Here is a 68,538-nt window from a genome sequence, read left to right as displayed (position 1 = left end):
GTTATACAACATTTATGACGATCGAAAACAAGTTGGAAACTTCGTCTATGCCCCATTGTATCCTCCTCGGGTTCGAACTCAATGTTTTACGTTTATTCTCGTCAAGAAACACTATACAACTGATAAAATGTTAAGGTATTATGCAAATATAACTACATGTTCTCTCCTTTTTCTACATGGAAACAAAGATACGTAGTTTGAAAACGGTGTTTTTTTGTTATCCGGCCAAGGTTATTCATAATTATGTGTCTCGAATGAAATTTTGTTTTAATTAATAAAAAATAGTAAATGAATTCTTATCCGATCATAGTTTGCGTTCTTTGGAATCTGGATACCAGTGTTGTTGTCTAATCTGTAATTTTACCGATTCATTTCTATTACAATGTATAGATTGCAACATTTTCAACAAGGGTGGATTCGGGTTATGCATATATAGCAGAACACACTAACACTGTCGACATACCCGACATAAAAGCAATTCGCCTTTGCAGAATCTAATGCATTATTGGAAATATATTCAAAAGTGAACACCAAAGCGGACGATTGGTTAAAAACGTCCTTAACAATTAAAATGCACCCAATGAAATGATGTTAAACTGCTGTTTGTATCCCTAATTTTATTAACAATTTGTTTTTGCAGTGGTGTGTTTCTGGTGTTTGCACATCAGATAGCAATGCTCCAGCTGGGAATGGTAAGTGTTTGATTTACGCTTGATGTTCCCTTTTTTATTTTACTTTATATCATGTATGCAATGAAGAATAATTTTTTTTGGAATAAAAGAAATCCTCTAAATATCTTGTTATTTTTTTTCAAAATAAAAATCGAGGAATACTAAAGCTCCTCTGAGATCAATTTAAAAAGTAATAAATTCTCATTCATGACAACACCATTAGTATTGGATTTTTAATAGGGTATTATAAGTCATCGGTCTTAAGTATATCATTACATATCAAACAATTTGTCAAATAATGATATACTGTGAATTCATTTATATTCGTGGGTAGCAATTTTCGTTAATAAAGGAAAACCTGTATATTTGTGGATATATTTAGTGGTTTTACCGAGATGTGCATACAAGTCTTTAAAGATTAGTCACTCGTTGAACATCTCATCTCGTGGTTTACTTGTACAGACAAAATCCATGAAAATTGGTATCCCAACGAATGATAATGAATCCATAGTCTTTGTAATTATATATAATAACAATTCTTATAATAATAATAATAATAATAATAATAATAATAATAATAATAATAATAATAATAATTGTAATAATAATAATAATAATAATAATAATAATAATAAAAAATAAAAATAATAATAATAATAATAATAATAATAATAATAATAATAATAATAATAGAATTTAATTAAATGAAAATTAAATTAATTTATTGAATTAACATATACATGTATTGAGACTCGACAAATCGAGTTGTCCTTTACTCTTATTATGCTAATTTGAGCATGTGACAGCCGAGTAGTAAAAGTCCGTGCAATTTAACGGTCTCTTTTACCTTGAAAACCGAACGGAGAGGACGTTAAAAAAATAAGAGAAATATTTCTACATACACTATCAAGATAAGTATTGTTTTAATAAGTTTATTTAAGAATTCATATTTTAAATCTAATTCGGATTTAAAGATTTTATTTATATTTTTTTTTTTGTAATAATTAAATTAACTTATTACTTCGTCGAATTAAATATGTGGTTGAGCCACGTGGTATTGAAATTTTAAATGAATAATTTTTATTAGTACATGCATTGCCTAAACATGTTTAATTTCACAGTTTATTTTATCATTGATGCAGCATGTTAAAGAATACCTGTTATAATTCGTAGAGACAGGTAGGTGCATGTTTACAGGTTAAATTAATCATAAATAAATTATATATTTTACATATCACAATTCGTGATATACATGTACCGGTAAAAAAAAATAATAAATAAATAAAAAATAATTAGATAAGAGACAATCAAAGGAATTGATTTAAGCTCAAATGATTGAGTTGATAGATATGAATAAAAATTGACATTGAAGTCGATGCATTGAAACTGTTACAAAAATAAATCAAATTAAAAGACAAAATACTAGCTATGTGATGTTAGTAAGTACTTCAATTTTTAACCTATTTCGTTTATACAAATGCCTAGAATTGGTCGACGAAGAAATGGGAATGGGCGCGCACGAGTGCCCGTTGTTGAAGCGCAACCACCAGAGAGACGACGCGGAAGGAGAAACCGTGCAGTTGCTGCACCAAGAAATCAAAATGTGGGGCAAATTGTTGGTGAAGTACAAGTACAAGCACCTCTTCCTCTACAAATCCAGGCTCCTTTGCCAATTGAAAGACAACCTGCCTTGCAAGGTCCCGTAACACCAGCAATGCACGTACAAGCGCCATTTGCGCAAGTTGAAATACCAGCTCCTGTGCCAATGCCTAATCAAAATGGTGAGATAAATAATGATCCTATGCTTATACCTAATCAGTCAGAATGTGATGTTTACGTATCTCAAAATTTGAAAGAAAAAATATGGAATAGAGAATTTATAGATTTGTCATTACTTCTTTATCAAAATTGTATTAGTCAAGTTGACAGACCTCAGAATGTTATAAGTTATGATAATGCAGCTGGTTCCTTTGTAATTACATCAAACAAAAACAGCATAGTTAAATCTATTCAAAACATTGAGTCATGGACTGATGCATTTATAAATTATATGAAAATATTTATTCAACGTTTAACAAATTTAGCTAGTGAATTGACCACTTATATGTCAATCATTAGAGGTACACAAGTGTCTTTTGAGAAGATTTATTGTTATGACCAGCAATTTCGATTAAAAATGGCAAATAATCCTACAAGATCTTGGTCTTCCGTTGATGGCATTTTATGGTACACCGTCATATCTAATGGGGAACCGGAGGGTAATACAATTCAACAGACAAGTATAGGTAATCGACCATGCTATGATTATAATTTTAAGGGAGCTTGTAATCGTCAAAATTGTTTTTACACCCATTTATGTATGAAATGCGGAATGGCCCACCCTTTTGCTGGCTGTCAACAAGTAAATAGCAACCAGGCATATGCTCGTTCTCAAAATGCAGCCCGAGGCACATATCAAAATACAACAAGAGTTGCTAGACATTTTGCACCTAAAAGTCAAACACATTTTCAAAGAGGAGCAAATTCGAATCAAGGATTTAGACTTCGAGGAAGCAGATTCCCTGCCCTTCGAATGGCCGCACCACAAACATTTAACAATTAAATTTTATATTTTTCAGAATCTTTAATTAATCCGTTGGACATGTGGTGTCTTGGCTTTACTCCGATTAATATCACAGAATTAAATAAACTTCTTTTCAATTACCCAAATCAACATGATGCAATGATATTATGCAAGAGATTTTCTGAAGGTTTCGGTTAAATTATTTTGGACCCCGATGTAGGATTGAATCAAAAAAATTACATTCAGTCATCCAAAATCCTGGGGTGGCATGGGAAAAAGTCATGAGTGAAGTAAAAAATGGTCGCATAGCTGGTCCTTTTTGACTAGACCTATATCTAATCTAAGGTGTTCGCCTATAGGTGTAATTCCTAAGAAAACGGATGGATTTAGATTGATTACGCACTTATCTTTTCCGCCAAATTTGAGTATAAACGACTTTATTGATGAAAAATTTACTACAGTAAAGTATTCGTCTTTTGACAATGCTATTGATATGAATAAAAGATTGGGTTCAAATGTTGAAATTGGAAAAAAGAACATTAAATCCGCCTTCAGATTGTTAAAAATTTATCTAGGGGACTTTGATCTATTAGGGTTTAAACTCAATGAATATTATTTCATAGATAAATCATTGCCGATGGGGTACTCAGAATCAAATTGCTTATTCGAAAAATTTTCAACTTTCATTCAATGGGCTGTCATGAATAAGTCCAATTCAGATAATCTTGATCATTATTTGGATGATTTTTTATTTGCTGGTAAAAGTAAAACTGAAGGTTGTAAAAATCTGATGAATAGTTTTGATAGAGTATGTTGTCGTCTTGGAGTCCCAATTGCTCATGAAAAAACAGAAGGCCCAACAACAAAACTTAGTTATCTAGGTTTGCTTATAGACACAGAAAAAATGCTAATACAAATTCCGGAGGACAAAGTATTGGAGTTAAAGTAAAACATTAAATGGGTATTGGGTAGGAAAAAGATAACTTTAAGGGACCTACAATCTTTGTGTGGGTCATTAGCTTTTTGTGCAAAAGTTCTACCTGCAGGCAGAGCATTTAGCAGACGAATTTATTTGGCAAGTAGTCATGCAAAGAAACCACATCATTATGTCAGAATCACAGAAGGCATGTATCAAGACTTGTTGGTATGGGAATTGTTTTTAGACAAATTTAACGGTATTAGTTACATGCTCGACATTGATTGGACTTCAAATTCAGTTTTACAACTATTTACTGAAAGCGCTGGTGGTTCAACAAAAGGGTCTGGCTGCTATGTCCAAGGTAAATGGGCTTTTCTTAAATGGCCTGTAGAATGGTCTGGTACTGAAGTTCTCAGGGATATATCATATTTAGAAATGATACCTATTGCACTATCTGTTTACTTATGGGGTAACCTTTTTCAAAAAAGGAAAATTTTATTTAATTCGGATAATAATGCCGTGGTTGAAATTTTAAATAAGAAGACGTCAAAATCTATACGAATTATGAACCTTGTTAGACACATAGTATATTGGTCATTATTAGGCAATTTTCACATTAAGGCACAGTTCATTCCTGGTTATACAAATATAATTGCGGATTGTATTTCTCGTAAAAAATTTCAGAAATTCAAAAGTCTGGCTCTAACAGCAGATACACATCCAGCTACAATTCCGGAGGAATTTTGGAACATTTTAGACCAGAAATAGCAAAGTTATTGGACGCATCGAATTCTCAGAATACATGGAAAATGTATAACAATGGACTGACTTCATTTGTTTCATTTAGATTAAAAGAAGGTTTAGGAAATACATGGCCGCCCAGTATTTCGCATTTAGTAAATTATGTTGCTTATTTATCAAAATTAGGATATGCCCCTGCAACGGTTAAGGTGTACTTGTCAGGTTTAAGCTATTATTTACGAATAAATGAGCTCACTGATTTGACTTCATCGTTCATTATACAAAAAATGTTGAAAGGAATGGACAAATTATATGGCGTAGTGGATAATCGCAAACCTATATCTTTAGAAATATTAGCTCGATTAATAAACTCGTTGCAATTTGTCTGTTCTTCAGTATATGAATGTACGTTATTTAGATCCATGTTTTCATTAGCATTTTTTGCATTTTTGAGAATCGGTGAAATTACAATTGATAGAAATACGCAACATGTCATTAACAATGATGATGTCAATGTTTCACATCATTCATAATCTGCATATATAAACAATTCCCTTTTCGAAAACAGACCAAAAAAGTTTATCTACAACATTAACAGTTGAACGATTTAATCAAGTAGATATTTGCCCGGTGAGATTGTTATTAAACTTTATTTCAATCAAACACCAAAACAATAGACCACTTTTTTGTCATTTTAACAAAACCGGTGTAACACGATATCAGTTTTCTAGTGTACTATGCAAGACCATGAAATTTATTGATTGTATTCCAAATGAGTACAACACGCATTCATTTCGAATAGGAGCAGCTACACATTTTGCTATGAACGGTCATACTGATGAAGAAATTATGACTTTAGGTCGTTGGAAATCTGCATCCTTTAAACGTTATATAAGAATTGAGCTAACCAAATAACTTATAATTTCAGCTTGTCTTAGTAATGAAATATGGATTATTGGTTCTTCAATAATATGCAGTGCTCATGATCACTCGGAGAACAGACCTTCAGATAGTAATTTAGGTTTTTGAAAAATAATAATTGTTTTTTGGGATGGGCAGGCAAATCTGGTATGAAATGGGACGATGTTATTGGCACAGTTAACAGCATCATTAATTGTTGCAACAAAATTCCACATGCGTTGATATTGCATTGTGGTGGGAATGACATAGGAAATGTACCATGTGGTGCTCTGCTATATCACATTAAATTTACAATAGCAATTCTGTCTCGCATGCTCCCAAATTGTTCTCTTATATGGTCAAGCATTCTTCCCAGGCGTTCATGGCGTTACTCAAGTGATGACCATGCCATGGAAGTTACAAGAAAGAGAATAAATAGGGGAGTAATATCTTATATACTCAAACATGGAGGATACGTTATCAAATATCCAGATTTTGATGATCGTCATCCTGCGCTATATTCTGACGATGGAGTACATCTATCATTTATTGGAAATGATACTTTCTTGAATCAAATTCAGTCAGCAATAGAAACATTCATAAAGTATCCACATTGTGTTGTATTTCCTCACGATCACCTCTAGTTTAAAATAAACACAGTTCATACTGATAATGGATGAAAATACATGTATTTTATAAAATTTGGTTGTTATATAAATGATGAATTCGCAATATCTTTTATTATTTTGATTGTTTAAATGTTGTTGAAAAGTTGATTGTAGAATTGGAAATAACTGAATTGTCATGGGTAAATTTTGTGGCGGATTATCATTCTGTACTAAAGTCCGAATGATAATTTTGGCGAAATTTACTTCATTTTATGCAGACTATGGATAGCCCAGCTGCTAATTCTGAAATATTGCTGAATGGACCGCCCTTCAGTACACCAGCTTTGGATCGCCCAGCTGTGTTACAATGATCAGTTCAATCGTCATCAACATTTTATTGATTGACAAATATTTTGGTTGTGTACTGTTGTTGTAACAGTTGTTGTTGTTTTATGAATGAATTTTGATTAAATGTTGCCATGACAATTCAATATCCAAACAAAATCAGTGTTTGTTATTTGTTGTACTGAAATACAAATCAAGGCATCAATGGCGTCTGTTCGTCAATTCTGATAATTGGTTAATTTACACCAAGTGATATTTTTGGTCAAATGAGATATTCAATAATAGAATTTAATTAAATGAAAATTAAATTAATTTATTGAATTAACATATACATGTATTGAGACTCGACAAATCGAGTTGTCCTTTACCCTTATTATGCTAATTTGAGCATGTGACAGCCGAGTAGTAAAAGTCCGTGCAATTTAACGGTCTCTTTTACCTTGAAAACCGAACGGAGAGGACGTTAAAAAATTAAGACCCATCCTCTCCCACCCTTAAGAATTGAACTTTGTTTGCTGCTGGTTTTATTTATTTTTCAGATGCTCCAGTCTTCAAACACATATCCGTCATGGTAACATGCTGAAGCAGTCACACAACTGGAGCGAAATTTACTTCATTTTATGCAGACTATGGATAGCCCAGCTGCTAATTCTGAAATATTGCTGAATGGACCGCCCTTCAGTACACCAGCTTTGGATCGCCTAGCTGTGATAGAATGATTAGTTCAATCGTCATCAACATTTTATTGATTGACAAATATTTTGGTTGTGTACTGTTGTTGTAACAGTTGTTTTTGTTTTATGAATGAATTTTGATTAAATGTTGCCATGACAATTCAATATCCAAACAAAATCAGTGTTTGTTATTTGTTGTATTGAAATACAAATCCAGGCATCAATGGCGTCTGTTCGTCAATTCTGATAATTGGTTAATTTACACCAAGTGATATTTTTGGTCAAATGAGATATTAAATAATTATAATAATAATAATAATAATAATGATGATCAAGTAATTAAAAAAATATACTGAAGGAGCATTAAATTTTACGAGTTAAAAAGACACAAATTATCACGAAAAAAAATAAAACTTAATATTAAACTTTGCAAGTGAAGTACTGTTTATGATATCAATAATAACTGCAATACACCATTTTAATATCAGAAAAGAATAAGCATGTTTTTAATTTACTTTTATATTTTATTTCATAATCAGAAAACTGTTTATACGGCGACAGAAAAGGAGTGGTATTTAATAATGTTGGGTGGACTTGTGCTCAGATGTACATTTTGGGTCCTCACAATTGTGATAGTACACAAGTACAACAGCTATGTTGCGCATCGTGTAACCCTGAAACAACATCAATTGCAGTAACAACAGAAGCCAAAACAACAACAACTAAATTACCGACTACAACTGATTATTTAACGACAACAGAATCATTTACAACACCAGAACCTCTGACAACAACTAAATCAGTTACTACAACAGAATCTGTCACAACAACAAAGCCTCTGACAACAACTGAATCTGTCACAACAACAAAGCTTCTGACCATAACTGAATCTGTCACAACAACAAAACCTCTGACAACAACTGAATCTATCACAACAACAAAGCCTCTGACAACAACTGAATCTGTTACAACAACAGAGCATCTGACAACAATTGAATCTGTCACAACAACAGAGCCTCGGACAACAACTGATTCTGTCACAACAACAAAGCCTCTGACTACAACTGAAACTGTCACAACAAGAGAGCCTCGGACAACAACTGAATCTTTCACAACAACAGAGCCTCTGACAACAACTGAATCCGTTACTAAAACAGAACCTCTGACAACAACTGAATCAGTTACAACCACAGAGGCTGTGACAACAAAAGAACCAGTTACTACAACAGAGACTTTGACAACAACTGAATATGTCAATAATTCACAGCCTTTGACAGCAACCGAATCAGTTACCACCACAGAGGCTGTAAAAATAACCGACTCAGTTACTTCAACAGAGCATGCGACACAAACTGAATTGGCTACTACACCAGAGCATGTGACAACAAATAAAGCAGTAGCTACACCAGAGCCTGTGCCAACAACTGAATCAGTTACTACAATAGAGCCTGGGACAACAACCGAATCAGTTACTACAACGGAGCCTTTGATATCAACTGAATCATTAGCTACAACAGAACTATTAACAACTAAAAATGCAGGTTCTACAACAGAACATCCGCCAACTCTTGAATCAGTTGTTACAACACACCCACAAACATCTACAAAATCAGTAACTACAACAGAACCTCTAACAACTCCCGAAGCAGTTATAACAACTCAGCCACAAACAACTACAACATCAGTAACTACAACAACTGCAGAGTCGGTTACCACAAATAAGCTTCTAACAACAAGAAAAACAGAACCTCTAACATCCTCTAAGTCGGTAATTACACAAGAACCTGAATCATTCACTTCAGCAAAGACGATAACAACTACAGAAACATTCCCTCAAACATCTCCTGGATCAATTATGACAACCCAACCACAAACAACTACAAAATCAGTAACTACAAGAGTACCTGTTACATCCTCTAATTCACAAACTACACAAGATACTCTAACAACAATTGAACCAGTTACAACAACTAAGCCACTACCAAGTACTGAATCAGTTACTACAACAGAACCTCTAAAACCACCCGAACCATTTATAACAACAAGGCCACAAACAACTGCAACAAAAACTCAAACAACTATTGAATCAATTACTACAACAGAACATCCAACAACTACTGAGTCAGACACTACCACAGATTTACTTACAACTACTTTAGGACCATTATCAACTTCGTCATCAGGATTATTTGATACGTCAAGTAAGTAAATGATACAAAACAGACGGGGGAATATACCAGGGGGGGATTTTACAATTTGAAGCAACAGAAAGACAGAAAATATCATTTGAAAGCAAAATGACAAAACAGTCCACAAAAGTTTACACAGTACCTCGAAGATTGATCTACATACACCACACTTAATCACACAAGAGATGATTACGATGCTGTAGAATAACGAAAACAGTTATTTAATTGTAAATTAATGTTTAAAGTGTATTATACTAACAAGAAACTTTTTCTGTTCCTGCATTTCATATGACTTCCAAATTATCACCCATGACAGAAAATTGTGTCATTTGGTCTCTAGTGAAGAGTTGCCTCATTAGCAATCCGACCAAATCTCCTTTTTTATATCATACAAAATGTACATCTTTTTATATAAATATGAACTACGAAATACCAAAAAAACAACATGCTATTTATGTTATTAACATTTTCTTTCAGGACAGTTTGAAGCTTCTGTGTCAATGGATAAAACGTGGAATCCAGAATATGCTAACACCTCTAGCACAGAATATTTAGACTTACAGAAAAACTTTACTAAACAGGTAAGTTTCATAAAGACTGTACTAGACATACACACCAATTAACTGGTAGACGCTTCAGAACAAAACAGCTTTTTCCTAAACACAAAATATACCTAGCCAGCTTCTGCTGTAATAATTTTTTGATGTACTGCGGCATTATCAAGAGTATGATAAACTTGGTGCAACTAAACTCATCATAGATACCAGGACCACATTTTGTATATACGCCAGATGCGCGTTTCGTTAACAAAAGACTCATCAGTGACGCTCGAATCCATTATCAAGAGTATGATAAACCTGGTGCAGAGGTATTGATAAACATGTTTCACGACAGACGCGCGTTTAGTTTACAAAACACTCATCGGTACGAATCAGAAAAACAGAAACACGGAGTTGCAGGTGAATAGTTATATAAATTTTATTAGGAAAATATTGTTTAGGTGATGTAATACAATGGAGGAAAAATCATTGCATGTTATATCTTTACTTCTATGTGAGCTCAGGTATCTCTCTTCATAACACATAAGGAAACGCATTACCCTTTTCAATTGGATTAAAAAGTCCAGTCTCGAAAACAGTTCAGTGATTGATTTACGTCAATTTGGTATCAAAAAAAATCTTTCGCTTGTTTCTCTCAGAAAATTTTCAGACTTTCAGATGAGTAGGAAAATGTATGTTTATTTAAATTTTTACAGCTTATGAATATGTATGAAAATACAACAATAAAAGACGCTATTCAGAATGTGACAATAACTGGATTTAGGTAAGTAACATATTGCTGATATTACTTCTACATAACTGAATTTAGGCAATTTGTACTTGATTCCTATTTTGATATATTTACCGGATTTATAATCACATAAGCAACACGACGGGTGCCGCATGTGGAGCAGGAACTGCTTACCCTTCCGAAGCACCTGAGGTCACCCCTAGTTTTTGGTGGGGTTCGTGTTGTTTATTCGTTAGTTTTCTATGTTGTGTCATGTGTACTATTGTTTTTCTGTTTGTCTTTTTCATTTTTAGCCATGGCGTTGTCAGTTTGTTTTAGATTTACGAGTTTGACTGTCCCTTTGGTGTCTTTCGTCCCTCTTTTGACACATTTGCACATACAAAAGATTGAGGCAAGTTGTACATGCATGTCGAGTTAATATATAGATGTCTGTCAGACATACTTGACAAAATGTATCTCTCCAATATTAAATTATAATGTATGTCACCATTTCATATTTTAGCGTGCAGATATTGCAAAGAGCTTATTTCACACATGTAGTTTGTGCAGTGAATAATATAAATGATAAGTAAATACTTCGTTCCTAATTGATCATGTTTACGACGTTACTTATTGCAACAAATCACTGCATTATCCTATAAAATTGGTTAAAATAAAAACACGTAAAGTCACATAATTCTAGAGCATCTTCATTCATCTGCAGGAGAGGGCGGGGTTGGTGTTGCAACATGTTAAATTTTCTTTCCAATGTTAAACTATTGTTTGCCTGTTTGTATATATCTTTTAGCTTGTTTTGGTATTCTCTCATCGATGTTAGCGTTGGTGTTTTGCATATCTGCTTTTGCTTATCGTTTAAAAGGCGAATGTTTTACGTATGGCGAAGATTTTGATATTGAAACTGTACACACATAGACCATTTTTATCAGAACTGTTTGTGTCATAACTGTGTGTAAAAAAAATATACGGGTCAACTAAATAGTATGGCTAACGCAAGCTTTTGTGAAATAACATCGGTTTTCAATAAAATTGATAATTCCTTATTGTTTATTATATGTCACTAAAATTGTAAAACTGTCATAACCTTCAAATTGTTTTTTATCTAGGAATGGCAGTGTTATTGCGGATTATATAATAGAGTTAAAACCAGGAACAACAGAATCCGAAACAACTATAACAAATATTACAAAACAAGCAGTGGAAAAGATCAAATCAAATCCTTCACCAGATTTTGACCTTATCAAATTGATCAACACAGACCAAATTGTTGTCGAAGAAGTTATAGGTAAGCTGTTCATGAGCATAGGTATAAAGTATGAAGCATTACTCTAATTTATTTCTGTATTTGTTGTACTGACCACATGTGGTCGGAGATCTTGTTTAGTTAGCGAATATTTCTGTTGATATAACGAAATTTGCTAACTCACTTGAAATTAAAGAAAAATGAAATGAAAATCATACTCAATCAAGTACATGTAGGACTAAAGCGACCTTCAGCATGAATTCTTAACCTCGAGCATTTAGATTTGAAACTAATGAAACCAGGAATAAATAATAACATAAACGCACACAGAGCTGTATAACAGAAAGATACCCTAAGCCAAATAAATTTTATGTCAGCTATCTTCTTGGGAGAGGGTGATATATTTGAATTTGTATCATTTGATTGATCAAAAATATATAAATGTGTCAAGGATACTGTTCTGTCTCCCTATATATATTTTATATATTTAATCGTTGGATCAAATTGCATTGTCAACAATTTACAGATCATTTCCATGATGATTGAAATATATGCAAATGACATGATTATCCCAATACTGCTTTTAGCACATATCACTTTTCATTGATTTAGCAAAAACAACTTATGGAATTACGTCGCCTCCAGATGGGACAACTCAAAGCACAACACAGTCAGTAGAAACAATGGATAATTTAGGTATGATGTAAAAGCTGTTTTCTGCTTATTTTAGGTTTTGTATTTTTATTTAAGCTGTGTCATTTTCTGATAAATGAGGACGACTTTGTAGGAATACGATGTATCAGAACAATTAACTTTACAAAAAGCTTGGTATATGACTTTATTTTAAGAAAAAATGCGTTAATACAATACTCGGAGAGTTACAAATAGGTTTATAAATTATTCCAATGTACTAATATGTGTCTCCCACATATGTACGACTAGTAATTTGAAAACACGTAAAATTATCCTTTAATCCTAAATTTAACTATCATGTTATAAAGAAAACCGTTATCATTTTGTATTTTTGCAGATTTGACTGTTTCCATAAAAAGCTATATTTAATACTATGATTAGAATTTCGCTGAACTTTGTTTTACAGGGCCTCGTCTCCATAACCTTCCATGCTTGATTTCATGATAACTGTTTAGTGAATTTGATATTGTTTATTTACAGAGCCTCTTTTGATTGGTATCGGTGCAGTTGGAGGAGTTATCATTTTAGGCATCGGAATATGCATTAGTATTTGTTGTATGCGTTCGAAGAAATCATCTCAAAATGCAGAAAAAATAAATAAGGTAATACACATTTTAATTTATATCAATTGCACGATATATATTATATATATATTACAACGTAATAGTTTCTGTATCATATAGATCATATTTGAGTTTGATATGAAATTTATGGAACAATGTGTGGGATATTGCGATATGTAATTTTAAACATGTTAAATGGGGTTTCTTGTTAACAAATGTGTATACTTGTTATTGTAATTTACTACAATCAAAGTGCAACAGTAAAAACATAATCTGATCAAATATAGCTGACATCACTTATTGATAACAGATGAAATACCTATTGCACTAAAAATAGATATTTGGTTTTCACTCATGAGATAGTTGGTCTGTGACACGAGATGAGTCCAATTTATGTGATAATTTAGTAGTGAATATTTGTTTTTCGTCCAAAAGTTTAAAATGAAGAAATTAAAATTGCTTTTTAAGGTGGATCATCATCCAATATTTCCTAGATAGATTTTCATATCTTTGACCAAAATGAATATTTTGCTATGCTTTTGTAAAAAAAAGATAAAAAATAGTATGGGTCATTGTGCTATTTTCAAGCCGATGAGTTTGAGAAGACCTTTCTTGAAAACGAAATCTACGAGACAGAATTTAGAAATAAAGTATGAGAAGAAAGGTTTAATGATAAGCTTTAACACTTGTGTATTCTTGTTAAACACAGAAAATGAAAATTTCCCTCTGATTTGAAATTGTCACTATAAGATTTTATTCCCCTCAAAAGGCTTACTTGAAAAAAATATTCTAAAATACAAATATTGGTATTTGTTTTAACATTTTGAATAATGAAATGAATCAAGTAGTGCTTTATACACATAAACAGTCTTACATATACATTGCAAATGTGTCTTAAAATTTTAAGTGTTAGGCAAAGAACTAGAATTGTGTACTATCATTGTAAAATACGAAATGGAGGAATACAGTGAATTTCCCTCTTTGAACATGTAAGAAATTGTAGTATTTTAGATTAAAATGTTAAATATAAAATTAACACGAACATTATTTGAAACAATTACATGATATTATTTTCATCGTTAATCAATTATCAATTACATTAAATTTTACAGTTCTCTCGCTTATATGTTTTCAGTCATACCTTTACCGAGATGATGGGCACATAAATCATGGAATGATTAAAGACAGTAATCGTGAATCCCATTCATTCAAGGGATATGAAGGCAGAACATCAAATAGACAGCCCATAGATCCGTATAGAACATCGTATGGACAATCAAACAACACTCATCCCGCGTGGTATCCTGCTTATAATGCAAGAGATACGATGTTTGGCTAAGGCGGACGTCAAAATGAAGGCTTTTATTCATAATGCCACCACATTTTAAGATTAGAAAAAGGGCTCATAGCTAACATACATGTGATAAAGGACTCTGATATCCTAACTGGTACGTGTTCACGCGACCCACAGTTCATGCCAGTCAACTCGTTTTTGATAGAGGAATCTGTTGATTAAATAATACTCGAAAACGACGATTCATAGGTTATCTGATGCAATATCATATCACTACAAGATAGACTCTTGTATAGCTGACTATGCGATATGGGCTTTGCTCAATGTTGAAGGCCTTGCAGTGACTATAGCTGTTAATTTCTGTGTCGTTTTGGTTTCTTATGGGCAGTTGTCTCATTGGCAATCAAACCACATCTTTTTTTTTATATCTCTGGGCAATGCTAGGGTAATTGACAATACTTTGAAGATTTGCTCTAAAGATTGCAGATATGGGTTTCATGTGTATAAGGAGGAAACAATAATGAAAACAAACCTGGATTGCTAGTATATCTATGATAAATTTTAGAAATCGTATAACAATTTTAACATTCTTTTTTTAATCTGATAATCCCATATAAACATTTTTTGCATTGAAATAGTAATATTTCATATGTAAACTTTATAAAGAGATGCAACGTCCAAAAATAGTAAATAGCTTTATAATTATAGACAATAAATCACATTCAAAATTTCATGGCAATCATTCAAGGCGTTCGATTTTCTTAATATGACATACATTCATTATGTTTGTTAGGTCACTGAAAATTCAGTAAATTAACTGAAGTTTATTCAACATGGTCGATGACAACTACAGAAGACGATATATTTACTAGAAGATACATCTCAAACATTATGAGTCGATACAACTCAATGTGATATTGAAAACTGAAATGTGCCAAACAGAATATTTTTTATATTATATTATAAACATAATAAAATGCATTTACAAATGTGATATTATACAAATATAGCCTTGGTATGAGGTCGATACAAGTATATATTGACCTGAAAGAAGTATATTGGTTGAGGACGTTATATTATTAATTTCAGACCATTATCGATATGCATATTTGAATCAAAATCGTCATTTGATTGTGTTTGAAAGATATCATAGTGTCTCCTTGACAATAACAACATATATTAGTTGTTATTTATTTTCATTTTTTTGTTTGTTTGACCATTCTTTGACATCTTATGTATTTGAAGATTTTTTCGTCAAATAATGAATCACAGTTATTATTTGTTTCAAAACGTTTAACGATATTCTGAAATTCATTACATGACGTCACAAAGTAAATCGGTTTTTAAATATTCTAAAAATAACCGTGCAATATGCTCTGTGCAATATGCTTTTTTCTATCCGCCGTTTTTCTCTACCTTCGAAAATATAGTTTAACATGTGACTATCCCTAAACGAATCAAATTTGTTAAAATATACGAATTAATAATATTGTTTCATAACATTAGTTTAGTATCAATATAAACAATTTGCAGTCAGTTTTTATTCTAACAGACTTCAGATCATTATAATTATCCGAAAAAAATATAAATAAAAGGGCTCAGTGGAGGTGGTCTCTATGTGTTACTTATTAATTTTCGTAAATATTCACAGAGACTGGGATGCAATGAGACTTTATGAATACAAAATAAAAACAATTTCAAAATATACATAACTTTTGTCGTATGTAATCCTTTGAACAAAACAATTTATAAGGACTATATATTGTTGTAAATATAATAGAATTTGATGAGACTGTCTTCATTTTTAACATAAGAAAATGCTTGTACCAAGTCAGGAATATGACAGTTGTTATTCCTTTGAATGGTATGTTTGAGCTTCTGATTTTGCCACTTGATAAGAACTTAAATCTAGTAATAGACTATGAAGGTCGGATGAAAACAAAACTTTAAAAACAAGAAATGTTTTCAGGTTCCAAATTTTGAAATGTTCAATTTTAATCCAGATTTTATTAATGTTGAAATCATCACTTCGTAAACTTTATGGACGCCATCACGAGTTGGTTAACAGTTATGGAATTTCTTTTATCTAGATGATATCTGTTATGTTCCTTATGTCGAAACTACAATCCCGTTCCCTTATCACGAATGTGACTTGAATTAAACTATTTACCTCTATCTGTGACATTTTAACTTATTGTGTCTGTTTGTTTTGTTCACGCATCTTTATCATTATTATAAAATTGTATGCGACTGTCGTACAAGTGTGAGGTTTGGTGATATAAAATCAGGTTCTGTCTACCATTTTCTACTTTGAAAATGCCTGTACCAAGTCAGGAATATGACAATTGTTGACCATTCGTTTGATGTGTTTTATTATTTGATTATGACATCTGACTAGGGACTTTCCGTTTTGAATTTTGTTCGGAGTTCAGTAATTTTGTAGTTTTACTTTTAAGCAGTACTTAAAGTTTGATTCAGTAGGGTGGATTATAACTTATATATAGCTTGCTCAACCTCCCACTTAAAATAATTTTGTTTATAATTCCGTAATGTTTATAATTAACTCATGAAAATCCCAAATAAAAATAAGTTGTGCAATCAAAAGACCTACTAGGTGAATAAGGGCAACATTAATAAACCGCTGTTCAAAATTCATAAATACATTGATAAAAAAAAATCCGGGTTACAAACCAAAACCAAGTGGAACACATCAATATAATGGAAAAAAAAACAACAAAAGAACAGAACACTGCAATGCAACAAAAACAAACAACAATCTGACAATAGTTTGGATAACTGGTTCAATAGTTTGGACCCAGCAGTCAAAACTGTGAAAACCTTCACAAAATAAAAACGGTTTCCCCAGACATGTATAGTCAATCTATGTGTTGCACCGTGACCATATAAAATTTCCAATAAAGAATTGTGCAACAAAGTCTACTTTCACTATTCGATGACAATATTCCCATGCATACTAATGTCATACGTGTTTATTATTGATAACATAATTAACTCTGATGCCACTATGTCTTTCGATTTTCTACTGCTTGTATAGTTGTAAACAAACCATCTCATATCAACTCACTCTTCTTCAGTTTATACTCATATTCCTTTTCATCTGGTATTATTATTTTCTCTATATTGACTTTCATAAATGACTATCCGTTTTGATTTTTACAGCCACCTGACATGGCAATAGCTGCTATGCAAATTTAAGTGGTGTAGCGTTCATGTGCCTTATACCTAATATGAACTTTTAATCAATAACATCATAAAATCATAAAAAAATAATCAAACATGTACTTGCCATTTTTGCTGGCTGAATCATTCGTTTACCATTTAGTTAAAACAGAAGCTACATTGAAAGTTTTAGACTGAGCATATTAGCAATTTTAGTTCATGATTGTTGCCTGCTGCTCCGAAATGATACGCAGACCCTGCTCCACATGATTATGCCGTTATAGCATTGCTAATGTTAACTAAAAATTCGTGATCAGTTCAATTCAGTGATAATTGATGAAAACAAAAAGGAGTTGTAACAACGTCATTTCTTACATGTCCTGAGTCGGATGTAGGGGATAGGGAATTCTGCTCTTACGAAGTATCAATATAGTAAATTCTTAGAATTTGGATCCTTTAACCGATGGCTTGCCATTTATGTTTTATTTTACCAAACCATTTGATCCTTTCATGTTTACTGTATTTATCTGTGACACATAGGGATGCAAACTCAGTGAAGATTTACTAATCGATTACTCGTTGAATTTACCTAGTGATACTCCGAGTACTCGCTGGGTAAAACATTTACATACAAGGGGAACACAACATTTTACCCGTTGTCTGTGATGTGGGTCGTTGTCTTATGATCGTAAAATTCTCAACATTATTATAAAGGACTATTATATATCCTACACGTACTTCTGTTTGGATAAATTTTGAAAGACAGTTAAACGCAAACATTCGAATTGTATTTATATGTTTATTCATTTTGATTAATATATAATTTCCCGGGAAGCGCTCGCAATAATATATTTTTTGTATAGAATTTATTATAACAACATTATAACAGGAAACCGATTAGCCTAGTATATCATTTTGATAATCGATACTCGGTACTACCGAGCGATTCTCGAGTACTCGTTGACGACCCTAGTTACACATATATTCCATTAATGATGAAACTGAGATGACTACACCTGAATCAACAATAATCATTGTACCAATAGTTTCTTTATAAACAGCAACAGTTTATTTAGGAAGCTATGATCTATTTAGAAACGCATTTATATAAAATTTGCATACATTTGTACGTATGTACTAAAAAGTACAGTTTGAAATAATTAAACGACAATGAAAACTTAAACAGTAATTAAATATTTAATGACATTATTCTTGTATACAGAATACGTTTAACCGGTAAAGTTTGGAATCATCATTTCGGACGTCAAACATAACAAGCGTTCAGGATTGGTTCATACCTCAACATTGTCAAGTAAGTAAATGATACAAAACAGGCGGGGTAGATATTAGGGTTGATTATCACAATTTTAAGCGATAGAAAGATCGAAATTATCATTTGAAAGCAAAATTACAAACCGTCCATAAAAATTTACACAACACATTGAACAACACATATCTCACAATAGTAAACAGAAGATGACTTGGGTGCTTCGGTATGACAAAAACAGTTATTTGATTGTAAATTAATTTTTTAAGTGAATTAAACCAACGGAAAAGTTATTCATTTGCCGCATTTCATCTGACTTTAAAATTGATATTCCATGGAAAAGAACTGTGCCAGTGTGTCTCTGGTGAAGAGTTGCCTCATTGGAAATCACACATATCTTCTTTAAAAAATAAAAAAATGTAATGTACATCTTTATTTATAAAAAAATAAACTACGCCATACAAAAGAAACTCATGCCAATTATGTTATCAACTTATTCTTCCAGGACAGTTTGCAGCTTCTGTTACAATGGATAAAACTTGGAATCCAGCATATGCTAACTCTACAAGCACAGAATATTTAGACTTACAGAAAAACTTTACTAAACAGGTGGGTTCCATAAAGACTGTACTACACAAACACAACAGTTATATGGTATATAATTAAATTATAAATCAACTATTTCCTTTACACATACTTAGCCAGCCTCTGCTGTAAATATATCACTACATGTTACTAGGGTAAACAAGTTTTGGTTGATTTACTGCTACAAATAGATTTGTTTTGCCTTTTCAAGAGAATGATATACTTGGGGCAAAGGTATAAATTAAAAACAAAATTACGACAGACGCACGTGTTTTATACAAATCACTTATCGGTGACGCTCGAATCCGAAAAACACAGAGTTGCAGGGCAAATAGGACCTACATTTCATAGGCATTTAGAAAAAGTTAGCTAAGGTAATGTAATCCAGGGAAAGAAAAATAATTGCATCTTATATCCTTGCAGCTATATGAGCTTACTTATCTTTTAACCTAACACGTAAGGAAATACATTTCTCGTTTTTTATTAATTGTGATTAATAGATATAGGAAGATGTGGTGTGAGTGCCAATGAGACAACTCTCCATCCAAATAAAAATTTAAAAAATAAACCATTATAGGCTAAAGTACGGCCTTCAACACGGAGCCTATTCACGAATAGCTTTTTTCTAATGATTTACGTTATGAATTATTATTTTGGAGTGTCTTGTGCCAATTCAGGGAAGTGGCCATTGTTGTATTGTAATTCGTTTCTGTGTTTGTTACATTTCGGTGTTGTGTTTTTTTTGTCTTGGTTTTTCACTTGTTTTTAGTGTGTTTCCCTCAGTTTTTGTTTTTTTTCTCAATTGATTGGTGAATTTCGAACGGCAGTATACTACTGTTGCCTTTATAAGTGTCAATAGACGTTCATGACATCATTGTCGTAATTGGTATAAACGAAATGTATGATTTTTTTTAAAGTTAAACAAAAAAATGTCGCTTGTTTGCCTAAGAAAATGTAAAGACTTTCAGATGAGTGCGTTAAATAAATGTTTATTAATCTTTACAAATATGTATGAAAATACAACAATAAAAGACGATATTGAGAATGTGACCATCACTGGGTTTAGGTAAATTATTTATGAATTATATCACTTCTTTGTAACTGTTTTCATAAAATGTACTTGCTTTGCATTTTTGATACATTTGTACAGCTATAATACATGTACCACAATGCATTTAACCTACCCGTCTTTGTTTGCACTTATCTTGGTTTCAAATAAAGAAATACTTGGCATGAGTAGTAAAGTTTTATTCTGTCCAGTACTATAGACAAACTTTCACATAATGATTCATTGCAGATACGAAATAAATATCACTTAGTGTTAAGCAATAAATTGATCACCCTCTTTCGTCCTGTGTTTTAGGAACCACGAAATTTCAAGTTTCCAAAACATTTTATAGAAACACCAAATAAAAAAACTACACATAAATAAACAACATTCATTTAAGGAAGTTTGCTGCTCAGTTTCAAAAGAAAAAAAGCTTTTCATAACACTTGTATGTATTGATAGGGGATTCACTAAAGAATCAAAAAGGTCTGAAAAAAAATAAAGGGGTCACTGTGCTTGTTTTCGAGATATAAGTCATTGTAATTTTGGCGGGAAAAAATTCTCTCTAAACCTTTTTCATAGCTTTATCATAGACCAGTTAAAAATCTCAAAAACTATTAAAAAATAAATAAGACTGTACAAGACTTTTACAAATGGCTTATAATTATACTTGTAAAAGATTTATAAATAGTAAAATCCATGGGCAATAAATTGGAAAAAGTCAGAGGATTTCTAAAATATGACAAAACATTCAAAACATAACAAGCAAACATCCTTAAACTTACTTTTGACATATAACGTTATGTAAAATATTCCAATGTTTAAATTAAATAGTGTGACAAAGCAAGCATCTGGTATATAACTTCGGTTTTAAATAAAATTGATAATTAATTTCTGTTCATACCATTGGATGTAAATTGCATGACGTTCATGTCTTTCATGACCTTCACATGTAATTAATCTAGGAATGGTAGTGTTATTACGGATTACATAATAGAATTGAAACCAGGGACAACAGAATCTGAAACATCTATAACAAATATTACAAAAGAAGCAGTTGAAAATATCAAGTCAAATCCTTCACCAGATTTTGACCTTATCAAGTTGATTAACACAGACAAAATTATTGTCGAAGAAGTTATTGGTAAGCTGTGCATGCATGTAAATTTAGAATATGTATCATTATTCTTTTGTACATCTGTATTGGTTGCACTGACCACAAGTGAACTGAGATCTTGCTTAGTCAGCGGATATTTGTGTTGCTATAACGAAGTTCACTAATTCACTTGAAATAAAAAAAAAATGAAAATCACACTCTGTAAAATATATGGGTCCGAAGCGACCGAACCACCAAGTATTTGTAATTGGAACCAATGAAACCGAAACACACAGAGCTGTATAACCAAAAGAGACCGTAGATTTCTGCAAAGTAGATCTCATGTCAGTTATCTTCTTAGGAGAGTGATTTGGTGATACAGTGTGAATTTGTATCATTTGTGATTGAAATGTATAAAGGATACTGATCTGTAAATCAAACTTCTCAAAATTTATTTTCCTTCAAAATACATTGTTTTGGCTATTACTTTTCTGCCGTAAAGTTATTAATGGTCATTATGTATTAACTACTGCAAAGTCTCACCGCATTATATTCAATCGTTGTATACATAAAAAAAGCCATATAAACAATTTTACTGAATATGTTCATTCCGATTGAATTATATACATATATATGACATGATTACTTGATTTTAGAGAGTTTTCTATTTGAATAAATGTCTGTATAAGCATCAATCACTTATCATTTTTTTTAGCAAAAACAACGTCGCAACCAGATGAAACTACTCAAAGTACAACGCAGTCCGTTGAGACAACGGATAATCTAGGTATGATGTAATAGGTATTTTCCCGCTTAATATTAATATATATTATATTTTTAAGCGGTTTTATTTTCTGACAAATAAAAAAAGAATGTGTCGGATATATCAGAACAGTTTTAATTTACAAAACGCTTGATATATGTTTTATGTTAGAAAAAATGCCTCCACATATACGTTAATACAAAAATGTAATTCTGATAATAACATATAGGTTTATAAATCATACAATGCTGTCCAGTGTATTAATATGTGTCTCCCAAAGAATTACTTCTACCTTGTAGACACACCGTATAATTATCATTTAATCTTAAACCTAATTTTGTTATAAACAGAATCATTTTGTATGTTTGCAGATGTGACTGTTTCGAGTATATGCTATTTTTAGAATATTATGATAACACTTCACTGAACTTTGTTATTGTTTTACAGTGCCTCATTTCCATAACCTACAATTTGAATTTAATCATTTCTTAATTTCTCTGAATTTTAATATTTGTTTTTACAGAGCCTCTTTTAATTGGTATCGGTGCTGTTGGCGGAGTTGCCATATTAGGCATCGGAATTTGCATTATTATTTGTTGTATGCGTTCGAAAAACTCATCTCACAATGCAGACAAAAAGCATGAGGTAATAAACCTGTTATATCATGTGCTCAGTATATTTTATAATATACAAACGTTATAGTTTTTGTATAATATAAATCCACTTTTTGTATCTGAAAATTATGCACATGTTTATGAGATATGGAATCTAAACGGATTTTTTTTATATAATGCACAGACGACATTCTTAAATAGCTACATCAAAATTGAGCAGTACAAAAAAAATCTGACCAAATGCAGCTGGTATTCACTGTCCTTTAAAATCAGATGAAATACCAATTTCAATAAAAAAAAAAAGGATTTAACTTATCAGACACTTACTTTTTGACACGGAAATAATATCGGGACGAAGTCCCCTATTACAGTAGAAAATTCAATAAAAAAAAAAAAAAAAAAAAAAAAAAAATCGGGAAAATTTCCCGAATTTTTCATTGTACTAATGAACTCAAAATCGTTCAATATTCTTTTTGTCGCGTTTTTGAATTTCTGGATCGGCGCAGAAATCTACTTCCGTTTCCGTTTTTGTTAACATGAGACTTTGAATAAAATGTATATTAATCAGTTTTAGGAAGGAACTAATACTAATTCATTTAAAAAAAAATGTTTGTTACTAGAAAAACGTTACCTAATGACAGCGTTTTTTTGGTTATATTGGATATGACGTCATAACTTAAATAACGTCACAACTAAAATCCCTTACAACATAACCAAAATCGGAAACTTTACGGTATTTCCGTTTCTTTTTTTAATATAGTTGATTAAAAAAAATATTCATAGACTTCGTCCCCATTCACAGGTAATTCCTGCCTCATATTAAAAAAAAACATGAGTCCAATTTATGTGATAACTTAGAAATACATATTTGGTGTAAGTCTCAAAGATTGAACTCAATAACTTATTATCATTAATAACTTGATTAGTTATTAATCGACACTTACGAAATTAAAGCGTTTTGAATTATATTTTTCAAATAATATGTAATTGAAATCATTTCAACCAATGACCTGTATCATGGTCATTATTTTCATCGTATATATACAATGTCTTACTCTTACACTCTCATTTATCTAATTATAGTTAAATCGTAGCCGATATGATGGACATACAAATCATGGAATGATAACAGACAATGGTCGTGAATATCATTCCTTCAAAGGATCTCAAGGAACATCATCATATAGACAGCCTGTAGATCCATGGAGAATATCGTATGGTAAATCAACCAACACACACCCGGCTTGGTATCCTGGTTATAATGCACGAGATACGATGTTTAGCTCAGGCGGACATACAAATGAAGGATATTATTCATAATACCTCATCTAAAGCATACGACAAAAACTCATAGCAAACGTACGCATTATAAAGGAAATAATTTCCTAACTGGTATGGGTAACATACGATCCACAGTTAAGTACCAGTCAACAAGTTCGTGAAAAAGGAATGTGTTATATTAAAGATATATGAATACCACGATTTATTGATTATTTGAAACGAGATCATCTGAATAAAAAAAAATCTCCAAGGTAGTTGGTAAGATCTTGAAAGTTTGCTGTATTCATTACAAAAACGAGCTATACATGCAGAAAACAATTATCGAAGTAAGACATGGATAACTAAGTTTGACTAAGCTGTTTTAAAACCTAGTATTTCGTACAAAAATGTAGACACTCTTTGTCAAATTGTATGTCTTATAATGGCATGTTAACATGTTGTACATCAATAAAATCATATGGATAATACAACTTGTGTAACTCGATTTTTAATTGCAGAATTGTTTTTTTTTGTTTTGTTGGTTGAAGCTGATTGAACAGTTAATGTCTTCTTATTGTCAAAGGGCATACAATTATCTGTACATGCTTACATCTTATTCATTTGAACATTAATTGATTGTTGTTTCGTGACTACCTGAGTAGAAATTCACATTTTGTGAGCACATCAGAGCGACTCTTCATTCAGTAAAAAATATTTTTTCACTTTTTTCAACCACTTCTTGTGTATCATCAGATATAATTGCATAGAGAGTGTTGAAGTTAGTTTTAAATAAGAACAGGACTACTACAGATGATCGTATGTTTATTATTATGATATTAAGAAACAAGTAAAATTTGCCAAAGAGGCACACTTTTATAAGAGACTAAATGTCACAAAATTCAATAATAAAAAAAGCCCATACCGTATAATCAGCTATAAAAGTCCCCAAATCACAAATGTAAATCAATAGAAACGAGAAAAGTATCGGCCTCATTAATGTACAAAGAATTAACCAAAACAAATGTGTGACAAATCAACAAACGACTACCACTGAATAACAGGCTACTGACTTGGCCCAGGCACTTGCATACAGAATTTTTTAAAACATTTTTTTATAGATTGGTTAATTAGAAATGAACAATGATTATTTCAACTATTCAATAATATATAACATTTCAATATTACAAAGTTCTGAACATGCATAAAATGGTTGCCACTGGACCTTAAGTAACCAAAAATCCAGCAATCAATATGGCAATGCAATAGCTGGTATAAAAAGTTGAGTTGGTGTACCATATGTAAATATATCTGAAAAAGGACATCGTGAAATCAGAATAGATTTTTAAAATTTGCTGACTAAATGAACCTATGATTTGTTATCATTCAGTTATCATTCAGTTACATTCATTGATGTCCTCAATGCTCTTTAACTTCGTAATTTATTTGGCTTTGTTTTACTCTTTGGGATTTGAGCGTCACCGATGAGTCTTTTGTAGACGAAACGCGCGTCTGGCGTAAATAAAAAATATAATCCTGGTATCTATGATGAATTTATTTACATGCATTGGGTAATATAATAAGTGTCTGCTTTTGATAAAAGAGGCATTTTGAAGTCTGGCGAGAGAGACCTGCTCATAATTGTGATATATCAATAAGTTCTAATGGCAGCTGTTTATTACTGAATATTTCTGTTTTTCCTTATTAACTTCATTAATATTATTACAAGGATAGTACAATTTTGACTTATACACATACAAATAATGTAAAGACAGTTTGTGGTAGGTTTTTCCTTTTTTTTGTGACTTGTTAGCCAACTTGTTTAAAATTCCAACAATCAAATTGATAAATGTTTGCAATTTTTCAGGTTAATAACCAAAAAATGTTTACGCAGTGTTTAGCCTGAAAACAAACGACATATTTTTCTTCTGGCAAAGATTGAAAAAAAATGTGTTTTCTGAGCTGGACTTAATATTTGCCTTATTCATGTTATTGATAATTAAAAAAACATATTTTCTAACGTTAAGGCTATTAGTATAATCATGATATTGCCGATTTACTTGAGAATATTTTTCCTGTATGCATTTTAACCGTCATGGTTTTTTCTTCATGTTCTTATTACAATATATGCAAAAATACACAAAAATATATACCTACTAATTTTTTCGATCTTTTTTTAGGGTACCCCAAAACTGGTCATATTCAATATACTCTAAACATAAACTGAAACGATGTATAGACCACTAACTTTACAATAATGTGACAAATTCAACGAAAATCCTACTGTCTTAAGATTGTCACAGATATGACTTCTGATTGATTAGAGTAACCCTTGGACATAAAGCGTCTTTGTAATCAGTAACCGTCTATCAATTAATCAAAAGTGCGATATCAACGAAGACTCAACCAATAGACCATTTTCGAGTTCATCCGTCACCGGAATAAAATCGTCAATTATACGCGCTTTTATGACGTCATTTACCAGATAGAGGGGGTGGCCTGTATCCCTGCACTATTTACGTTCACCAAGTGTCTTAGTGATCGTCATTGTGCAGGATCAACTAGAAATAATGGTTTTCTGTATGTACTTAATGACAATTCACTAATGACAGAAGTGCTGATTGTCAATTTTGAGAATTCAATTTGCCGAATAATTCGTACAATATAGAATTATAGTTTTCCAACCACTCGCTCAACATTGGAATAGAAGTGACGACGCCCTTAAACGCACAATTGACGTTTTCCAAAAGACGGAAGATGTCAAACCACATTACACATGGGATAAGGCCTAATACAAATTCGATGGAAATATTATTTACATATTCACATATACAATAGTACAAGACCATGGAATCTATGCTTAACAAAAAGTGTCAATTTACGGAAAATCTAAAGTGGAATTAGATATGAGCGACAACTTTACATAATACAATAAAAAACAATTCATCGTTGCTATATATTTCCAAACTTATTTAATGTAAAATGCCGGGTTTTTGTAATCGGTTACTTGTCATGATGTAAAATGCCGTGATTCTGTTATATCCTGCTTGTCACATTGAGTACAATGGTGTCTCCGATATTTTAAAATTTTGTTTTAGTAAAACTAAGTGTGTTTGGATTTGCTGATTAGCATGGTGTAAACATGGTAAGTAGCGTTTTTCCGTAATTTTATAATTGTCATTGTGTACATTTGCTTGTCAATCTTCACTTTGTTTTAATCATAAAAGTTGGAAACACATAAAAATGTTAATTGCGTTTTAAAGTGGTACCTTACACTACAGGGAGATAACCCTGTAAAGTCAGCTAAACGTTTTAATTACCTTGTGTTTTGAAGGGAATATTAAGCTTCTCATTGATCAAAATTAGTGTTTGTCAAACTGTTTTATAACCAGTGTAATTTTTTAAAATGATTGGTTCAAAATTATTGAAATTTTTTCATGTTTGTTAAAGGGTCAAAGTAAATACTTTGTCAAAGCTTTATGAAAATTAAAAGAGCCAAATTAAGTTTAGTGAAAGTGTTGGGTACCACCTTAAAAACAATTTCGGTAAACGTTTCTCTTTGATTTTGTGTACATAAACACAATGTATTTGGAATCGTATTAGTTTATATAACGTAGAAGATGATTCATTTATACATTTAGGTATTGTACCAGTTTTTTGATTGAAAAGTTTATCACGGCATATGTTTTCATTTTGAAAGTGTGTAAAAAGTAAAATTAGCTTGGGGTACTATGCAAATTATTGTATGGTACAAGCTAGATCTGAGAGCGCCGCGATATAGCCTTAGTGTGCTAATGCGGCTTAAAGCAACCAACAACCAATCAATCAATCAATCTTAGAATTCCATTCATTGTTTGCCTATATGTTTTATTTTTGGTTTAGAAATATCAAAGTCAAGCCGTGCCCACACCAAACGCCATGTACAGTTAACATGTTACAATTAGTTTAACGTAATGGCCACGGGTTTTACATTAAATTTGTTCACATGTATACAACTTGTTTAAATACCTGTACATAAGATTTGTTCACACTTGTAAACTATATGCCATTTAAATGTTCTTTGCGTAGAACAGAAGGCAAAGTTTTCAGACAAATTTTCTTGCAGTGAGGAAACAACCATTTGACTTCAAAAAGAGCGGGATGAAAATTTTCCGATATCCAATTGGATAAAAAATATATTTATACAGATGATAAAAAAAATCTGAATCAAGAGTTTCCGCATTCATTATAATGTTAAATATAGAAAAAAGATTTTGTTTATTAGCATTAAAAAAAAACACGGAATAAAACATTCGCGCGACAAAAATACCCCCCCCCCCCCCCTTATTTAAGATAAGGGGTTGCTCCTTGTGAAAGCCATTTTGATAATTTGCAATAGTTTGAATATACCAAAGATGTCTCGATTACGCATTAGAAAACGTTATCTGCACCAGCGTGCTTACAGACGATGAAATAGGATTGAGATGTTAGGGATCTTTTCTGTTTGTTTCAAATAGTATTTCTTCTCCAATGAGTATTTGGCAAAGGGAGAGGGTATTTGTTTTATTTTTTATTTTTAAGACTAATTCAACAGATCTGAGATACTAGACAAACAATAATCTCACATCCTTTTTTAGTAATGCATTTATGAGTGAATCGTTGTTTTAGTGAATACCAGTGGCAAATATTTCTGTGTACGTCAAGTCCATTTGGGAAGACCTTGAAATGAATTATGTGTTCTACAATGATGCTGCTAGAGTCTCGACAAGGGGTCAATAAAGCTACGTCAAGGTTTTTTTTTAAGCAAATAAATATATCAAGTTTAGAAAAATATTTGTGTAAAGAACTTTTTTAATAATTGTTATAAATATCAATTTTATACAAAAATCGTTTCTTCCTTAAATATACACGAAAAAATAATGTCCTAAATGTCTAGTTTTGTGTACACTTAGTCCACACAAGGCCTTCATTGACTATCGACTGCCTGTATACAAAACATGATTTTATCAATGGGAACGTAATTGTGTTTAGTTTACGTGTGAGTTAAACTAACACAACACCAAATTTAGGTCAATGAAAACACGGTCTAAGTCTAGAATCAACGCAATAGTGTAGACATTTCGGTGTAAAGAGGTCATGTTTTGTTGTAAGAGCAGAAATCATAGTACATTTGACTTATTCACCCGAATCACAATTCGACGTTTCAAAACAATAGATATTTAAATGTTTAAATTATTAATTTCTAATTATTATATAATTAACTGTGTGTGAGTGCATGAAAATGGTATCTAAACGTTAAATTTATAATTGGAATTACTTTTAAAGACGCCACACGGAAGACAACAGTTTAATTTTAAGACGTACTTTAAAACTCCAACTGGAAAAATCGAAATGAATCTTTTCTTAATTGTTTTTGTGGTATGGATCCCAATAGTTTCATGCTTTCGCGGTTGGTCATCTCACGACGCAGCAGAATACAGAGGTAGGAATGTTTGTGAAGTTCTGTATTTTTTATTTAGAACAAAGTTGATACACTGATATTTTTTTTAAAATTATAATGGTGTTCACGATTGATTTATACCTTAGTTCAACCGTGGTATCTATGAAAATAATATCAATTGGTAAATCCATTTAGATTTGTCTACAGTTATAGATAAAAGAAAATCTGAGGTATCATACTAATAAAACATTTAAATACGTATTATATTTTATGTATATATGAGACATACACAATATTTTCTATATCGTGTAATTTCGGTTTAAAATTTCGGCTTTCATATTTTGCTAGTGGTATTCCAAAATATCCAACCTTCTTCCCTGTCATCCCACATTGCAGAAAATATTTTTTACAGTGTATTTTGATCAATAGTTTCGCACCCTGAATATGCATAAGATACTTAAAGATATAGAAGAAGGCAGGGAACATCCATATTTTTATCCACTGTCTTATACATGTTTCAATTGATGATCATTCCAAACCGAATCGTTTTCCTTTGCACCCAATCCCTTAATTGTGTTGTGCTAGGATTTGCTATTGATTATCTCGGCATCGGATGTTGACACAATTGGTTCGAATTGGATGTGTGTGCATATGAAAACTGTAACTCATAATTCTCATCTGGTAACGCACAAATGGAGCTACATGTAAATATATGCCTAATGCATAAACCTTGTTCATGTACAAACGTTGAACAGTAAGCCCCTCTTTACTAAATCCTAGATCAACATCTGACACCACATTTCTTAAAATGTTAAATTAAAAAAAAAAGAATCTGTAACAAGCTACTTTTTGTATATACCGGATAGTATGGATAGGAGTTTCAACAGAAAATGGAATCATGAACAGAAGGGCAAAGGACAAGCAAAATAGAAGTAAGAAAAAACTAAGCCAAACAATAGAGAATATATAATAATGGATAAAAAAAATAGTTTTATAACGAATAATAACTTAAAAAAATATGATTAGAATTATGAAAATACTTACCCCTCTCCCTTGGTGAAGAATTTTTACAGGAATATCAATTAAAGCCTGTAATATTTGTAAGTGATTCAAGTATGGTACTAAACACCATCCAGAAATCAAGCAATCATCAAGTCAGACTTAAGGAATGGTCATTCAAACAAAAGCTAAATGATGCTACTTTGTATGCAGATATCAGTCTTAAATTATCAGTTGCTCTTTTCGGGTAATAACAGTTGAACATGTTGAAGTAACTTTTACAACTATAGCGTATGGCATTCAGCAATGAGTCAAACACATACCGCATAGTAGAGGTTTCCAGATTTGCTACCTATCAGGTACGGTTGGTACGTAACACAACCGTTGGTGTTGTTTGGGAGGTTTCATATAATGCATAAGATTATTGAATGTATCATGATGAAAATAAAGAAACAAAATTGCATATCAGTGATAAAAACATTAATCTTTTATTTTATTACGATTTCTCTGCTTCTAGAAAAACCTTGCACGTGATTTTATACGATAAAATTTATTTTGTGCACAAGAGAATGAATCAAACAGTCCTTACTGGAACTGAGTTGCCTCGACCTTTATATTCTAAAAATAGATTTGCGTTTCTGTATGGCTATGTTTTTGTTTTCTGTATATATTAAGAAAAGGATAAGGATAATGAATGTTTTCTAATACTCAAATATAAATTGGAATAATTAGAAATTACTTATTAATAGTATCTTACTTGAACCTTACTGGTGTCGTTAATGACTACATAGACGGATCCAGGGGGAGGGGGCTTGGGGCCCGCCCCCCTTTTCGTGGCAAAAATTGGGTTGATTATATAAGGAATCACTGAAGCATGAATGGAGCCCCCCCTTTTATGAAAAGTTCTGGATGCGTCACTAAACTAGTACACGTGCTTATGGCAAACAAGAGTTCAAATGTGTGTTGATTTCTCATTATAATATTTTTTTTTATTAATTAAGCTATCTTTTCGATCATTGAAGTAACATTTTTTCATAAAACGCAACATACATTGTAAAACCATCGATCTATGTTTTTCCTTATATTTTGTCACTGAACTTTTTAATAAAATTGTTGATTATATTAATTACTTAAAGAATAAATATAAACTTTATGACACTAACGAAAACCATTTTTGGAGTCGAAATATTTATCATCACGATGTTACTTCATCGTGTTCGCTTATAATTATTATGTCACTAGATATTGTTATTACATTAATATTTGTAAATATTGTCGCGAGTAAAATTGTGTATTGCACGTGCCTGGTAGTAGTATAATATAATCTACGCGGGGTAGTGTTAAACCAATATGCATCCATTAATCCTTTTGTCGTACAGCATTGACAAGAAAACATCATACGACACAGCGTATTTTGTTCAATGATAACGGCAATAATTTGACGCTATATTTACACTTAGTCTAATGCAATATGAATATGTCTTTCTAACTCTACGTAATGTTGTACGGAAAATACTATGTAGCTATATAATGTCTTTTGCACCATTTACAACTGATTTATAGACTCAAAATTAAGGATCATTTTCATCGGTTGGTAAATGTTTCTATGTAATTTGTTAAGGTTTATATGTACTAGTATCATGAATACGATACTACTTAAAATAGTTAACTCCAGTTTTTCAGAGTTTTCTCTCTCGGCTTACTGCGATCTTGATTCAATATCCAATGACATAGGTTTTAGACCTCACGCGTACAGACTGAACAAGGATTTGGTTTTATATTAGTTGTGTCATTTTTCTTTTGTTATTAAGGTCAATTTATTTTGTTCCAAATTCATTTTATTTGATCATGTTTTCTAAAAACTTACCAATTTGAAATAAATACAAAACTTTAACATTTTACAATGATGCATAAAGTTATTACAAACAAAATTTATGAAGTTTTAAATTTGTTTTGTAATTTAGCTTCTTTGTATCTATGTAGTTTCACGGGGAAATAACTCTCAACTATAAACCTTTCGTACCAACGGTTACTTGAAAACATAATCGAGTGCACACACTACTGTTTCCTACGAATACAAGAAGAAACCACATGAAATTAGTCCCAGATTACAGCTAAAAATTCTCAAAACGTTTCTGCATATGATTCCAAAAACATGTGTTGATATAAAGTGTATGCATCAATAATTTTCAAAAGTTATATGACGGCTCCCACTTCGTACTACGGTTGGTACGGTAGCAAATCTGGAAACCTCTACTAAGCTATAAAAGGGCACGAAATGACGCATGTAAAAGAAGGTATACGAGAAAACTTAGGAACTTAATTATGATTGAAAAACAAATACGATATACAACAACATGTATGTTTAGACACGGAACTGACTAACTTATATTAAACATAAAATGTCACTCAATACAGTTAATTATATAATAACCACTATATACATATCATTTTTAAAACGAAAACTCGTTTCCAATATATGTGCCGGGTGCATATTTTTTATACATATTTATTCGTACTGTTTAAGTATAACAAATATGTGTTTATCTATTGTTTTTGTGCTGTGGAATCCAAATATGTCATGTTTTCTCATACGGTCATTTCATGGCAAAGTTGAGTACCGCATAATATTATTTCTTAATGTTAAAAGCAAGAGGTGCAAAGTCGTCTCTGATGCGAACGTTTTCAAAAGTAATGCACACGCTTTAGTTTTAAATATTGAAATAGTTATAAAGAAATGAAATGTTAAGTTTTAAATTTAAAGAACAAAATTTGTACATGTTATGTTTTGCTTAGACCTGTGTTTGAAAATACAATTATTTTGGAATCTTTATAAAATTTATATAGTTTTTGCTTGTCTCATACACGTACCAACAACAACAAATATTCATAATATGCTAAATCAAAATCCGCTGCTCTGTTTATAAATAACATGATTTTTAAAAGACTGTTACAAATTGATAGTTTAGTTTTATTGTGTATACATATAATGGACCAGGTGAGGTAACAGAATATATCTAACGATGATCTACGCTGAAGTTTGTTGGTTAACACGCTGAAGTGTGATTGTGTCATTTTGGCGTTGACTTGTTGATAAATACGCTAAAGTGCGATGATAATTACACTGAAGTACGATTTTGGTTACGCTGAAGTGCGATGGTCTGCCTGTGACAGTGAGGAAAAATCAAAATGTGCATGATCTGTTTAAATAAAATAACAGCGTTAACTTTTTTTTTTTACCAAGGAAGCTTTTAATTTCTGATTAGTTCAAATCGAATACTTTAAAATCTTGATTTATTTAATTGTAATTTTAAATTTGCTATTTCTCTGGTTAAAGAGCATTTATTGAAGTATGGAATCAGAAACTTTGGTGTTCAAGGGTGACGAAAATTAGTCGTTGTGAAGGTCTTAATAATAGTACCGGTCACAATTTCCACCATAGTCTTTTCTTGATTTGCCGCTGAAGAGAATAAAACAAATTTGGAAGCACGCGTAGGGACCAGTCATGTTAATTTCAGCCTTACATGTTGTAGACGATAAACACTGTTATCACCATAAAGTAAGGCTAGAGTGACGTTGTGAATACAAAGCAAGATTTATTAAGTGGGACTAAATATTGTGTGAAACTTATGTTAGTGAGAGGGTTAGCGCTATAAAACCATGTTTAATCCATCATTTTCTACATTTGAAAATGCATCTACTAAGTCAGGAATATGACAGTTCTTGTTTTTTCGTTTTTTATGTGTTTTGTTATTTGATTTTGCAATGTGATTATGGACTTTCCGAATTGATTTTCCTCTAAGTTCAGTATTTTTGGTGATTTTTCTTTTAAAATAGAGCCAAGTCACACTTAACGTTTAGATCAAGTAATTTTATTTGTTTTGAAAAGGTTTGCAGCATTCTTCCGAACACTGGTTAGCTAATCCGCAAACCAAATTCATCAAATTACCGTTTTTTTTTTTTATCTCCCTTTCATTTCTTAGCAAACATCAATTATCTACAAAAATCTGTCCACTTGTCTGCGAATTCCTGTTTTATTTTTAGCGACATTATTTTTCAAAACGTCACAATATTCAAACGTCATGCAAACCTTTCAGCGTGTCCGAGTCCTACATATTTATTTGAAAATGGTCCATAATAATGTTGGAAGTTCCGTTAAAAAATATATTAAAATCTCTACTTTTATTCTTTCTGATTTGTTGTACAGAAGAAATTCCTGTTGAAATATCACAAGGTCAACGAACAAGACGATCAGCAGACAACATCATTCATTCACAGACTTATGACCTTGACCTCAAAGTTGAGGGATCACAAATTCAGTTTCATTTAGTACGGAATGATGATATCAAGACTAATGTTCCAACTTTATCTTTGGCTCAAGGAAAACTAACGCACATCTCTTTAAAGGAACAAAAGGTAGATTTCTGCTTTAAAAAATAGGGTTTTTGTTGCAATGAACTACATAGACGAAAACATGAATTTAATACTTAGCTTAAATAAAGAAGAATTTGGTAAAGTGGCCACATTTAAACTTTGCTGTATCAAAGGGATTTATCTGAGGTTAACCAATATTTATAGAACGGGTTTTAATTTGCTGACCCACGAAATATATTTTAAAATGCTCCATGACATATGTAGCTAATCTAGATATTATTTTGTCAGGAGTCAACATATTATCAAGATATAAAGAAAGGAGCATCGTTTGTAGTTCAACGAGACAAAAATCAGTCAGAGAGAATGGTAATATCATTATTAGCAAACCTACATTTCTTTTTACTTTTTTGTATTGTTTAGTTCTGCCAGAACCATCAAATACTTCAAGAAACAAGGATTCAAGACTTTAGCTCTTAGATTTATTAGTTATCTAAAAACACCTTATAATCGGAATATACAATATTTGTAAGTTATAAGACCTACTTTTATAAATTCAACATATATCATATGTAGATCTTCTTTAAAATCTCAACTCTCGGAATATTGAGTATATTGACAGTATTGATTTAAAACTGCGTGTTACATATTGAGAACAAAATCGACATTGTTTTCGCACACACAACTCAACCTTGTACGGTATGCTTCCAAAATTTGGGGTTTACTATGAGGGCAGTACAAAGTATTTCGTTGTAATTTTTTTTTTTTATTATTATTAATTTTGATTGTCTTTATGATCATAAATATTTAAAGACAACTTTCCGATCAGTGTTTCGTTCCTCTTTCTGTCGATCCTCTAATAACTGGCTAACTTTTTTGGTTTAATGAAGTTGAATAAAAGTACTTTTATTATCTGATTTTATTTAAATATTTACCAAATTCACTTGATAAAATAATGAAAGAGTGTAAAGAACATTTATATGATATATTTTTTTTTCAAAGAGTAACTAATAATTAGGAATAGTAACATGAGTAACGTATGCATGTGTGCATATATTTTGTAAATTATTTAGAGGCTTTGATACGAAGAAAACTAATTCATTGTTGCTCTGCGAGGCATAACACTTTTACATTGTAAAAACAAAAAAAAAGCCTTTGTATCAAACTGTTGATATACATGAATTATTTTCTTCAATCAAATCATTAGCAGAAATAGAATGTTGTTTACTGCATATCCAGTGATGAATATCCAATACTATTTCAAAAGTTTTATCAAAAACGTCGAAACAAAGTATTGTTCAACCAGTTTAAAATAGAAAATGATTGACAAGGTTAAAATTTTGATTTACAAAAGTTTTTTATCTACTACTAACAAAACTGTTCGTGCATTTTTCATTGCTATTCAACGTAAAAAATTATCTTACATACCTGAGACGATCTTTTTCACAAAGGATTTGTATTGTTTACTTATTGAACCTCAAAAATATTTACCCAGTGTAGGTCTTTAAGTTGAGCATGTGGAGGTTCAATTTATTTAAAACTTAATCATGTAGGCCGATTATATATCAGTGGGTCCGAAGAAGGACCTGCAAAATACCATAATTTACAGTTTTCGATTTTTTTTATCAAAGTGATTTTGGTTGCTTTAATAATATATTCGGTCATTAGTCAAACGTTAATATTAGTGAAAATATTAACCTCCCCGTAGCCGTGAGATGTTGGCTGCAATAAGAATTTATTAATAAACAAACATGTCGATATCTATTTTACTATAATGGCTGTATTGATTGAAAATTCGTGACGTTTTATATTTAAAATTCGTTTATCATGACGAAAAACGAAGGAATGACTGATTTGTTTTTAGGGAATTGGGATAATGCAAGTTTAACTTTTCTTTCTCCGCAGTATCAAAGTTACGTTGTTTTAATTTTTTTTTATGATTTTGGGGTGGATTTGGTTCAGACGAATGGATTTTGATGTAACCCCTTAATACCCCCACCCCTCTGCAATTACAGAAAACATTTATCGGCAAACATAAAGCATGCGATAATTATAATCCATTTCTACATTTCCCAGCTCTCAGACATGCAGTTAATATCTATGTCGCTATGCTATTGATATCCGCAATTCATTTGTCCATATTCGATAAGCAGATATTGACTCATGTGAAACAACCAGACATCATCAGTTTACAATCCTGATGACAGATTTATGAAGCTTATCTGTCTTCCTTGTAAAAGTAAACAACACAACTATGATAACCTGTTCTATTGAATTTTACATTTAAACTCGACCGGTAAAAAAAGGTAGCGAAATCGTCTATATGATGATTTGTGGTAAATTTACACTGAATTATACTCGATGGTCTTAAATATAATTAGAAAATGAACTTGTTCTATAGTTTTGTTGTTCACATGACTTATAATTGTATAGTATCTAACTTCCATTCTTGGCATTTGGTCTATGGTAGATAGTCTCATTGGCAATCATAATGCATTTTTTTGAATATTAAGTACTAATCACAAACGCTGACACTGTCACTGCAAACAAGCTCATTGGATATTTTGTATTGTTGATTGTTTGTTACTTAAACAACATTATGCTGAAGATATTATCAATCCATTCAAATATATTTTTAACTTCAATATAGTTTGGCACTTTCAATTCTGGAAATGGCAGTTTTATTCTGCAAACACCAGAAGATAGAATTTTGCCTCTTCATTCCGGGATCAACAAATTTGAAATAATTAAAGAACTTAGAAACCGAACAGATTTTGACGATGGATTACAAGTTGGTGAGTAAATGTTTCATTCCTTGTTGTCCAATAATCTGTGATATCTAAATATAAGAACATTTACAAACATGTACATACTATTTATACGAGCCGATCAAACAACACAACGATAAAAGTTCAACATATACTGCGGATTCATTTATTTACATGAGCACCAATTTCCGTGGATTGCGAAAAACTTGCATATTCGTGAATATTTGATTTCGAGGTTTTTGGCAAAGTCTGCATACAATCTTTAAGATAATTTGTAATTCGTTGAACATTTGAATGCGTAGTTCTCATGTATCGACGAAATCCACGAGCATTGGTATCCAACGAATATTAATGAATCGACAGTAGTTTAAATTTTCAAGACAATGATTTATTGCATGACGATTTAATATACAATTTTATTACATATTATTACATTTTATACATTTGTATTCGGGAACCATTCGCTGTATCCATTTATTATTTCTCACAAACCAGCAGTTTGAATTACAATAGCACACACAAAAACACAACTAACCATACAACAAAATATTAAAAAATAATAATAACAAAATGGGTTAAAGGGAAAAAATACAGAAGCAAAAATAATCCAGACGCACTAACATAAAGATCAATGTCGAACACAAACATATATATGAATAAAACAATAGCACTTGATCCAGCTAAATTTAATTGAAAGGAAAGTAAAGATAATGTGCGTTCAAGTCTGTTTTATGGGTACACTGTAAGATGGATGCTTGTGCTTCTGTAAGATAGTCATGTACTCGCGTTTCAGTTATTCATATCTTATACTACATGTACTAACCAGCTTGTGAGTTGGTGTATCCTCTAAACGGTACTATTATGTCATTTTAGATGATAATTTAGAAAGTCTACCCGTAAGAAAACATCATCGACAGAAAAGAGCCACAGGAGTAAACCAAATAGAACTTTTAATTGTCTGTGACTTTGCTATTTATGATTAGTAAGTAATATAGGAACAAATGAACAGAAATCAGAAGGATCGCAAAAGCTAAAGAAAAACAAAAAAATATATATATAAATAGTTTTAACGAAAAAAGGATTGAAGACATAATATTAAAAATTTGAAATAAACGGGGTTTAAAACTTTGTATTATTGACATTTAATTTTAGGTAATTTTTGCATCTGTATTTCGCTTTAACACAATATTTCTACAGTACTTGATAAGACTACCAAATATTTTAGTTTTAAGTGGGATGTATATAATCCATCAATACATCTTCAAGTTACAATTACATATTGTTTACTATAATAGTATAATATGTATAAGTCCAATGTTTCTTTTAAGTCACATTTGAAATGCAGTTTAAAATATAACTGATGTACATAGGAACGCTCTGATACATTCGAGTCTTACAGCAGTGCCTAAAATATAATTAACGACTTTTAGTCTTAAACGGTCCTTTTGATCTTAACATCATGTACACATTTTAAAATTGAAAACAGTAACATGAGAAAGTCCTATCAAGATTTCAAGGTAATATTCAGATATTTTCATTTGATGCATTCATTACTGTTTAGACATTTTTAAGTAGTTAATGCAATACTGTTAAGTATCTTTTCAGATAATTATGCATGTTTTTATGTAGAGATAAATCAAAACTATTGAATAGTCTGAATACATAAATAAAATGGAATGAATCATTGTTTAGCCTTTTTAAAGCTGTTCAGATCAAAATGACCGGTTAAGTTAAAATGTGGTTCCTTAGGTGATATACTTCTTCAGGACACTATTTGGTTTATGCCCTTAATAACCTTACCAAATATCGGTCTCTAATTGAAAAATAACACAGCTTCAAATTAAAGAAAAATCAATTTAGGATCTTTATCTTCCAACTCTTTCATTATAATGATTTCCTATTTATTTTCAGGTAAACATATTAATGGGATTTGGACATATCTTTAAAAAACGATTTGAACAAAAATATAAATATATAGTTATGTATTATCCAAAAAAAATAAACAAAGAGTGTCATATGATGAATTTGTTTTAGTTGGTACAGTCAAAGTGAAGCTTCAACACCATCTGAAAAGGAAACTGAGGCAGTCTCATCTGTACGCCAGTATTATGCCTTTGTAATAAATGGGGTAGGTATGCATGAATCAGTACTGCTACAGACTTTTCCGTTAGTATGTCATTGATATGTAATATTATAGCTTATCTATACATATCTTCAAAACCGAATAATATCAGTGCCATTTGTTTGATTTTAACATTAGAGAAATAACAATTATTGATCGCACCTGTAATTCTTATCCAAGATTCTGTATCCAAACCAATGTCATTTTTATTGTTGACGCCTTTTTTGGTAAAATTAATCAAATTTACATAAAATTGAGAATGGAAATACACGGGTCAAGATCCGTATTAGTTTCTCCATAGGTGGTAATGGTAACGTTTTCTTCTATTGCTCAGTCCATATCGTTAAATTGGATATGTGTGATGGCTCGTTTCGAAGCTGAGACATTTTCACACAATGAAGTTTAAATTTCGGGGTACGAAATGGGATTACTTTTCCGCAAATTACCAAACCACGAGTATCCTTTTGTGATGCGGCTCCTCGTGGTAAAAAATCCCATTTTTTAAACAATGACTTCTTTGAACATTTTATACTTTAAAAACATTTTATAATAGATCCATAGATTTTACACATTTATTCTGTGTTTTCCTACTTTCTAAATTAACACAAATGGTAAAGCTCAGTCACTTGTTTATCATAGAAAAGTGTCAAATATCACTACACACAGATTTTTTGTTGACACGTGACTCTGAGTTCCTCATTTCCAGGCGCATTACGGATATTGTCCCAAATGTACGTGTACCAATTCAGGAATATGCAGTAGTTTTTACTCGTTCTGTTGATTTGAAGCATTTGATTTTGACAGTTTTAATGGAATTATCCTTTTAAATTTGGCTTGGAGTTGGTTGATTTTGTTATACTTTAACATTATAGTTAAAGTATGGTCTCGACTGGATAATCTGCTATTTATTATCGTGTTTAGTCCAACTGATAGTACTACTGCCGTTCACTACCATCAGTGTCATGAGAAATTGTTAGGACAAATATTGTGTAAATAATTGTATGAAGTTCGAGATTTCATGTTTGTTGTAACGTAAGCGCGTCGCTGTTTCTGATAGCATGTGATGTTAATCATTGATGGTATATGTTCGTTGTTGCTCTGCGGTTTGCTTGTTGTTTAGAATATAAAATTATTTGTTTGTGCGCTTTACTTTGGTGAATGCTCATACATATGTGCGTGCTGTTTCTGTCACGTAGTGTTATTTTAAACATTGTCATAAAAAGGAAGGTTTGGCTAGCCTTTAAACCTGATTTAAATAACCCTTTTTTTTTAAATGTCCTGTATCTAGCCAGGAATATGGTGGTTGTTAAAATCGTTTATTTCGATGAGTGTTGGCGTTTGTCACTGTTGCACTTTAGTATACCTGTTGTTTTTTTTTTTATCATAGTTGATGTGTTTCCCATGGTTTTTGTTTTTAGCCCGGATTTGTCTAGCTTCTTGCAATCGATGTATGCCTTTTGAAAATTACTATACTACTGTTGCCTTTATCTATTAAATATTGACTGTATTTGTTATCTTATTTTGCTCATACTCATTATTAAAAGCTTTGTTTCTTAAATACAAGTAATCTGTGATTGTAATATAATTAATGACACTCGTTGTATCTCTCCATCTATGATCCTACTGTAATGCATGTAATGATGTCATGATGTGTGTGCAAGGAGAATAATCATTGTTAATACAGCATGGACACAAGACCTGTATTTTTATCAAATAAATTATATAATCGTAATTTACACATTGCATTGATATGGGTCATGCTTATAGAGGCTTGGTCAGACCTAACTAAACATCGTACGTTTTTCATTTATTCTTAAGGTGGCTCGGGACTATTCGCCTGCGCATAATTTCACGCATGAATTACAAAAGTATTTGTCGTAAATTCGATATATTTTTTTTTTAAATATTTTGATTGATTAGAAATGTTAAATCATTGTAGTTATATGAATAATAGAACATTTTCGTTATAATCCGTATTTGTTAAAGGGTCAAGATGACATTTCACCCATTTTCCCGCCAAAATTTGAGTTTTCAGCCAAAATATAGTTTTTTTCCTTATCGGTGACCTATTTTGTTTATTTGCTCATTCTTTGAAGCTATATTTCAGCTTTTTATATTACAGTTTTGGACCAATTGTCATAGAACGTTTTTTTGATAATCCGATAAAAAATGTCAACACCTCTTTTTTCCCTATCATTTCATTGAACAATTGTCCCTCTTACATACCTGTTTAAAAGTAAAATGTTGAGCTTAAATGGTCCGTGACCCGCTTTTTTTTTTGACCAATTTGATTCAATTTCTGTTAAGAATAAAATTACAAAAAAATACGGTACTTCTGATAGAAACTTTGAATAGGCCCCGAGCCACCTTAATATAGATAATTTTTAATCAGCACAATATAGTATTGGTATCTTGGAAAGACAATTGCTACATTGAAAACGGTTTATACTTCTTTTTGTAATTTACATATTTGATTGATGTTAAGACCGCTGGCAAAATGAAATCACTCGTTTAAAAAACTAACATAGCCAGGGATGTTTCTTTCTTTATTATAAAATGACAGAAAAAAATGTTTAAAAAGTTAGATAACACTAGCATATATTGTATGAAAATGATTAAAAAAACGATTATCACCAATGAATCAATGACGAAATATTTACTGACTACATTGACTGTTAAATAAAAAAAAAAGGATATTGATATATATAAATACAACAATCAGATGCAAAAAAGCAACACGGTTATACATGTTTCTAATGACACGAAAGATGAAAATTCAAACAACAGAATCTGATATTTTATCAAAGGAAACATTTTTAAATGCTTTTTTCAAACTGGCTGTCAAATATACATGCTCATTACAATACAAATTTCAGATTGATGCTATGTATAAGAATATCCAGACAACTGATTATACACTATCTGTCTTATTTGCTGGGATAGTGATATCACAGGTATATTTGAAATACATGTAGAATCATTGAGTTATGTTTAGATTAACCAGTTGGTTTTAGCTTTATTTAACATTGGTATGACTTGTATAGATCGAAAAATCGTTTTTTTTTTCTTCATTTTTTTGTTTCATGGTTGATCATAATAGTTTTCAGAACATCAATTACGCAATGATATGCTTAAAAAAACACCATTGTTAAAAAAAAATACAAAAGGTCAAACAACAGTATTAGAGAGCAAGACTTTTACGGGCAAAACAATACTTTGGATTAATAAGGATTAAGGTGCTACTGAAACCAAACAACTCATATTCCACTCGTTACAACAACTTTATTGCTAACGGCAATTAAAGCAATGAGTTATATTTCGATAAAAAGGCACTTTCGATGCGACATTCAAATCAGGAAGTATTGCCTTTTTGAGTTTTGTTTTGTGTGCTCAAAGAACATATGGTGTGATTTACAAAATATTTAATATACAGCATAATCTGGCTATGGGCTTTAGAACCAAAGGCACATTTTGACGAATAAACGTAAACAAACTTATCATGGTCTGAGAGAGATCCTTTGGAAATAGAAGGTCATGTAAGACACCATGTGAGAAAAATCTGCAAAACAAATAATACTTCTATTCTATAATATAATTTATGTATTATTTTATGTGTTCTACTACTCAATATAATTTTAAAATTATAGCTGTAAAATAGAAAAAAAAAACATAAAAAATATGAAAATTTGCAAAAAACACGTATATCAAATTTTTATACATGAGAGTAAACCGATAAAGATTTCTCATGAGGAATTATTATGGCGAATTTTGTAAACGTTAAAATAATGTCGACATGGATTCAGGTTATTATAACTGAAACATATCTTATGTTGAAATTAATAAATGACACACAGAACATGCAGAAGCTAATTTATAAGGTGTGATTATTGAATACATATGCCGATGCGTTTGTTTTGAATTCAAAATTAGAGCATAGTTTCTCAGTATGCTAAACTAAGGTCGAGCATTCGTGACAAATTTGATTTCTCTTCAAAGTGGTTGTATGTTGGATCACTTAATATCCCAAATAGAACTTGCTAGGAGGTTTTAATGATGAAGTCAAATAAGATCGAAATCCTTTTTTTACAGGACAAAAGTTTCTATTGTGTTGCGTTAAAAATAATCACTTCGATTTTTCCTATTGTAGAACTTGTTAAAAATTTGTATCTATCAGAATAGCTTATACGTTGTAAGTTATAATAAAATTCATTCTTAAAACAGACACAAAATGACGCCCCTTGGACTGAAAGTATCAAGAATACAACTGTATCCCCAAACACAGTTGATGCACGAGAATGCATAAACAAATTCACTACATGGATTAACGAGAAATCATCCCATTTACCAGAAAGAGACCATGCTATGCTATTTACAAGGTAACACCTACCACTATATTACTGTAACTCTTTCAAAATGTAAGTCTGATCCCTGGTTCACATTTAAGATTTTATTAATATTTTCAATGAGATTTTTAAAATGTAAATATTAAATTCAAATCAAATATTTTGTTAGAAAATATATTTTTAAAAGATTAAATTTGCAATGAAGAAACGACTTTTTTTCTACTTTCTTTTCCTTTTTTTAACTTATTTGTATAGTGATATGCATTTACCAAAGACGGAACTTGAAGACATTCATAACTTATTAATCTTAGAGTAGCTAACAAAGCTTACAAAAAACGACACAAAATACTCCAGACAGAGAAATATAAAGATAAAAAGAGGGACGAAAGATACCAAAGGTACAGTCAACTTGCACATTTATATTGTTTGATAAATAGACCAATTAGATAAATAAAAGACCATTTGAGTCATACAGGACACCATACATGTTGTTGCACAAAACAAAATGACAATGAACCATGTCTTCAAAATTTCTATAACCGTTTTGTAAACTTTGAAACAAACAAAAAGAGCTATTTTTCTGATATTAAATAATTTTAAACAATAAACTGATACATTAGTTTGAACATATGCAATTAAGATAAAAAGCTAATTGTTTTGACATGTAAATTAAATGTTGTAAAGGGATATCCCCTGTTACAAAATCGATATATAGTTCTTGCAATAAAGTGAAAATATTTATGAGAGATAAAACTACACACGTTTCAGTTTCAATAAGTTAAACATTCATTTTGTAGATATGACTTATCACATCTGGGATCAACTTCAACTCTTGGTAAGTATAAAGCAGAGTTTTGAAATATTGTAGGAATATATAGTATGTCGGGGCAGTTAACTGGACGACTGACTTGAACGTTTATACAATATTAGGTCGATATCTCTGCTTGTTGACTACCAGTCTCCAAGTGTTTAATCCAGTATGGTAGTAAGTTCTTTAACTACGTTTTGTCCAACGTGTTTAGTTGTTTTCGGTCAGTCTTGCTTTTGTCCGATAATTATGATTTTTCTACAACATTTTACCTTTTGTTCATTGACTCCGGTCTGTTTTGCATTTTGTCCGACATTTTTGCTTTTGTCTGATTTTGTAAAGCCAAGCATGTTTAAATTAACCGAACGAGGCTTTATATTTAAAGAAAATTTCGCCGGAGTAGGAAGCATGAGCATGCAAAAGATAGAGATTTTAATCTGTCTCGTCATTATATTTTGTTGAAGTGCATGTATTACCTGCGTCAAATAGACTGCTTTCCCAGCGACCAAAATTGTTTGGTTTTCTTGCTTAAGTTAAATTTCTATTATGAATTAGAAAATACGTTAAACCAGAAACGTCAAAGTTATTCTATCGAGTAGTGGAATGAACTATTTGCTGATTCTTTTAAATTCTATAAACTTTTGGACTATGTTAAATCTCGGTCTATTTCTAAAATTATTTCTTATATACTTTAGATTTTTTAACCCCTGTATGCTAACATTGCCATTTGCCCATGTGAAATTTTAAAACTGTTTGTATAAACATTGAACGACAAAAATATGTGACGTATAAAATTGATGACGTCAGTCACGCGAATCAATGAATGCGTTTGAAAATAGATGTTTTGGTGTTCTGCTAAATTGTTTCTTTTAAAATTGTTACACGATGATGACTGCTGTATCCATATATTGATCATTTTCTTAATAATATCTGTTTAGATCACGCATCATTGTAAATATTACGGAATTTGACGAGATTGTCAATCATTTGAGAGGTTCAGCGATATAGAACCATGCTTACTCTACCATTTTCTACATTTCAAAATGCCTGTACAAGTCAGGAATTTGACATTTCTTGTCCATTCGTTTTTGATGTGTGTTGTTATATAATTTTTCCATGTGATTATGGACTTTCCGATTTGATTTCCTTTTAAGTTCAGTATTTTTATGATTTTACTTTTTAGATAGAAACTACTTGTAGACGATTATGTTTTTATATAAAGTTGCATTCCGATCAGTGTTTATCAGTTTGACGACTATTTCGGGGCCTTGCCTACTAGGTCATGGTCAAGTTGTTATGATATGTTAGTCATCATGTTTATTTATATTTTGCTTATTTGTTTTGTAAGGTCTTAAAGTCCGGCCGTTTGGTGCAGATATAGAGCAGAATTGCTCACTTGATGAGGAAAGCATGAAACTTTGCATAGTAGTTCTTGGTTATATACCCTTTGATTTCAGCTATGGATGCGTTTCCCTCGGTTTTGGTTTGTTGCCCCGATTTTGTTTTTTGTCCATGGATTTATGAGTTTTGAACAGCGGTATACTACTGTTGCCTTTATTTATGGACCCACTCTGAAAAATCCAATATGGCTGCCATTTTCAAGATGGCGGAAAAACGGTATAAAATTGAAGATTGTCTTAAATGTATTCTATATAATTTCGGAAATTAAAGTAATAATTCTTTAAAAATGGACTTCATGTTCTTGAATTTGTTATCAATTAATTCTAAAGTGTAAAACAAATAATTTGGATATTTCTATAACACATAAGTTGCAAATACGGCTGCATATACAAAAACAAACACGGAAATTCAAAATGTTAATCAATATGTTACGTGCTATTGTAATTGTTCTTTAAACGCTTTCAGTTTTGATGTTTGGAATGATATAGGTTGAACCGAGTCGATTGACGTTAATATAGGTTAGTTAGATGTGGTGGAGTAGTAGGTACATCATCTGAACTTTGAGGCAGTGCCGATGGCACCTTGTCTCGTGTCTCTTCAATGCCACGTCTTACGTCACTTATCGCGTTTTCATCTGCCGTACCCACTACATCGTCAAATTATTCTATGTAATCAATAGGTGTACATTTCTTCGGGCGGATAAGACGATTTTCATCATTTAAAATGTTTAAGGGGCAACTATTTCCTTTTCCAACTACGTGAGTAACCAATTTGCAACATTTTAGCGAGCATGGTCCTAAAACGCACTCCTAGTCAGCACTTTTATTTGTTTTAATAGTAACAGTCATGTTTGAATTTGGCGGAACAGTGATGGTTCGTTTTATGCAAACTAGCTGAGTTAAAATCTCGTTTCCACTATTAACAAATGACGCATTTATCACTTTATTGTTGATGGTAATTGTGGGAGTACTCAGGTTTATCACTGCGATCAGTGTGTCCAAAATAACTAGCCTAAGTATAACATCGTCCGTTAATGGCTCTTTGCACACATCCCATTGTATGTTTACTCTATTAATATCGAGAGTCGTTCCTTATAATCTTCCCAATAACAAGCTGTTAACCCAAACCACGTAGCGTTACGTTCTCCAAATCTCCATTTTCTGCCGGAATTAACTTCTCATTTAATAATGTTATCATTGCAGCAGTGTCCACAAACATGCTCACATTCTGGTCATGTATAGTACCTCGTACTACTAAGCTCATTTCACATTGTTCATCTGATGACAATATTGGACGAGGCAGTGGGCCTCTGTTCGATTTTGTGATAAGGTAATGTTTTATGGCCAATAGACTTTGGAGTCTGAGTTGTCCTACTAGCCCGACCCTTTGCTCTACTGTTGGGGTTACACTTTGATATGCTCCGTATCCTAGTGAAGGTGGCCGTTGTCTGAAATATTCGGGATTTCTGAAGTTTGTCCGTGGAGATTCTAACTGTTGTCTTTAGGGACTGTATGATCTATAGCTTAGTGGGGGTGTTGTTGATCGATAGGCATTAAGCTTGGGTGTACTTCTATCTGCCGAATTACCGCAATGGTATTGTTCAAGAGATCTTCCACTTTTATATTGATCAGGAGATCTTCCATTGAACTGGTGATCTTCCATGATTTTTTTATCAGAAGAACCGAGATTATATTGATCGGCCAATCCAAAGTTATGCTGTTTAGTTAAAAGCATAACATCAGCTAGTTTTGTGACAATTTGTGTGAGATTATGCAACTCATAATCCAAAGGACTGCTTATATTTTCTTTATTGGTCCGTGATACTGTGCCATCAGCAAAGTAGGCTTGTCGATGGTTATAATTGGCACTTTTTTATCCATATATCGCCATCTGGTTTGCTTTTGAGGTTTTCAATTGTTTTAACGCCTTGTTGAATGTTTTTGGGTTCCTCTCTATTATAGCCTTGACAAATCTTTGTCTTTACATCCTCGACGGAATGTTTTGGAATCATCATCTGTGTTTACCATGCGAGCGTGCTCAAAGCCAACATCGGCCCAGCAATCTGGGGCCCACGCGCATTTTTCCTGATTTCCAATTGTAGTCTACCGGCAGTTCGTTCAAATTGGTAAATGAACGCCTCCAAAGTGATGGATCCTCTTCAATTGACTTTTTGCATTTTTGGCAATTGTGGGCTTCGGCTCTGGTCCCTTGCACAAATATTTTCTTGCCTTCGGGTATATTTTCTCTCCAGAGAAGAGTCTAAAGAAGATCTGTTGCCACACTCTTTTTGTTTCCACTGCCCTTTCCTGGATCGGACAATGGAGTCAAATTGCTGTTATGGGAAGCATATTAGAGCTCCAGAAGCGGACGAGGTTGTCATAATTGGAGTAATAAATGTGGGATTTGCCATTGATTCAACGGGGATGATACCGTAAGTAGGCACTGTATTCAGCATGAGAGAAAATTGATAGAATCCATTTGCATCCAATTGTTTCTGTAATGGTGTGCTAATCTGAACCAAATAGTACTGACTCATAGAAGTTGATTAGTGTGCGTAAGAAGACACATAAGCCTTTTGCTGGTATCCTTGTACTAGAGGTTTATAGCATGTTCTTAAATGGAGATTGTTGTTGAATAATTTGAACTGTCTCATGCAGGGCCAAGGGCCCTGACATAGGACTTTTGACTAAGGTGAAGACACCTTCAACAGAGTTGGCGCGGTTTGGTTCATGCGAACTTCAATTGGGGAAAGACCCTAGGCATGGATTTTGTTGTGTACTTTTGGTAAATTTGCGTTGTACTGGTTAAGGTCAAATTTTGGCTTAGATGATGTGTCCATTGCAGAAATATTAACTTCTTTATTTCGATTGTCCACTGATTCATTTACAACAGATGCCAGTTGTTGGAAGGTACCCTGCTGTTCATATGCACTTTTAAATAGAACTGTGTCTCCTTCCTCAATTGATGTCAGCTTGTCCTTTCGTCTCACCACAACATTGAATATCTTATTGGTCTGACCATCAATTCCGCCAAGCAATTATTACTAGCCTTTAGGTCTATCCTGTCTTCAGACTGCTGAAATTGCTGAAATTGCTGAGATATTGCTTTCATCTGTTTGTTATTAATATTCATTGCCTCTTTCTGTTCAGCTTGAAACGTAATGAGACCAACACATATTCTATAACTTCGCTCTGTTTTATATTGCGGTAAATCTCAACTTTGAGCATTTGATTTTCTATCTACTAAATATCTACTAAATATTCTTGGAACAATTGTTTAATAGTCATTTCTGAACTGTATTCTGTTAAAGCGTCTTCAGCTGTGGGTTTCTCCATATCCCCAAGTGATTCAGTTTCTGCCATTTCAATGTTATGTGTTTAACTGATTCTCAATTTACAGTTTAATGTCTCAAATTGCAAAATATTGCGACCCAAGAGATAAGATAGGCACTGAATAATATCTTAAGGCAGATAAGTCCTTAATCACTGCTTTTATGTGTGACCCAAGTCAACACATAGTGCAGCTTTTAATGAAAGCTACTACTGCAGCTTTTAATGAAAGCTACTACTGCAGCTTTTTATGAAAGCTTCTACTTTGTGTATGAAATGAAAGGCAAGGCTAAATCAGAAAGGACAGAACTGGTACAGATACCAAATGACACTATACATCAATAAAATGCTTATATTCAGGTCAATTCTAAATAATGAATATTTGCTTTTTTTCAAGGTGGCCATTTGGAAAATAGCCGCCATTTTGTATTTCAAAAATAGATCAAAACAAAATCTTGCTAAGTACACCAAGTCATTCAAATATGTTTATTTTTGTGCACCAAGTATCAAATCCACTGTGGTTTGTGCAATACTGGAAAATATTTAAGAAAGTACGGCAGCCATTCTGAAATAAGCCGCCATATTGAATTTTGAGGGTGGGTCCATAGCTAATATTGCTCAGTACACAAAAATGTACCATCATGCAAAAATTGGTGCTTTCCTCATTATTTGAGCAATTTTTTCACCGATCGGCCGGACTATTATAACATGTATGATATGTTTACATAATATGTTTAGTTGTTTACAACATGGTGTTATAACTCTGCAGTTTATTTATCACTGGAACAATCATACATATTCATAGAATGATTAAAAATTTCTATATGACTTTCATACTGAATACAGAATGATCATAATCTATGATGTGTATTTTTTTCACTCCTATGGCATTTCTAAAAGTTTCCGTTTAACAGTTTTCTAAGAGTTTCCCTTCGACAGTGTTTTATAAGATTCCATGACAGCTATATTTTCCGAAACCGAAATTGAACAGATCAGACATTATTATACTCGGATTCATAGAAGTTACTGACTTTGTTCGGTTGGCATTTTTCATACTAAATTGTGAACTTATTGGACATATCCGATTACAGATATCAGTTTGACGGCTATTTTGAGGCCAAGCACCCTTGGACAGGTACAGTTATTTTGAATTAGTTCTTAATTTTCAATAACAAGTTTTCTGCTTAAATTAGATTGATGGTAACATAACAGTCTTTAAATCTCACCTTGTTCATAATCAGGCCTTGCTCACTGGAATATATTCCAATCAATCAAATTGTCTTTTTTTCTGAATTTGATGTCATACAATAGTTTATGAAAAGATAGTATGCGGAGAAGATCTGAAAGATTACCATTTTGTATACTGATGATTTTAATATGTTTAGATAAAATATTTTGTCATTGTGCTTGGTCTCGTGTTTGCGTTTTTTTTCGTGTATGTGAATATTGTATGTCTGGCTGGTATGTTTCAACGAACTATAACTCATTGGTCAATGTTTGGTCTCCATTATTCTTTTATGTTGTCTGTTACTTTGTCAACTGCAATTAGCGTACGCACTGCATGTTATTTCTTTTAGAATATTGAACGGCGTTTATCTAACATTGACATCAGTTTCATGTTTCATTGTTCAATTCTTATTTTTAATGTACGATGATTTTTAGGTGTACATGCTATTCGCGAATAGTTCCTCTGAAATTCCTTCTATAATCGTTTATTTTTTTTATTTCTATAAATTCGAAGGTTCGTTTCTTTTTCGGATTCTAAATAAAATGAAAGATCAATGTTAGTTGTATTGGATGACTGCATGTTATATGCAGATGTCGGATTGACAATATTAAACATACATTGCCCTTACCTTCATCAATCTTCGATCACTCTTACATTTTCATCAAGGGTTGTTCCTCAGGGACAATAAGACAAAGGTCATATCAAATTGACATATTCAACAAGGTATATCAATCTGACCTGGAGGTCAGTTTCATATATAGTTCTTTGGTCAAGATTTTGTGTCAAAACAAACAAAAGAAAAGTCGGTGTGTTCGAAGAATTTTTTTGTAATAAAATTACTTGTGAACAATTTTTTCTTGTGGATCTTGAAAATGCAAAATTTAGAAAAAAGAATCCTTTTTTTTTACTTTTTAGATCTAGGGTAATTGGTCTTCAACCTTAAATAATGCTTAGTCTGCCATTCAACATGTTCAACGTAATATTTCTGTAGAATTTTTTAATCGTTTTGAACTTTCAAAAATTCACCATGACAACCAACAATTTTAAGTTGGCCAAAGTCATGCAAGTACTTTATATGAAGTTCAATAGTAAATAAATACAAATCTCTGTAAACACCGCACATAATCCATCATTTGACATCGGAGAAAAAACACTTTGGTGAAATAGAAGCAATGCTTTCTGTTTTTGTAATTCATTTTGCCGAATGTCAGTTTAAAGACATGCAGATATACCATTTTATAACAGGAAACACACGAACCGTTAAGATGTCCTCCGTACAATTTGCATATTACTCTCTCCAAATTTGGTTATCAAAGTTTCTTTTTTCCTTTTAGGAAATAAGTAAACTGTAACTGTTTTACATGAACAGGCTTCAAACAAATTTAAAACACCAAGGTGAACTAATATGTTTGATTTGGGATCCAAACCATTACAAATTTGATCTTCACATTGATGAATTTTTAATACTAATTACACCAAGTTAACAATCTAGTTTAATTTTATTTGATCATTTGAAAAGAACTGAGGCAAATATGCTTGTCCTTAACCTAACCAAGCCATGACCAGCTGAACCGTAACAAAATCACAGTACACAATGATCCTTGATTTGACGGCGTTATTACCCACGAACATGTTTTATTATAATCTATTATAGTAGTAATGGCTCATTCATCTGCCAAAACCTTGCAACAATACTCTCTATTTAGGAATGGCCTGGGCAGGTGTAATTTGTGGTTCTCATAGTCAATCTATCGTACAGGATGGATATAATTTCATTATTATTACTGTAGCAGCACATGAGCTAGGACACAGGTAATATGAATAGTTAATTACACATCAGTTTAAATTGCTTTTTATACTTAGAAATTGTCGGAACAAAGTCGCAATTTCAAAGCCTTGAATGGAAAGAGTCTTTTCAACGACTAAAATAAAGGTCAATACTAAAATAAAATTGAGAATGGAAATGCGGAATGTGTCAAAGAGACAACAACTCGACCACAGAAAAACAACAGCAGAAGGTAACCAACAGGTCTTCAATGTAGCGAGAAATTAATTTCTGCACCCGGAGGGGTTCTTCATCTGGCCCCTAAACAAATATATACTAGTTCAGTGATAATGAACGCCATACTAATTTCAAAATTGTTCACAAGAAACTAAAATTAAAATAATACAAGACAAACAAAGGCCAGAGGCTCTTGACTTGGCGCAAAAATGCGACGGGGTTAAACATGTTTATGAGATATATTCTTTGTCTCCAATTAAACAAAAATGTAAAATTGAAGATATATAATCTTTGATGCTATTGTAGTCTGGGCGCCCAACATGATGGCACTACAAACTTGTGCCGCTCGAGTGATGCCTATATAATGGCTTCACAAAGTAAACCCCAACAAGGCTCTACAGCAACGAATCCATGGAAATTTTCTTCATGTTCAACAGATTATTTCACATCACGGATAAACATTCTTGAATCGTGAGTATGTTAACGCAAACTCAAAAGGGCTTGGGAGCGTTAAACAGGTAGTTTTGGATTTTACTACGACACAAAACCATTATATAACTACTATAAGATAAGAATCAGCACCTTTTCCTTAATCGAATATTATTAAGGGAACCACCTCATCACTAGATCGTTCATGTCACGGTTTCGATGATATAAAGATAAACATATAAAGGCCGGCAATATGCTTAACCTAAAATAAAAACGGTAATTTGGGTATATTGATAAACCGCGAGGATTAAAAAACTTTTATCTTTTAAAACTTTGGAATCTTATTTGAAAACATTGAGAAAAGTAATGAAATGCGAAAATGTACGTGTACATTGTTGTTAATGTCTGCATATTTTCTTAATACACACTCTAATGTTTAAATCCTAAAATTTCCTGTTCTGTTCAAGATAATGCATTTCAATTACATATTTACTATCACCTTAATCAAATTTGAGGTACATGCACGGAGATATTTATCGAAGTATGAACTATTAACAGGACTTGTACAAGAATTAAACGTAACGACAACTTTACAATATTACCTGATTTTGAAGGTCCTTATCAACATTTTAGATCAGGTCCAAGCGGGAATTGTTTGAAGTCTCTTGGATCCAATTTTGACCCAACGGCACTGGCACCATATGAAGAGGTACTTGCTGGTCAGGTTTATGATGTCGATGCCCAGTGCGTTCAAATAAACGGAATCGGATCATACATGTGTAGGGTAAGCGCAGTTTTTCAAGTATTTTGAAAAAGAAATAGTTTTACAGTCCGTTCTTATATTGTACTGTTATACCACTGTCCCAGATAAGAGGGAGGGTTGGGATCCCCTAACATGTTCAACCCCGCCTCATTATTTATGTATGTGCAAGTACCAAGTCACGCCTTGAACGACCTGGACTTTTTATTGACGTTGTCAACGTGAGTTTAGTTGATAAGGTTTTTTTACGTCATTGTCTAAACATCCTATGGTTTATTGAAAGGACGATGATTGGATTTATCAAGCTGTTGAGTGGAGACAGAGCTTGCATTATGTAGAAGCCTCCTCCAAGTGTTGTACGGTACGCAAGTTGATATAGGTCGCCAGTAATGCTGGAAGCCAACATAGTATGAAAGCTAAAACAAAGGGTTAGATATATATCATCAAGAAAAATTTATGTATCAGAATACCAATTCACCCATTTCAACTTAAAACGTGTGTTAAAGTAGACCTTCTTTGGCAAAAATAACCCCGCCACATTATTTATATATGTGCCTGACCAAAGTCAGGAGCCTGTAATTCAGTGGTTGTCGTTTGTGTATGTGTTACATATTTGTTTTTCGTTCATTTCTTTTTTTACATAGATTAGGTTGTTAGTTTTATCGTTAGAATTGTTTTACATTGTCATATCGGGAATTTTTATAGCTGACTATGCGGTATGTGCTTAGCTCATTGTTGAAGGCCGTATGGTGACCTATAGATGTTAATGTCTGTTTCATTTTGGTCTCTTGTGGAAAGTTGTCTCACTGGCAATCATACCACATTGTCTTTTTTTTATATTTATCTTTATATTGAAAATCTATCCTAAACATAAGTATGTATGAAGAAATTGCTACTGGAAAAGAAGCAAAAAACAACAAATCACTGTTAAACAGATTCTTACAGTCACCTAACGGGGTTTCATGGCGTGAGCATATTGAACTATTATGTATTTTAAGTTATTAGGAATGTCATATAAGCCCTTTTAAAACTACGAACTACACAGAGCGACATAACTCGAAAGGTTTCAGTTTTTTTGTCATCATATATAATGGAAGAATTAGGACATGTCAGAAAATATTCTGTTGAAGATTTATTCACTTCATTATATTTCATAAGAAACTATGATTTTTAACTAATTTGAACGGTATATATTCCAAAAATTGACAATAATTCACTTTTACATTGTACCGTTCATATCGGACTTTACTAATAAAAATGATTTAACTTTTTTTAGGGACAGTACGGGGGTAATTATGAATCAATATGCAATGTTCTATGGTGCTCTAATCCAGAAGCTACATCTTGTTATAAATCAATTGCAGGAGAAGGCACTCGTTGTGGCAATAAAAAGGTATATTATATATCAATGTTTACAAGGAAACAAATCTATTTTTTGAATGGGTAAACGTTTGATTTATCCCCCAAAAGCTTCAAATTTATACTAACAGTGTTGAAATATGTAATACTGACTGCTATATATATTTTTAAATATTTGACAAATAATTGAAAATATATATAACAGCATTTCTTTCATTAACACTCTTGAAGACCTGATATGCATATAATACGATGTGGATCCAGTATTTTTGAAAAATAGAGTATTAAATTCCGGATTATCTAGGAAAAAAGCGTCGAGCATAGCAGGGTTATACATTTTGTGAACGATTGTATGCTAACACCTTTGATACATACCAATGGTCTTTAATTAACCCCTTCTCTACAAGAAAGAACTCTAAGTGAGGCATTCTACCTTGTCAAGCAACACTCCTCAAATAATAAATGTTCGAACAAATCAAAACTACACTTCAGTACAATATGGAAATACCACAACACATTTCCCTCAATTCCTATAGGAAAAAAATGCACATGATACATATTATGTAAAAATTGTGTTCTGTTGTAATCTGGCGTACATTTATTTAAATATTCATAAATACATGTTTCGATTGGGATTAAATTGTCGAAAGTGCATGCATTTTAAGACTGATTGAAGTAAATTGGTTGAATAAGTTTTGTTAACCATTACTCATTAAGACAATATCTGTCAAAGATCTAGTCTAACGAGTTAACACATACGTCATATTCACTTGTAACTTAATAAGAACATACTAACTAATAATGCATGTACTCTATAACATGTATCATCCTTTCGTTTGTGTATTAGTTAACATGATTTCAAGGAACTACCAACTGTCACATATATTGATAATATCATATGGACATAAATATATGTCTAAACGAAATAGCAATTTGATCATTCAGTTCTGTTTGGTTAAATGTTATTAAGAAACTAAAAACGCTGTCGTTTTTTCCGCCTGTATCTTTAAAAAAAAGGTACATCCTTGTTTCACTTTTAATATTTACACCATGCGTACATGTAATCAATTTCCAGTAAAGGGGTTTAATTGAAGTCACATTCGTTTGATACAGTTTCGATGAGGTTTAAAACTCAAAAATACAGCAACGACATTTTTAGATTATTTTAACAAATTCGGATCAGAGTGAATGTTTTTTACTTTTGATTTTTTGTTTATATCGTAGCCACTTTTCAGTACATTTATTTCTTTGTCATCTTTAGTTTATTAGCAACTTGATTTTTTAAGTTTTATTGTAAGATACAACTGTCTGAACTGGAATTTTGCTGATTGTGTCATAGTTCCCTGTTCAACATCTGGGTAAATGTGTATGACAATTGGAGTTCAATCAATCGCATACGGTTCTGTTGCTACTTTCATTCGTCTCGTCTTAACCGTTTACAAAGATTTGAACGTCTTTTGTCAGTCGCATCAATGTAATTAATAATCATGTTTTTTCACAGTGGTGTGTTTCTGGAGTATGTACCTCAGATTTAAAGGCACCAGCTGGAAATGGTAAGTGTTATGTTAAGTTAGCTCTTCCCTATTTTATGGCTAAACACGATTGGTTTAAATATTGCAATGACGTTGTATGTTTATTTTCGCATCTCGTGTATCGCTCTTTTTAAAAACGAAATAATTTTGAATAAAACAAATCTTCATAAATGTATTACAGTTATGAATACTCATTTATTCAATTTTGTTAGTATATTTTTTTTGAATAATTCCGTGTAGACCACTTCCCATAAATTCATATTACAAAACTATGGTAAATAATCAGATATATCAATATTCATAGATAATCACAATGATGAGATGATTATTATGATAATGATTACAATCAAGAAAATAGAAGAAGCAATCAACTGTATTAGTATAAATGACCGAAACTACCGGCGCAACTATAATGACAGCAGATGAACAAAAATATATTTCGACCGGGAATCGTTGTGTGATAATAATAACAATAATAATCAAAAATAATCATACAAAGAATGTTTAATTTTAAATGAATTATAATTTTGTTTTATATTAAAACTTAGAAAACTGTTTATACGGCGACAGAAAAGGACAGATATTTTTCAACGGTTGGACATGTGCAGACATGTATAGAAAGGACCCTCGAAATTGTGTACTTGTACCGGTTCAATGTTGTGCAACTTGTTATCCAGAAACTTCCACGGTTGCAGCAACTACAGAATCCCACAGATCTACAAGTAAACTATCGACTACAAATGAGTATTTCACGACAATAGACACAGTTACTACAACAATTCTTCTGACAACGACAGAACCAGTAACAGCAAAAGAGCTTCTGACAACTACCGAATCAGGTACCACAACAGAGCCCCTTACATCAATCGAATCAGTTACTACAAACGAGCCTGAAACAACAACAGAACCAGTTCCCACAACAGAGCAAGTGACAACAACTGAATCAGTTACTACAACAGAGCATGCGACAACAACTAAATTAGTTACTACAACAGTGCCATTGACAACAACAAAATCAGCAACTACACTAGAGCCTGTGATTACAACTGATTCGGTTACTACAATAGAACATATGGCAACAACAGAAGCAGTCACTACAACAGAGCCAGTGACAACAACAGAATCAATTACTTCAGCAAAGCCAGTGACAACAACTGAATCAGTTACTCCAACAGAACCTCTGACAACAACAGAAGCAGTAACCACAAAAGAGCCAGTGACAACAACAGAATCAGTTACTACAGCAAAGCTAGAAGCAACAAGTGAATCAGTTACTCCGACAGAACATTTGATAACAACTGAATCGGTTTCAACAATAGAGCATCTTACAACTCTAGAATCTGTTTTCAAAACAGAACCTTCAACATCGAAAGAAGCAGGTACTTTAACAGACTCTCAGTCAAATCTAAAATCAACTACTACAACAGAGCCACATTCAACTACCAAATCATTAACTACAACAGAACCTCCAGCGTCCTCTAAATTAGTAACTGAACAAGAACATATAACAACAATTGGATCAGCTTCTACAGCAAAGACCAAACCAAATACAGAAATATTTACTACGATAAGGTTTATGAAAACTACAGAATCAGAAACTACTCATAAACACGAAGAATCTTTGACAACTTCTAAGTTAATTACTACGAAAAAACAACAAGCAACTACTGAATCAGACACTTCAATAGAACGTCTTACAACAGCTTCAGACACTATTACAAAGCTACAAACAACTACTTTAGGACCATTAGCGCCTTCTTCGTCCGGTTTTGTTGATGAATCACGTAAGTAATTTGCAACTACATGGGAAAAGATACCTGGTGAGCAATGCACAATTTTATGGTATGGAAAGAAGATTACTATCATCTGAAAAACAGTCCACTAAACACTTCACAGAAATCCAACGATCTCAAATATACTTTTTAAATGCATTTGTAAATTAAGTACGAACAAATCTCCGTTATTTGTCTTTGAAAAGTTCATGTACATATGTATTTTATCAATAAATTTATAAACATAACACACTACGACAATAGCGCATAGCAAATATAAAACAATAATGATAGATGAAAGCAACTAGTGTACAGTTACTAATATAAATCATGTTCATTGTTGGCTCTTATTCAGAGTGTCTGCATTACTTTTTCTGCATCAAAACAGTGTCAGCATGTCCTCTTGTATATCCGACAATCGAATCATCACCAACAATCAGAGGTTTTCACATTTCAGTGTGGCTCGTTAAACAGCATAACCTGACCACATCAACCAAAACTGACCACTATTTTTTGGTTATGTTAGGATTGATTGTATGGTACAAATGTCAACATTAGTGTAACACAATGTCTACAAAATTTTGTCTGCATCAATTAATGGTGCCAATATATCCTCATCAATCAAAATATATTTACTCAAAAACCAGACTCGAAGCATAAAGTAAGTAGCTTTGATACCTCAGGCTAGCTCATATAACACACTTATTGTTACTTTTAATATTATGATTATATATAACACTGAACCTTGATTTGTTCAATTGACAGAGGCTCGTTTCAATAACATATATATATTTCAATTATATATGATCCTATGATAACATTTCTATGAACTTTTTTTACAGTGCCGCTTTTAATTGGTATCAGTGCAATTTCTGGAGTTATCATATTAGGCATGGGAATTTGCATTATCACTTGTTGTGTGCGTTCGAAGAAATCATCTAAAAATTACCGATATGAAGGGAACAAAAATTATGGAATTGCCCTAGATAGTGTTCATGAATCTCCATCGTTCAATGAATCTGAAGGACAAAAATCATATAGTCAGCATGTCGATCCAAGGGTTATATCGTATGGTAGATCAAACAACCCACAGTCAGCCTTGTATTCTGGTAATAATGAACGTGAGATAGTGTCTGGTTTAGGAGGACATCATAATGAAGGGTATCATGCATAATGCCTCTAAAGTTTACGGCAGGAGCTCGCTCATAATAAACGTTAATGAATATATAGTGTATTATTTGCTTAGAGTATGAAGATAAAGAAAAATGAGTGAAAAATTATCAATACGTGATCTTATTTACCTTAGTACTAAGTGTGATACGTCTGTTAAATTATTTTTTGAACTTTTACTTTTTGAAAATATCTTGAAGGTTTATTGTTTTTGTACATTATTCAAGACACATTTTCTCAAAGTATCATCTGATGATGTCATGCATGCAAACATTTTGTACATAAACACAATCCTTAAAAAAATATATAATTTTTGAATATATTCATATTTTGCTTATGTGCGTCTATTGTCGTGGCAACCGTTCCAAACGTCCTCCTTTCATCCAATGACCTTTTTTTTTGTACGTGTTTATCTTTATCAAACTTCAATCATTAAGTAATAAAACCGTGTAATAATTCAATGCGCACGCATATACAATTTAATTAATACATGTCCCTGCCGGTCGGTGAATTTTTTTTATATGAAAAAGGGTTAAAAATACCTCTGTTTTGCTATGCTCTATTTATTTATTTTCAAAAGTTGTTTACATATTTATGCGTCAATTGTAACATTTATATTAAAATGTTTCGAACAGTTTTTGAAGTATACTATCTACTTTGTATATAAGTGCAATTACAAATGTATATTTGTTGTTCCTTAATATTTGATATGTACATTAGTTGTATGTAATCGTTGCTTCAAATTTTGCCTTTGTTTGTTTTAAATAATAATGAATAATCGACAAAACGATAAATGCATAGGCTCAAAGCATGGTGTGTAAATTTCTTTCGTATTCAGTTGAAAAAATGTACAACACGGCTGAGATATAGTGATAAAGGGACTGTTTTATACATACATATGTGTAAGCGATGATGAATAAGGTGTTGATGATAATAATATTATGTTTGTCGTAAAATTTTGGTATCACTGCTATATTCCATATTTTAGGTTAAAAAAATGTTTAAATTTCGAACCAAGGGGAAAAGCTGAAGTAACAAATAGTTCATAAATTGAGGAAATGCAATAGATATATATTATATAGAAAACGGTATATGCTAGTTAATACTTGGTCAAGTCAAGTTCAACTAGGACGCGCATGGTTCAAACCTAGTCTAGAATCGTTAAAAACTATTCGAAAATGGTTTAGACACGCATAAAATTGTCAAGTTCTAACTACCATAGAGAACTATCAATTAAATAACAGAAAAATTCAGACTGATGGGTAACAATCAGCTCAGTCGATAAAATATCATGTTACTGTTTTGTAGTGTAAGTAGTCAATCTTCAATTGTTGCACGTCCATTTCACTTTTCGAATAAATAATTGTGCAAAAAGTCTATGTTTACTATTATGGCGATATTGCGATCCACTTAGTGTGCAATCGACTGTTGACAAGTTATCAAGGCTGATAGTAAATTCAAATTCATTCAGAGTTTTTAGAACGGTAATATTTTTTTCCAGAATCACCATTACTGCTTTACATTAAAAAGAAATAATGAAATATGTTGTTTAATCAGTTTTCATCACAGTTAAACGGCATATCAAACTTTGAGATTCTATTTCTATTTGAAAAGTAGTTTACTGACATTAATCGAATTGACGAAAACAAAACGGTTTTCTGTTGCTTTTAGAATTGATCAGCAATTTTTTCATGAAATCTCGTTTCGAATTACATTTTTACATTTTTATATTAATATTCCTATGATATGTACATAAATAAAAAAATATCAAATGCTTCGAAAGAACGCGTGAGCCCTAAAATGAATAATATTTCGTGAAATACATAAAAGATCTATAATTCATGATCCTTCACAATTTGATTATGATGACTCATATCACATGTTTTTATTCAAATCTTAAGTTAGATCTGACTACGGAAAAATTACGCATTCCAAAGTGACTTCACAGTGTACAAATCATTTTAAAATCAAAAACAATATTATTTGAATTGTTTAAAAAAAACATTGTTTATATTATTAATCCTTAATGAATAAGTAAACGCTTGTGGCCAATACTGCTTTGCGACAGCTGTTACAATCATGGACTGATGAATAGTGCACGTGTGTTATATCATATTAGTTAAATCATAAAATCATACAATATTCTCTATATTTCTTGACTGAATTAATTGTAATTTGTTATCCTATGTGTTATCATTTATTTATCTTGAGTTTGTTATTTTGGCCTAATACTGTTTTTTTCAAAGCATGATAAAAAATTTGAAACAGAAGTTGTTTTTTTCATATATAACTGCATCGAACAATGTATAATTCCATAGAATAGAGAGAAAGAAAATATTTTCCTATTACTAAAAATATAATCCATCTGGGTGTTACAAAGTGGTAGAGAAAGAAGTTAATAATACTAAAAGGAATAAGTATTGAATTCAAAAGTCGAAGAAAACGCAACTATACTTGAACCATTTCCAAAACAAACAGAAAAAGAAAAAAGGGCACACAACAGTCTGGCAAATTTTACATTAAAATATGTTGACTGAGCAATTTCGGTTGATGTATGATGCCTGTTGCTTCGAAATGATACACAGGCCCTGCTTCACATTTTAAGCCGTTCTAATGTTCATGTAAACAAAAAATCGGTGTTAAGTTTAAATTCAGTCATGATTATTGAAAACAAGAAGGCGTTGTGGCAACGTCAATCGGAAAAGAGAGGCGAAAGATACCAAAGGAACAGTCAAACTCATAAATCGAAAATGAAAGAGACAAACAGACAAAAATAGTACACAAAACAACATAGGAAAATAAACACTGAGAAAGACGAACCCCACCAAAAACTAATGATGATCTTAAATGCTCCAAAAGGGTAAGCAGATCCTGCTCCACATATGGCACATAGTCGGATGTAGGAACCAGGGAATCCTCTCCCTTATGAAGCATCATACATGATCAACATGATACACTCTAAATGTTTGCTTGCCAGTGGGTTGTTTCCTTTTTCTTAATCTTGTATCCTTATCTTATTACTGTGATTATCTGTTACACATATATTCCATTAATGATGAAACAGAGATGAATACGTCTGAATCAAAAAGAACCCTTGGACCAATAGCTTCATTGTAAACAGCAACAGTTTATTAAGGAAACTGTAATTTATTTAAGAAATGACTGTAATATTTTTCTGTATTGAAGAAATAACATACATGTAAAAAAAAATTGGTGCACACTGAAAAACCATGCGTAGCGGGTTATTTAACAGTGTGCACCACATTTTTTATGTTATTTCGAATAGACAGAAAAAATATTACAGTCATTTCTTATAATTAAATTCTAAATTCCATTTTAAACTGTAGAAAACCATGCAAAAACGTTGATGACGTCACACGGTCACACGACTAAATTATGTCTATGGGTTCATAACAAAATAAAGTCAGCCAATCAGAAGACGTGTTACATCCAAAACTAAATTATATAGATACGGATTTAAAGCTAGTTTAAAAAATTGGCATATGTAATAAACAGTGCAATTTACTCTTATAAAAATTGATTAAAACGACAATGAAGGCTTAAACAGCATTGGGGTATTCAACGACATTACGCCTGTGTATAGATAGTTATCAAAGGTACGAGGATTATAATACGTTTGACCGGTAAAGTTTGGAATCAAAATTTCGAACGTCAAACATAACAAGCGTTCGAAAAAAATATTGATAGAAAGCAATGTAAAAACCGATTAGAAACATTTTTTGATAGTTCTTGCATTTGAACATTAAAATTATTTGATGAGAACCATGTAAACATCACCACGGAAATGCATCATTTAAACATAATCAACAGATACATGTAACAGGCATAATGTATTCTAAATAAAGTCATGCAGTTCATATTTGTTAAGATGTACTAGTTTGTTTAATTTAAGTTGTCAATAAAGTCAACAAAATTAGATACACGAAAATTCAATACTATCTTCTTTTTATGTATTGAAACTATATTCAATAAAAGTAACTGTGGACACTGATCCTTTTAATTTGTTTAATCAATTTGGCTTATACTCAAGAAGTAATTCATGAATGCCAAATATTTGTTAGCAATTGTCACATGGCCTAGCTAGTCAGTCATAATAAAAATATATCCAGATTTTAACCAGAGATAAAATTGAGGAATATTACTATTTAGTAGGACATGTAATAATAATAAAAAAAATATTGGCTTGTATAAGTTAAAGGGATCTCATAGACGAAATGCGGTCATTGAAGAATTTAAACTGAAAGTGGCCATGGCTGACCTTTTTAAGCCACTGTATTATCAGGCTAAATATAACCCATTAATTTCAATTTGCATCAACTTTTTTTTTAATACCTTCTTGAAAAAACGTTTTGAAATTTTGTAATTCTCATCCAAAATATTTTTTTGTCGGCTAATATTTAACATAAAATCCACACATTTTGTAAAAAGATTGACTTGCCGGGATTCATTAATGTTAGAATATCCTTTTTGTGCTTTTTTGATACATATTGGTTTGTGATTTACATCACAACATAATGTTGACTGCTGTATCTCTATTTTTTACATTCTTACATATTTTGTCGGTTTTTTTTGTTCACACATCGTTTTCAATATAGCGTCATTTAATCCGACTGTCATACAAGTCAGAGGTGTAGTTAGTTCTAAAACAAGGTTTAGTCTATCATTTTCTAGACCAGTACATGTGTGTACAAAGTCAATTATATGTGATCCATTCGTTTGATGTGTATGAGTTTTTGATTTTGGAGATTCGGTTTGGGTGCAGATCTACCGCGGAGTTCAGTGGTTTTTTTTATCTGATTTTTTTCGAAACAAACAAGAAATTACAAAAACACCTACTTTAAAACTCCATTTTAATGCAAATTGATCCAAATTTTAAGGTTGCACTTTATGGAATAGCGTACAGCTATAGAGTTTGCATTGGTATGACATCATGTACCTGAAGATGTTGAATGTCGCTAATGCACCAAGAACTTTCATGAAATGTCGCAGAATAATGTGAATGTTGTGCATGTTTTAAAATATGTTATGCATTTCTTATATGTGTTAAGCATTAGCATATGAATATAAGTTCTTTCTGTAGTTTTCTGGCAATTTATTTAATGAATTGCTATTATTTACTTTGAATTTATTGAACTATAAAATAACTTTATGACTATTCACATTAAATAATCCGCGAAGCGGATTTGCGGATTCTGTAAAATGTGAAGAGTCAAAAACTTATTGTATGGTTCAATAAATTCAAAATAAATTATTACCATTCATAATAAATAAATTTCTATCAAAAATAAGGGTGAAAGAACTTATTATTAATATTAACAATAATAACGTACACACCTGTTGGCGTATGAATACACAAAGTCAAAGTAGGCGTAGCGCAATAAAAATTGACAACATTGAAATTAAAACTAATGTATTTAACCAATTAGAAGCTAGTTAATACACCATATTTATTTATATTCTAGTACATCATAATTAACATTTGTGTATGCACATAAGCTACAATATATATGGATTTACGGGAGAGTTGAATTATAACTTTTATTAATGTGCACATCTAGGAGTCTGCGTCAAGTATAGATATATATCGAGAATTTTTATCACAATGTTGTATACAAATTAAATTGAGAATGAAAATAGGGAATTTGCCAAAGAGACAACAACCTAGAGCAGACAACAGCAAAAGGTCACCAACAGGTCAATGTAACGAGAAATTCTCGCACCTGGGGGCGTCCTTCAGCTGGCCCCTAAACTAATATATACTAGTTCAGTGATAATGAATACTTATCATTTGCAAGTCATATTGAAATACCATTCACTACCACTTTTAATGGAATATTAATTATTCAGTTGTTAATCAAAATCATTAGATATCTTAAATGACATTTTATTGATAAAAGTCGTCATCCCTATATAGTTTTCCTCATGTTTCTGCCATATTCGTGTTTAGTTCACGCTTTATAAATTTGCATATAAAATATTATATGAAATATTAAATGTAAAAATCAATTTGAAATTAAATGGGGTGTATTAGGTACCAGGTAAATCAAAATAGAATGTCTGATCTGGGGAAAATAAAAATGAGAATAACATATACGTTTTTACAAATCAATCCTTTAAAACTGCAAGCTACAAACATATCAATTAAATATTGTGTAAAATAGTTAATTTCAGAGATTTTTTTGATTTTTTCATTAAGACATTCTTTCCTTAATTTTTTGCAATATCAAGTCTGGAAATTCAGAATATTTTGCAACTTAATTCACCCTATGGTCACTTATTTTCTGTTAGTTGGAAAGTTCAAAAGATATGCATAGATATATTTCTTTTCTTTTTGCCCTTATAAATTTCGTGTTGAGTGTTATGGAATAAATTTGAAAACAAATCTTTAGATGCATCTCTTTTTGTATTTTAGAAATATATGATAAATAATCTGGTCTCAAAATTATTTTAGACAAAATAAAGGAATAGGGTTTGGAAAAAAATACAGCCAAGATACAATGTATATAAAGTGGTGTGCTGAGTCGGTTACCATCAGATTTACGCTCCTGAATATTAAAGATACTGTTGATTAACAAGACATTGAAAATCTTAATTATTGACGGACTTAAATTCAAATTTAAAGAGAATAACAAACATAATAACTATTCACCGTACGGTCTACCACAATGAGCAAACCTCATTACACATAATCAGCTATAAAAGGCCCCCGAAATGACAAATGTTAAATAGTTCGAAAGAGAAAGCCTTCTTCATGAACAAAATAATAAACGAAAAACAAATATCTTACACAGCAACAAATGAATACCGCTGATGTACAGATTCCTGACTTCGGACAAGAACAAACACATGATACAGAATCCCCTAAACATGGGACAATGGTGTTATAATACAACATAAAAAAACTATAAAAATCAGTTTGAAAAGGCTTAACTCCTCAGAAGAATACACACACATATAAAGTATTCATAATAAACACATTACAATAAAATGAATGGTTTTAAATCTGAAAACACTTTATGGATTGATAGTTTCTGACTGAAGTTATGTGACTTTTGCGTCGTAGATTATACGGACTGTTGAATATTTATCTAATTGAAACAATGAGCAGTCCCATAGGAAACACTAAATTTAAATCTAGAAATGATAACCACTTGAATTGAATCTCCAAACACCAATAAATATGCATCTAATTGCACAGGCTTCACTGAAGGACAAATATTCTGAAACGACTTTCCTGATTACTTTATTCATGTATTGTGTAGTACTATTGCTAAAAGGAAATGATTTATTTTTCTATAAAAAAGTCGTCTTTTTAACAATGCAATATTTGTCAATATCAAATTGCTTAACTTTTTGTACTAAATAATTTATATATATATTTTTCCCGAATAATCCCCTGACAATTAAAAATCATTTTTAAGCGCCATTTAAAATTGAATGATCTAAATTGACTGAGATAGTTTTTCCAAAACAGTCAACAAGAATACATATTAAGCCTATGGGGTAAAAATACACACATATATGTGTACTTTGCGTGGGACTTCTAAAGCAGCGACATGTGTCGCCTGATATTCACTTTAATTTTATATTTTTCTTGGACTTTATGTGAAATAGTCGTAATAAAAAAAAAACGACAGACTATACAGAGGTCATGTGATGTTGGAAGTATCTATGCCAATGTGGTCGTTGTGTGCCCAGTTTTGCTCTAGAGTAAGAGCAGGTAAATCTTCAACTTCAACTTCATAGCATGGAACAAAACGTGCCAATTAAATGATGCAGAACCAGACAAGACATATTGCGCTTAAAACAAGACAAAAGAAAACGAAAATAGTAAAACATTTAATAAAAAGGGACAACAATTTAAACATTTAAAACGCCTATATTGAAACAATTTACATTTCGTTCTCATTATTAGACATTCAAATAATGAACATTTTTTTCAAATTTGAATATTGCACAGTTAAATGAAAATTGAAAAATTGGAGCATTTTTTTATTTTTCAATATTAAACGTCAAATTGAAAATGCTCCACGTTGGAGCATTTTTCATTTTTCAATATTTGAAGACAAATTGAAAAATGTTGCACGCTTGAGCATTTTTCATTTTACAATATTGCAAGTCAAATTGAAAAATGCTCCACGTTAGATCAATTTCCATATTTTAATATTGTAAACTAAATTGAAAAATGCTAAAGGTCAGTATTTT

The 68,538-nt window shown here is 31.7% G+C and overlaps 3 protein-coding genes across 3 annotated transcripts; all 3 read left to right on the top strand.

Moving 5' to 3' along the window:
• Positions 1 to 1,754: 1,754 nt before the first annotated feature.
• Positions 1,755 to 13,645, top strand: LOC134694290 (mucin-5AC-like). Its single transcript, XM_063555296.1, has 8 exons — positions 1,755 to 2,452; positions 5,823 to 5,906; positions 7,961 to 9,622; positions 10,088 to 10,191; positions 10,866 to 10,933; positions 12,004 to 12,182; positions 12,753 to 12,836; positions 13,314 to 13,645. Exons 1-8 carry the CDS (start codon positions 2,149 to 2,151, stop codon positions 13,514 to 13,516), a joined length of 2,688 nt encoding a protein of 895 aa, XP_063411366.1. The 5' UTR covers positions 1,755 to 2,148; the 3' UTR covers positions 13,517 to 13,645.
• Positions 13,646 to 20,727: 7,082 nt separating this feature from the next.
• LOC134694034 (uncharacterized) lies at positions 20,728 to 24,988 on the top strand. Its single transcript, XM_063555032.1, has 5 exons — positions 20,728 to 20,788; positions 21,736 to 21,914; positions 22,582 to 22,653; positions 23,153 to 23,274; positions 24,327 to 24,988. Exons 1-5 carry the CDS (start codon positions 20,730 to 20,732, stop codon positions 24,561 to 24,563), a joined length of 669 nt encoding a protein of 222 aa, XP_063411102.1. The 5' UTR covers positions 20,728 to 20,729; the 3' UTR covers positions 24,564 to 24,988.
• A 28,008-nt stretch (positions 24,989 to 52,996) lies between these two features.
• LOC134694289 (mucin-2-like) lies at positions 52,997 to 60,316 on the top strand. The gene is made up of 7 exons (XM_063555295.1): positions 52,997 to 53,100; positions 53,597 to 53,761; positions 54,278 to 54,503; positions 55,756 to 55,872; positions 57,340 to 57,391; positions 58,048 to 59,154; positions 59,985 to 60,316. Exons 1-7 carry the CDS (start codon positions 52,997 to 52,999, stop codon positions 60,314 to 60,316), a joined length of 2,103 nt encoding a protein of 700 aa, XP_063411365.1.
• Positions 60,317 to 68,538: the final 8,222 nt, after the last annotated feature.

The sequence above is a fragment of the Mytilus trossulus genome, chromosome 13 (assembly GCF_036588685.1).
Source record: "Mytilus trossulus isolate FHL-02 chromosome 13, PNRI_Mtr1.1.1.hap1, whole genome shotgun sequence".
In the NCBI taxonomy this organism is placed as follows: Eukaryota; Metazoa; Mollusca; class Bivalvia; order Mytilida; family Mytilidae; genus Mytilus; species Mytilus trossulus.
The sequence above is the reverse complement of the archived record's forward strand: the minus strand, read 5'-3'. Positions and strand labels throughout refer to the sequence as shown.

Excerpts from the sequence above, each read along its gene's own strand:
- LOC134694290 (XM_063555296.1), top strand. The coding sequence starts at position 2,149 with ATGCCTAGAATTGGTCGACGAAGAAATGGGAATGGGCGCGCACGAGTG. Across the intron at positions 12,183-12,752 it reads TGTTGTCGAAGAAGTTATAG|CAAAAACAACTTATGGAATT; the intron begins GTAAGCTGTTCA and ends TCATTGATTTAG. Across the intron at positions 12,837-13,313 it reads AGAAACAATGGATAATTTAG|AGCCTCTTTTGATTGGTATC; the intron begins GTATGATGTAAA and ends GTTTATTTACAG.
- LOC134694034 (XM_063555032.1), top strand. The coding sequence starts at position 20,730 with ATGTATGAAAATACAACAATAAAAGACGATATTGAGAATGTGACCATC. Across the intron at positions 20,789-21,735 it reads GTGACCATCACTGGGTTTAG|GAATGGTAGTGTTATTACGG; the intron begins GTAAATTATTTA and ends TAATTAATCTAG. Across the intron at positions 23,275-24,326 it reads ATGCAGACAAAAAGCATGAG|TTAAATCGTAGCCGATATGA; the intron begins GTAATAAACCTG and ends ATCTAATTATAG.
- LOC134694289 (XM_063555295.1), top strand. The coding sequence starts at position 52,997 with ATGGCCTGGGCAGGTGTAATTTGTGGTTCTCATAGTCAATCTATCGTA. Across the intron at positions 55,873-57,339 it reads CTCGTTGTGGCAATAAAAAG|TGGTGTGTTTCTGGAGTATG; the intron begins GTATATTATATA and ends GTTTTTTCACAG. Across the intron at positions 59,155-59,984 it reads CGGTTTTGTTGATGAATCAC|TGCCGCTTTTAATTGGTATC; the intron begins GTAAGTAATTTG and ends CTTTTTTTACAG.